Source organism: Vipera berus, assembly GCF_964194415.1.
Source record: "Vipera berus genome assembly, chromosome: 2".
Taxonomy (NCBI): Eukaryota; Metazoa; Chordata; class Lepidosauria; order Squamata; family Viperidae; genus Vipera; species Vipera berus.
This window is the reverse complement of record NC_138203.1, coordinates 122712169-122784257: the sequence shown is the minus strand read 5'-3', so window position 1 is coordinate 122784257 and position 72089 is coordinate 122712169. Positions and strand designations below refer to the sequence as shown.

General features: G+C 42.9%; 1 protein-coding gene across 1 annotated transcript; it reads left to right on the top strand.

Moving 5' to 3' along the window:
• Nucleotides 1–30227: 30227 nt before the first annotated feature.
• Nucleotides 30228–55232, top strand: PNCK (pregnancy up-regulated nonubiquitous CaM kinase). Its single transcript, XM_081315783.1, has 10 exons — nucleotides 30228–30321; nucleotides 33042–33173; nucleotides 35980–36054; nucleotides 36899–37037; nucleotides 48836–48959; nucleotides 50890–50965; nucleotides 51088–51200; nucleotides 52794–52872; nucleotides 53385–53472; nucleotides 54938–55232. Exons 1-10 carry the CDS (start codon nucleotides 30245–30247, stop codon nucleotides 55046–55048), a joined length of 1014 nt encoding a protein of 337 aa, XP_081171909.1. The 5' UTR covers nucleotides 30228–30244; the 3' UTR covers nucleotides 55049–55232.
• Nucleotides 55233–72089: the final 16857 nt, after the last annotated feature.

Below are 72089 nucleotides of genomic sequence, written 5' to 3'. Positions count from 1 at the left end.
AAATGGGACATAATCTTATGCAGAATTGACTTGGGAGGCCGGTGTGTGGTGTAGTTGGTTCACATGGTGTGGTAGGATGGAGGGTTTGTTGTCACTGTGTGTTGGGGGGAGAGAGCACGGGGGGAGGCTCAGCTAATCTCAATGTACACATGTTGTACTTTGACAATAAAGGTTTTATTATTTTATTATTATTTATTATTTTATTATGTGGTTTACGATAGTTACAGTGTCCTGAGAACATGTGATCACCATTTGCAACCTTTCTAGCTGTCTTCCAACAAGCAATGCCACATTTGCTTAACGACTGTGCCGTGGCAAAAATGGTCATAAAATTGGGCACGACTCACTTAATAACCTCCTTGCTTAGTAATGGAAAGTCTGATCCCAATTGCGGTTGTCAATTGAGGTCTACTTGTAGTTTTTTGCGTTTTCCCCAAACTCTTCTGTTGTTTTGTTATTTGCGCCTCACTGGCATAGCTTCCCTTCTGGGTTTTGCAAATGGCTAGTGGTTTTATTTTTCTTCAGTTTCATTTCTCTCCCTCAAGGTTTGAGCCTAACTACCAGAAAGGTCTTCATGTCATGGCAATTTTGGATCCCTTCATGTTTGGCGAGAACAGGACGAGATGAGGGCTGGAAAGCACAAACTGTCCTGTTTGCCATCGTTCACTCCCTAGAGACTAAAATGGACAATGTGAAATTTGAGCGGGCCACGAACAAGGAGTATATATCGTAGGTGGTGACCCTTTGAGAGCTGTATGCAACGAAATTTCATTTTGATGTATGCCGATTGGTGTACATTCAAAGCGACAATAAAGTTATCATCAACAGGACAAGATGAGGAGGGCTGGAAAGCACAAACATTATGAAATGGCTTGATACTTTATGCCTGTGCAAGAATATTACTTGCTGGCATGTGGTGATAGCTCAGATTTCTAGCCTTTAACAATACTGGCTGAGCTAAGTAGGAAAAAGAAATTGAAATGCTAAAATGAACCGAATGCCTTCGTTAGGAGAGACAGCAAGAAGCAGCACAAGAGCTTTCAAAAGACAAAGGGTTCTGTTCTTGATCTCATAAGCAGCCACCGCAGTTTAGAATCTAATTTAGAAAGACATTGTTTCTGTACTCTAATGAAAGACATATGCTTGTGCATTTTTAACCATATTTCTCTTCTATCGTACGGAAAAGAGAGGAAATACCAGCAACACAAAATATGCTCAGCTCTTTTGCCCAAGCTATCCATCCCCTTCCCCTTAATTGCCAATACCTCTGACTTCTGCAGGTCTTTAGTCCCTGTGTTGAGCACATCATAAGAAAGGCAGGGCTAGATGAATCAAAATTTGGAATTAAGATTGCCGGAAGAAATATCAACAACCTAAGATATGCAGATGATACCACTCTAATGGCAGAAAGTGAAGAGGAACTAAAGAGCCTCTTGTTGCAAGTGAAGGAGGAGAGTGCAAAACTTGGGTTGAAACTTAACATTAAGAAAACCAAGATCATGGCATCCGGCCTTCTCAATTCCTGGCAAATAGATGGGTAAGAAATGGAGGTAGTGACAGATTTTATTTTCCTGGGCTCCAAAATCACTGCAGATGGGGACTGTAGCCAAGAAATTAAAAGACGCTTGCTCCTTGGGAGGAAAGCCATGGCAAATTTAGACAGCACACTAAAAAGCAGAGATATCACCCTGTCAACAAAAGTGCGTATAGTCAAGGCTATGGTCTTCCCAGTTGCAATGTATGGCAGTGAAAGTTGGACCATAAAAAAGGCTGAGCGCCAAAGAATTGTGGCCTTTGAACTGTGGTGCTGGAGAAGACTCCTGCGAGTCCCTTGGACTGCAAGGCGATCAGACCGGTCAGTCCTAGAGGAAATCAATCCTAACTGCTCTTTAGAAGGCCAAATCCTGAAGCTAAAACTCAAATACTTTGGCCACCTAATGAGAAGGAAGGACTCACTGGAGAAGAGCCCAATGCTGGGAAAGATTGAGGGCAATAGAAGAAGGGGACAACAGAGAATGAGGTGGCTGGATGGAGTCACTGAAGCAGTAGGTGTGAGGTTAAATGGACTCCAGAAGATGGTAGAGGACAGGAAGGCCTGGAGGAACGTTGTCCATAGGGTCGCGATGGGTCGAACACGACTTCGCAGCTGCTAACAACAACAACAACATTCCCTCTTCTAACCATCCCAAAACTACATGACCCTTCTGATGCCAATAGGGGGACTTGAGCCCATGAGTTCCAGGTCTACACTGGGCAAAAAGCCAACCTTGGGTCAGCCTCTTTTTTCTTAGCCCTAGGAAGAAAGCGATGGCAAACCATTTCTGAAAAACCTCGCCAAAAATATTGCAGGCACTTGTCCAGGTAGTCTCTGAGATGTGGACATGAGTGAATGAAGGGGGAAAAAAAAGTTTGAATTGTCTGGCCTGCAATTGTTAAATCTTTTCCCATCATCATTGAAATTGCTTGTAATAATACCGTAAAATCATTCTTCATATATTCTTTCTTTGCGATATTCAAAATCCAAGCTCTGGCAATGAAAATAAGTCTCTAGACCAGGGGTAGGCAACCTTGGCTCTTTTATGACTTGTGGACTTCAACTCGCAGAATTCCTGAGCCGGCTGGCTCAGGAATCCTGCGAGTTGAAGTCCACAAGTCATAAAAGAGCCAAGGTTGCTTACCCCTGCTCTAGACTGAGTCTTAAGGTACACCGTGCTCAGCTCTGATGGTTTAATAGTTGGTGCCTTCTAACTCCTGATACTAAAGAACAATACAGAAGTCCCCGACTTGCGACTACAATTAGGACCAGAATTTCTGTTCTAAGCAAGGCAGTTGTTAAGTGAATTGTTTTATGACTTTAGCCACAGTTGTTAAGTGAATCACTACATTTATTAAATGAATCAGATGATCATTAAGCGAATCTGGCTTCCCCCGCTGATTTTGCTTCTCAGACGCTGGCTAGGAAGGTCACAAATGGCAATCACATGACCCTGGGATGCTGCAAAAGTTGTGATTATTTGTGGTTGCCAAGTATCCAAATTTTGATCATGTGACCTTGGGGAGTCCGTGATGGTCGTAAGTGTGAGGAATGGTCATAAGTTACTTTTTTTCAGTGCTGTTGTAACTTCAAATGGTCACTAAACCAATGGTTGTAAGTCAAGGACTATCTGTAACCACCTTCATCAACAATAATCATGATCAAAATAATAGCAACAATAATTGAACTTTTTACCTAACATTCTGAGTAATGTTGGAATTATTCTTAGTAATGCCTTTCCCAGCATTTCCACGTATCGCACATTCTGATTGCCTAAAGTACCTCTGGCCAAACAAAGTTCATGAAATTGTTGATGACATCATCGGTTTTCTTTTAATGAGTAGGCTGCTATGAATGTACACTATTCACTATTCTGTTGAACTTTGCAGTCTTTCACTTCCTCTCCCCATGAACCAGGCTGCCTTACTCAGCACCATACAGTAAGACACCATAAGGTAGGAAGTTGCATGAAAAATAGCAAAGCACCCTTCCTTTGATGCTGCTTTTCTACATGTCCTCTTGCACCAGAATTGGCCACCACTTGATCACTTGGCTGGGGAGCTTTGGAAAATGCTCCCTTGTTCATTTGTGTTCCCCTGACATCCCCTTCAGTCCAGATTTAAACTGGATCTGCCAAGACCAGCCACAGAAGCCGAGCAAAAGCTATCTAATCAATCAGAGTTGGAAGGGACCTTGGAGTCTTCTAGTCCAGGGCTTTTCAACCAGTGGTACAGGTATCACCTGTGGTACATTGGGACCTGGCAGGTAGTACGCGGCCATCCTAGAAAAGTGGTAGCAGGGGAGGGGGGGATGAGCTGAACCAGTGGCAGCACCACACAAGCCTGAGCGAGAGATGGCTGGAGCTGCAGGACTGTCAGGGCTCAGCGGAAGCGCCAGGATCAGCACCAGACTCCAGCTGGAGCTCGGCACTGATCCTGGCGCTTCTGAGCCCAGAAGAAGCGGTGATCAGCTGGAATGTTGCAGCATCTCCAGGGTCTTGTGATTTACATTCAGATGCTTGGCAACTGATTTGTATTTATGACGGTCACAGTGTCCCAGGGTCATGTGAAGTGACCAAACCTGCTGCAAATGATGGGCGGGAATAAAAACCAACCCACCCACCCCCACTCCACCCTCGCTGCCAATCCTAAACAGAAATGCTCACAACAATGAAAATCTCGGACAGGAGGAAGAGCATCGCCGGGCGGGCAGGCATCTTGCTCGGCTGTGGCTTGTGGGGCACTTTTTTCAGTGCCATTGTAACTTTGAACAGTCACTAAGCGAACTGTTGTAAGTTGAGGACTACCTGTACTTCACTTTTTTCCTTTTTTTTTGGGTCATCAAGTTTTTGACTGGTGGTACTCGGATGTTGCCATATCCTAAAAGTGGTACAATGGGTGAAAAGTTTGAAAAATCCTGATCTAGTCCAACCTCCTACAGGAGACGCTATTCCACTTTGACTGTCCAGTCTTTTCTTAAAAACCTACAATGATGAAGCACCCACAGCATCTGGAGGCAAGCTGTCTCACTGGTTAATTGTCCTCATTATTAGGAAGTTTCTCCTTAATTCCAGGTTTGCTTCTTTCCTTGATTAGTTTCCATCCATGGTTTCTTGTCCTGCCCTCTGGTGCTTTGGTGAATACCCCCCCCCCGCCTCTGTGTGGCAGCCTCTCAAATCCTCATCACTCTGCTTTTGTGGGACCTTCCCAGGTTCTCTTTCCCTCCCCTGGCCTAAGAGTCCAGGGCCACCCTCTGAGATCTGGGTTCCAGAATGTTGGCCATCTGGATAAGAGCAGCAGTGAGATGTTTTGATGTTCTGCCCTCTTCAACTCAACTTTCCTTGTACCAGATTGAATAAAGATAGCACTCAGCTTACAACCATTTATTTATTTATTTATTTATTTATTTATTTTATTATATTTATATACCGCCCTTCTCCCGAAGGACTCAGGGCGGTGAACAGGGCACATATAAATAGAAAATACAAAAATTAAAAAAGATTAAATAATAGCCCAGATAAAAACAATAACAATGTAAAAAACCCCATTAAAAAACCTAACATCCCCCATCAGGCCAGGCCAGCTTGTTCAAATAAATGGGTCTTCAGACCGCGTCGGAAGGAGCGAAGATCTGGTGCCATCCGGAGCTCGACCGGCAGCTGGTTCCATAAAGCCGGAGCGCCCACAGAGAAGGCCCTCCCCCTGGGGGCCACCAGCCGACATTCTCTGACCGGAGGCGCCCTGAGGAGGCCCTCTCTGTGGGAACGCACAGGGCGGAGGGAAGTTGACGCCGGCAGCAGGTGGTCCCTGAGGTACTCCGGACCCCTGCCATGTAGGGACTTAAAAACCATTACCAGAACCTTGAATCTCACTCGGAAGACAACTGGCAACCAATGCAGCTCACGGAGGGACCGTTTGAAGTTACAACAGCACTGAAAAAAGTGCCTTAGGACTGTTTTCCACACTTACGACCGTTGCGGCATCCCCATGGTCATGTGATCAAAATTCGGATGCTTGGCAACTGACTCACATTTATGGTGGTTGCATTTGCTCGGGGTCACGTGATCCCCTTTTGTGACCTTCTGGCAAGCAAAGTCAGTGGGAAAGCCAGATTCACTTAACAACCGTGTTACTAACTTAATACTGTACCTGCAGCGATTCACTTAACCACTGTCGCAAGAAAGGTTGTAAAATGTAAAACTCATTTAAATGTTTTACTTGGCCGCATAAATTTTGGGCTGAATTGGGATCATAAGTCAAGGACCACCTGTATTTTATGTCAGTTTTTGCCACATACACAAAGTTCCAGTTGCTGATAGGTTTAATCTCCCTGAATGTGTCCATTCCTGTTTTTTTTTAAAGCTATTTAAACTAGGGGCCAATACGACATTTCGGGGAAGTAATCTGTAGAAATGAATATATTGCATAAAGAAGTATTTTGTTTTATTTGCTCCGGAATGTTTTACTCATGCCCATCAATTTCATTTTGAAAACCTGAATTCCACTCACTTGACAGCATGAGATATTTACTTTCTGCCTCCTTCTACACCACTCATAAACCTCTACGATGTGTTCTTTTCTTAGTACCTTCTTCCCTAAATAAATGAGACTTTGGTTTAAGTAGCCCAATCAGTCTTCCATTTGTTTGCTTTGTGGCTGAATTCACGAGGCACGTTGATCATAAATGAAACAAACATGTTCATCTCATATCTGTGCAGATCAGCCAATAAATGTATCTTAGGGTTCAGTGTTTGATACAATCTCAGGGATAAAGGAATCTATGTATAAGCATATAGTCTGAAAATAGTCTGGGTTATACCTAATCAAATCAGTTAATCAATCACATACCAGCTCAAATCCATCAGCTCTAACTCATGACTTTTCTCAAAAGCATATCCTAAAAAAAAGAAAGAACAACAACCTAGGGCAGCAGTCCTAATCACCTTGAAAGAGGTTTCCCCTAATCTGACCTTTTATTGGGCTGTTGGGCTACCCCACAGGTCTGCAACCCGCGGCTCCGGAGCTGCATACGGCTCTTTCAGCCGTCTCCTGCAGCTCCCAGTCCTCTGCCATGTGCAGTCCAAAAAACAAAAAAGTGGGACTAAAAAAGTTCAACCAATCAATTCAAATATGCAGGGTAGGTGCATATCTCGCCTTGGCTCCACTCTTCAGTCAAACCCTGTTCTGCGCATGTGCGCATGTATGCGCATGCGCACACATTTTTTGCGGCTCCCAGTTTTTCCTTTTGTGAGGGAACCGGTTCCGAGTGGCTCTTTCACTGTTTCAGGTTGCTGACCCCTGGGCTACCCCTTAAATTCCCTGCAAACGATCCAGTAAGCTCTTTATGCTGGAAGTCATCTCGATGGAAAATCCAGTTCCTCAATTAACAATCACAACCGGGAGCAAAATTTCCATGAATCATGCCTGATTTTATGATCTTCTTTTGCCATGGTTGATAAAGTGAATCACTACAGTTAAGTGAAGCATGTGGCCGTTAAGCGAATCAGGCTGCCCCCCACCCCGATCAACTTTGCTTGTTGGAAGCTGGCTGGGAAGGTCGCACATGGTGAACACACGTGACTTAAGTTGCATGTTGCAGTTGCATACCTCAACTGCTGTAAATATATGCCTGTTGCCAAGCACCTGCATTTTGATCATGTGAACATGGGGATGCTGTGATGATCAAGAGGACTTGTCATAAGTCACTTTTTTCAATGACGTAACTTCGAATTATCACTAAATGAATTGTATAAGTTGAGGAATACCTGTATAGTATGGTTTACTGTCTGTAGGCATGCACTGGACTATTCTATGAAATAATATTGTTCATTCATTAATCCTACATATGTATAATAAATAAATACAAATACTTGGTGGTTTGTAAAACAGTTGACAAACAATCCATAAAAACATGTTAATAATAAATAAATATAAACATTTTAATGAAAGTTTAGAAAGGGTTTCTTGGTCTTATTATTGCTACCATTCAAATACCATTTCAAAAATTTTCACTGTTTCCAAGGGAGTTTAGCAAACTGGCAAACATTTGATGCATGGGTCCCATCCATTAAGCAGTGAGCGGGAGTTTAAGAAATGCACGTTCTTAGTGACAGTGCCGGCCCTGTAGAATAATGTTATATTGTTCCTACCCTTCTAACTTTCTGCACACAGTTTAAAACCTGGCTGTTCTCGTGGGCCCTGGGCTAGGATATAGGTTGAAGTCCTTTGGTTGGTTTTCTGCTGTTTGGCTTTTGAGGGTTCGGTCTCCAGTCTTTGGTCTCCTTTATTCTTGATATATTTTGTTTTCTTTTTTTAAACCTATGCTGTAAACCATCAGACTTGCTATAGCGTTGTTAAAGATAAAATATTGAAATGAAAGTGGATGCACATATGCAGGATATCATCTCCCTTTCACATTCAAAGCTCAATTTGTCCCGTTCCCTATTTTCAGAGAAGATGAAAACAAAACTCACTGCCATTCACATTAAACTTGGTACATCCATTTATGACCCTGCTCCACTGATCAGAACCAGTTCTTGTTGTGTAGTGAGTTCTTTGGAGGCAGTAAGCGAGATGAAAGGTTGCAAACAGGAACATTGCTTTATTGAGGCAAACAGAAACAGAACTGAATCAGAGGCTTCTGTGCAGCTACTTATACAGTTGGCCACTAGGCGGCGGCCAATAGGTTTAAAGGAACTCATTCCGCCCCAAATCATCCAATGATCTTCTTGGAGACAAGGAGTCTGGCTAGTCAGCGACTGTTACACAGACACACCAATTGAGCAACCTTAAGCAGCATTCAAAAGACACGTGAAAACAGTTCAAGTAAAATCCCAATACATTACAGTTCTTATTTTTCTTTCTTAGGTCTGGTAGGAAAGATACAAAAGACCGTAAAGCCCTACAGGTTGTGTAGGAGAAGCCAATTCACAAACTGAGTAATTTTCCTGATCAGACTGATTTTCTTTTTGTGTGTGTGTTATTATAACTGCTCGCAAGCTGGGAGGAATGTAAGCCTGCGTGTTGTGCCATGGTATGTGTGGGTGTACGGAGATAATGGGGTTTTTGGCTCTTCTCTAGTCTCTTTCCCAACCACGGTGGCCTTCAGTCTGAGATAAATGATGCCTCTAATCACTGTTTTCCCCACACACTGTCAAAGTTACCAATCTCTTTGAATAGGCAAAACTGCTTCTTAACCTTGCCTGGGAGAATTTGCTTTAAGCATGAAATCCAAACTTAGGCACATGGTGTCATGGAAGGATGCCAACTGGGCAGAAGATGTCCCTTGCTGTCAATTCCTAGGGTAGGGGAAGCTTCACCCTCTGGTATGCCCGCAGTGTGTCTTTCCTAGCCAAGACATTTTTCCCTACCTCCCACCTACTGGGGAAGAGGACAGTGGGTTATTCATGTATAGTTGCCAATTGACTGGGAAACTAAACTGTGCTTGCTTTGTTTGCTTTTCTTGTGGTTGTCATAACATGGTGGTGGTGGTGGTGCAGGGACAGGATGTTAACTCTTCTCTGATTAAAGCTTCTCATTTAATTGACAACTTTGTTGTGGGTTCTGCCCCAGGCCATTACAGTACCGCCCTCTAAATGCAAGTAGACTCTAACTCCATGCCAGGAAACCTCAAAATCATTCTCCAATCCATACAAAGTTCAGCTCCACACAGATGTAGCATCTGGCTCACGCAGCCTAGGGGGTTGGTCTTATGCCTATAAAGCTCACTGCCATCAAGCAACTCTTTCCATTGTAATTCTCTTCCATTGTTACCCTTCCTATTGGCTTTAGGTGTGCAGGGTTTAATCATCCCACCCAACCTTCATCCTGGGATGATGCTGTTAGGAGACTTCTGGGTGTACCGCGGGGAGTTTAAATGGCAGCTCCCAGTTACCAAGGGTGGATGGATAAATCACTGCCATCTGGGTCATAACAATGTTAGTGAACACTATAGTAACAGAATAATAGTGTTGCTATTACCTCGGGGTAATAACAGTGTCTCTTGCTCCAACCTCCCTCAAATTGGGAGTATCTCCCAGCCCATCGAAGTCCTGAAAGCATTGCATCATTGAAGAACTTGCTAGACGATCAGATATAAAATAATTATAACAGTGCATGCAAGAGAAGGATCCCTCCCTCTCTTCCTTCTTCCTCTCATACACGCACGTGTGAGCCTGTCATACGAAGAAGAGTTTCTGTTTACTCTTCCCCATCTCCTCACATTGTTTTCTCCTTCCTTAATGAAGAGCATTGATAGCAAACATTTCATAGCGCTGTGAAAGCCTGCCTCTTGCTGAAGTCTCTTTCTCTCTCTAATGGTACCATATGGATGGATGGTCTTTGCAGAAATAATAAAATAGGAATCGGTTACAGATGCGCTTTCAAAAGAGTGGCCAGCATGATTTTGTCTCTTGCTATACCAAGAACAACGTTCCGTGCGCCTTTGGCGTCCAGTCATGCCGGCCACATGACCAGGGAGACGTCCTCGGACAAGCGCTGGCTCTTGGGCTTTGAAACGGAGATGAGCACCGGCCCCTAGAGTCGGAAACGACTAGCACGCATGTGCGGGGGAACCTTTACCTTTACCTTTATACCAAGAAAAGAAAATCTCTTTTCTCCTTAGAGCTTATTCTATTCTTCTGGTTTTACTACCATAGATATAAAAAGAAAAGGTCATGGCCTCTGTGTGTCACTGTTTTGTGTGCCCGAAGACAGTTCTTTCTCAGCTGACAGATACTCACCACCTATTGCACATGGAGGGAAAAGAAAAAAAATCACCAGTTGGTGAGTCGGATTGTGCTCACTCGGTTGCAGAGCAAATGGGATGAGCAATTCCAATGGCAAGTTTTCTGGACTTTGGGGTTGACCAGCAAACCTTCTGGGCTGGGCAGAAACTTTTGGCAATGTCCTTTTGGCTTGCTTTTGATTGTATTGAGCAAAGTGTATTACTCTTGAGCTTTTTAAGGGAAGGAAATGAATGAATGGAGCAAGGCAAGAAGGAGTGAAGGGGAGATATTGCAAGTGTTACCATTTATTGCTTGCCTGACCTTGGCCATGATCTCTCCAGCTTGTCACCTTTCATGAAGTTTAAATCTCAGGGGGCTCACTCATGGCTGAGTGCATTGCTTATCAGGTTTCAGCCCCTAGCACAATTTCATACAACTCTCTCTCTCTCCTTTCTTTCAGTTTTCTTGTTGATTATCAAGAACAGAATTCTTTTTAGCTCCTTTGGTCATTTCCTTCCCTTTCCCTTTTTATCTTGCATCGATTTCCCATTTAAAAGGAACACAGAAAATTAAACCAATTTTCTGGAGTTCTTTGGGGATCCAAAGGCTTATCAAGAGGCTTACATCATTTTATTTTCAGCTCTGAAGGGAGAATAAGCACTTTATTAGAATGGATATACATAACTACAGGATATTCATTGCCAATAGAGGTATTTTGTTGTTAGCTGCGAAGTCGTGTCCGACCCATCGCGACCCTATGGACAACAATCCTCCAGGCCTTCCTGTCCTCTACCATCTTCTGGAGTCCATTTAAGCTCACGCCTACTGCTTCAGTGACTCCATCCAGCCACCTCATTCTCTGTCGTCCCCTTCTTCTATTGCCCTCGATCTTTCCCAGCATTAGGCTCTTCTCCAGTGAGTCCTTCCTTCTCATTAGGTGGCCAAAGTATTTGAGTTTTAGCTTCAGGATCTGGCCTTCTAAAGAGCAGTCAGGATTGATCTCCTCTAGGACTGACCGGTTTGATCGCCTTGCAGTCCAAGGGACTCGCAGGAGTCTTCTCCAGCACCATAGTTCAAAGGCCTCAATTCTTTGGCGCTCAGCCTTTCTTATGGTCCAACTTTCACTGCCATACATTGCAACTGGGAAGACCATAGCCTTGACTATACGCACTTTTGTTGACAGGGTGATGTCTCTGCTTTTTAGTGTGCTGTCTAGATTTGCCATGGCTTTCCTCCCCAGGAGCAAGCGTCTTTTAATTTCTTGGCTACAGTCCCCATCTGCAGTGATCTTGGAGCCCAGGAAAATAAAATCTGTCACTACCTCCATTTCTTCCCCATCTATTTGCCAGGAATTGAGAGGGCCAGATGCCATGATCTTGGTTTTCTTAATGTTAAGTTTCAACCCAACTTTTGCACTCTCCTTCTTCACCCGCAACAAGAGGCTCTTTAGTTCTTCTTCACTTTCTGCCATTAGAGTGGTATCATCTGCGTATCTAAGGTTGTTGATATTTCTTCCGGCAATCTTAATTCCAACTTTTGATTCATCTAGCCCTGCCTTTCTCATGATGTGCTCTGCATATAAGTTAAATAGGCAGGGCGATAGTATACAGCCTTGCCGGACTCCTTTCCCAATTTTGAACCAATCAGTGGTTCCATGTCCAGTTCTCACTGTTGCTTCTTGACCCGCATATAGGTTTCTCAAGAGACAAATAAGATGGTCTGGTACTCCCATCTCTTTAAGAACTTGCCACAGTTTGTTATGATCCACACAATCAAAGGCTTTAGCATAGTCAATGAAGCAGAAGTAGATGTTTTTCTGGAACTCCCTAGCTTTCTCCATGATCCAGCGTATGTTGGCAATTTGATCTCTAGTTCCTCTGCCTCTTCGAAATCCTGCCTGTACTTCTGGTAGTTCTCGATCCACATACTGCTGAAGTCTAGCTTGTAGGATTTTAAGCATGACTTTACTAGCATGAGAAATGAGTGCAATGGTGCGATAGTTTGAACATTCTTTGGCACTGCCTTTCTTTGGAATTGGAATGTAAACTGATCTTTTCCAATCCTGTGGCCACTGTTGAGTTTTCCAAATTTGCTGGCAAATTGAGTGTAGCACTTTTACTGCACTGTCTTTTAAGATTTTGAATAGCTCAGCTGGAATACTGTCACCTCCACTAGCTTTGTTGTTGCTCAGCTTTTCTAAGGCCCACTTCACTTCACATTCTAGGATGTCTGGCTCGAGGTCAGTGACCACCTCATTGTGATTATCAGGGACATTAAGCTCATTCTTGTATAGTTCTTCTGTGTAATTTTGCCACCTCTTCTTAATCTCTTCTGCCTCTGTTAGGTCCCTGCCATTTTGGTCCTTTATCATGCCCATTTTTGCATGAAACGTTCCCTTCATCTCTCCAATTTTCTTGAAAAGATCTCTGGTCCTCCCTATTCTATTGTTTTCTTCTATTTCTTTGCACTGTTCATTTAAGAAGGCATTCTTATCTCTTCTAGCTATTCTCTGGAATTCTGCATTCAATTGGGCATATGTATGTTTTTCTCCCTTGCCTTTCGCTTCCCTCCTTTCCTTAGCTATTTGCAAAGCTTCCTCAGACAGCCATTTTGCTTTCTTGCATTTCTTTTTCTTTGGGATGGTTTTGGTTGCTACCTGTTGTACAATGTCGCGAACCTCTGTCCATAGTTCTTCAGGCACTCTGTCTATCAGATCTAATTCCTTAAATCTATTTGTCACCTCTACTGTATATTCAACAGGGATATGATTTAATTCATACCTGAGTGGCCTAGTGCTTTTCCCTACTTTCTTCAGTTTAAGCTTAAACTTTGCAATGAGAAGCTCATGGTCTGAGCCACAGTCAGCTCCTGGTCTTGTTTTTACTGACTGTATAGAGCTTCTCCATCTTTGGCTGCAGAGCATATAGTCAATCTGATTTCTGTGTTGACCGTCTGGTGATGTCCATGTGTAGAGCCGTCTCTTGGGTTGTTGGAAAAGAGTGTTTGCTATGACCATCGTATTCTCTTGACAAAATTCTATCAGCCTGTGCCCTGCTTCATTTTGTACTCCAAGGCCAAACTTGCCTGTTATTCCAGTTATCTTTTGGCTTCCTACTTTAGCATTCCAATCCCCCATGATGATAAGGACATCATTTTTTGGTGTTAGTTCTATAAGGTGCTGTAGGGCTTCATAGAACCGGTCAATTTCATCCTCTTCAGCACTGGTGGTTGGGGCATAGACTTGGACTACTGTGATATTGAATGGTTTGCCTTGGATTCGAACTGAGATCATTCTGTCATTTTGAGGATTGTATCCCAGTATTGCTTTTCCTACTCTTTTATTGACTATGAAGGCTACTCCATTTCTTCTGAGGGATTCTTGCCCGCAGTAGTATACCTGATGGTCATCTGAATTAAATTCACCCATTCCTGTCCATTTTAGTTCGCTGATACCTAAGATGTCGATGTTCAGTCTTGTCATTTCTTGTTTGACCACGTCCAGCTTTCCTTGATTCATGGATCTTACATTCCAGGTTCCTATGGAGAAAAAATCTTTACAGCATCGGACTTTCCTTTCACCACCAGACACATCCACAGCTGAGCGTCCTTTCGGCTTTGGCCCAGTCGCTTCATTCTTTCTGGCGCTACTAGTACTAGCCCTCTGCTCTTCCCCAGTAGCATATTGGACGCCTTCTGACCTGAGGGGCTCATCTTCCAGCGTCATATCGTTTTGCCTTTTGGTACTGTCCATAGGGTTTTCATGGCAAAGATACTGGAGTGGGTTGCCATTTCCTTCTCCAGTGGATCACGTTTTGTCAGAACTCTCGGCTATGACCTGTCCGTCTTGGGTGGCCCTGCACGGCATAGCTCATAGCTTCATTGAATTACGCAAGCCCCTTCGCCACGACAAGGCAGTAATCCATGAAGGGGAATAGAGGTATAAGTCTGCCAATTATAATGAGAAAAACACCTAAAAGGAGAGACTGGGTCTGTTAGTAGTATGGAGGCAAAGAATTATTCAGCTAAAGATTTTTTCACACGTGACGTTTGATTCATCCCTGGAACAAATCACACAGTATGGCCATGGTATGGTTTTCAAGGGCTCTTTACCACTTAACCTCATGTTTGTTTAGCCTTTTAATTCTACAGAAAAGACCTATCATGACACAAGGGAGAGGGGGCCGTCTCAAGCAGTTGGCTTTGGCAGTCATAGAAGGGTGGAACATTGTTTTTACACAATTTTATTATTTTCCTATTTTACTGCCAAAGATAGGCACTTGCTGAATTTGGTTTGACTCAGGTACCAGTGTAATTTGGCTGGCCCAGATGCTTTTCTCTCTCTCCCTCCCTCCCTCCCTCCCCCCTCCCCCCTCCCCCCTCCCTCCCTCTCCTTCTCATGCACCATGCACAGCTTGTCTGTTTCAGATCCCACTTGCTGCAGGGTGGAAAGTTTTATGCTGTATTGATTAGATTTATATCATGCCTTTCATAGAGGAGTGAAATGGCATACGTAGCACTTGGTCACCACAATAAAAGATGCTGAAGTCCTAGAAAGAGTGCAGAGAAGGGCCACAAATATGATTAGTGGTCTGAAGGCTAAATCACACAATGAATGGCTAAGGGAACTGGATATGTTTAACCTAAAGAAGAGAAGTTTTAGGGTAGCTGTCTTCCAATACTTGAAGGATTGTCACAGGGAAGAGGATGTCAATTTATTCCCCAGAGGACCTGAGGCCAGGACAAGAAGAAATGGATGGAAGCTCATTAAAGAGCGATCCAACCTGGAATGAAGGAGAAATTTCCTGACAGTAAGAACAATTAATCTATAGCACGGCATGCCTCCTGAAGCTGTAGTCCTCCATTGTTGAGGTTTTCAAGAAAAGATTGGACAACCATTTGTCTGGGATGGTGTATAAGGATTCCTGCCTTGGGCAGGGTGTTAGACCTCCAAGATCCCTTCCAGCCCTAGGATTCTATGATTTTTTCCATCTGAGAAGGAAGTTGGGCTGATAGTGAATGACTGGCCTAAAGTCACCTTATTAGATTGAGGGTGGACTAGAACAGGGCTTTTCAACCTTTTCACCCATTGAACAACTTTTAGGATATGGCAACATCCGAGTACCACCAGTTGCCTAGCAAGGTGTCAAAAACTTGCTGACCCAAAAAAAAAAAAGGAAAAAAGTGATGAAGTACAGGTAGTCCTCGACTTACAACAGTTCGCTTAATGACTGTTCGAAGTTACAATGGCACTGAAAAAAGTGCCCCACAAGCCACAGCCAAGCAAGACACCTGCCTGCCCGCCCGGCGGCGCTCTTCCTCCTGTCTGAGCTTTTCATTGTTGTGAACATTTCTGTTCAGGATTGGCAGCGGGGGTGGGGTGGGGGTGTTTGGTTTTTATTCCTCCCATCTGCTGGGTGGTTGCAGCAGGTTTTGGTCACTTCACATGACCCTGGGACACTGTGACCGTCATAAATATGAATCAGTTGCCAAGCATCTGAATGTAAATCACAAGACCCTGGAGATGCTGCAACATTCCAGCTGATCGGCGCTTCTTCTGGGCTCAGCAGAAGCGCCGGGATCAGTGCCGAGCTCCAGCTGGAGCCTGGCGCTGATCCTGGCACTTCCGCTGAGCCCTGACAGCCCTGCAGCTCTTGCCATCTCTCGCTCAGGCTTGTGCGGTGCTACCACCGGTTCAGCTCATTCCCCTCCCCCATTACCACTTTTCTAGGATGGTCATGTAACACCTGCTAGGTGCCAATGTACCACAGGTGGTACCCGTACCACTGGTTGAAAAGCCCTGGACTAAAACCAGGGTTTCCGCTCTTCCAATTAAGTGCCTTAACTATGATACCATACTCGTTCTCTTATAGCAGTGTTTTAGTGCTTATTCATGCACATGCCTATATATGGTGATTGAGTTCCCCAAACTTATAGTTTTGGGTGACTTCAATCTACCATCCCTGGGAGGGTCATCTGAGTTAGCTTGGGAGTTCATGGCTTCCATGACGGCCATGGACCTGACGCAGGTAATTTCTGAACCAACTCATGAGGGAGGCCACACCCTTGACCTGGTTTTCTTATCTGGACGGTGGTTTGATGATCTTGTTGGGGGCTCTCCATTTATTATGCCCCTGTCATGGACCGATCATTACCTCCTGCGGCTGGTCTTCCGTCTTTCCACCTCCCGCCGTGGGGATGCGGAACCAACTAGATGGTACCGCCCCAGGCGCTTAATGGACCCTGATGGGTTTCAGGCAGCGCTGGGGTCCCCACCTGCCTCCGTTGCTCACAACTCAGCGGATGCCTTGGTGGAAGCCTGGGAAAGGGCAGCCACTGAGGCACTTGACCGAGTTGTACCCTTGCGGCCCCTGACCCGGTGCAGATCCCAACGAGCTCCATGGTTCTTCGCGGAGCTCCGGGAGATGAAGCGTCGGAAACGGGGCCTAGAGAGCAGTTGGAGGTCCAGCCGATCCGAATCCGACCGGTTGCGACTAAGAACCTATATTAGGTCTTATCTCGCAGCGATGAGGGCGGTGAGGTGTAATTACTTCTCTGCCCTCATCGCGTCCGCAGATAATTGCCCGGCCGCCCTGTTTAGGGTGACTCGCTCCCTCCTTAATCAGGAGGTGAGGGAGGATCCCTTGCAGGGTCGTGCCGAGGAGTTTGGTCAACATCTGTCGGATAAAATCGCTCGGATTCGGACCGGTTTGGACTCCAGCTGGGCAGAGTCCGACGATCAGGACACGGGCGGTCTTGTCAATGTTATCTGGGAGGAGTTTGATTCTGTGACCCCTGAGGAAGTGGACAGGATTATGGGGAGGTTGAGCTCCACCACATGTTTATTGGACCCGTGCCCTTCTTGGCTGGCTTATGCAGCTAGGGAGAGGACACGAGGCTGGTTCCAGGCAGTTATATCTGCTTCTTTGAGTGAGGGTAATTTCCCCACCGTCTTGAAGGAGGCGGTGGTGAGACCTCTCCTCAAGAAGCCTGCCTTGGACCCAGCTGTGTTAAACAACTTTTGTCCAGTCTCCAACCTTCGCTTTCTTGCGAAGGTTGTTGAGAGTGTGGTGGCGCATCAGCTCCCTCTGGTTCTGGATGAAGCGGATTATCTAGACCCGTCCCAATTGGGCTTCAGGCCCGGGCACAGCACGGAGATGGCATTGGTCGCTCTGGTGAATGATCTCTGGAGGGCTCGGGACAGAGGACATTCCTCTGTCCTAGTCCTATTAGACCTCTCGGCGGCTTTCGATACCATCGACCATGGTATCCTGCTGCGGCGTCTCAGGGGACTGGGAGTGGGAGGCACAGTTCTTCAGTGGTTCTCCTCCTATCTCCTGGGACGCTCGCAGTCGGTGTTGGCAGGGGGGCAGAGGTTGACCCCAAGGGCTCTCGTTTGTGGAGTTCCTCAGGGATCGGTCCTCTCGCCTCTCCTGTTTAACATCTACATGAAACCGCTGGGTGAGATCATTCGTGGTTTTGGAGTTGGGTATCATCAATACGCCGATGATACCCAACTTTTCATTTCGACCCCAAACCACCCCAGTGATGCCCTCGCTGTGATGTCCCGTTGCCTGGAGGCGGTTCGGGTCTGGATGGGGAGGAACAGACTTCAGCTCAACCCTGACAAGACTGAGTGGCTGTACATTCCGGCATCCCAGGACATTCAAAATGTTCCATCTCTTTCTATGGGGGGTGAGTTTTTACCCCCCGTGGATAGGGCTCGCAACTTGGGAGTCCTCCTAGATTCACGGCTTACTCTAGAAGATCACATAGTAGCCGTGACTAGGGGGGCTTTCGCTCAGGTTCGCCTGGTGCGTCAGTTGCGGCCCTATCTGGACCGGGATGCCCTGTGTACGGTCACTCATGCGCTCGTGACCTCTCGTCTGGACTACTGCAATGCTCTTTACATGGGGCTTCCCTTGAAGACCACTCGGAGGCTCCAACTGGTACAGAATGCGGCCGCGAGAGTTGTCTTGGGAGTTTCCCGGTACTCCCATGTTACACCTTTGCTCCGCGAGCTGCATTGGCTACCAGTTGTCTTCCAGGTGAGGTTCAAGGTCTTGTTGATGGTTTTTAAGTCCTTACATGGCATGGGTCCGGAATACCTCGGGGACCACCTGCTGCCGGCGTCGACTCCTCTCCGCCCTGTGCGTTCCCACAGAGAGGGCCTCCTCAGGGTGCCTCCGGTCAGAGAATGCCGGCTGGTGGCCCCCAGGGGGAGGGCCTTCTCTGTGGGCGCCCCGGCTTTATGGAACCAACTGCCGGTTGAGCTCCGGATGGCACCAGATCTTCGCTCCTTCCGGCGCGGGTTAAAGACCCATTTATTTGAACAAGCTGGCCTGGCCTGATGGGGGAACGTTAGGGTTTTAATGGGTTTTATATTCTGATTGTTTTAATTGGGCAATTATTTAATCCTTTTTTTAACTTTTGTATTTATATGCCCTGTTCACCGCCCTGAGTCCTTCGGGAGAAGGGCGGTATAAAAATTCAATAAATAATAATAATATAGATCTGTGTTTCTCAATTCTGGCAACTTTAAGATGTGTGGACTCCAACTCCCAGAATTCTGCAGCCTGCCTTACAGTTCTTAAAGTTGCTAAAGTTAAGAAACACTGATACTGATCTTTTTTCTTTGTTAGGCACAAGGCTGATAGAAACCTGGAGATATAAAGATTGTAGTTCTCATTATCTTATTTTTTGGGGGGGAAGAATACTTGCAGAGGGTCTGAATCAGAACATAGCTACAGTGTGAAGGCCTTTTGACTATTTCCTCTGCCAACTGGCCAGTAAATCCCATCCCCCATTTTTGATTCCTCCTACGCTATCAATAGCAAGTTGAACTTTTCACAGGAGATAGATTAATAATTGTTTAATGAACTGATAGATAAAGGGACTGGGAGAAGGGAGACCACTATGAAACTCTGGCTGAGACAATAACCCTATCTCCTAAATTGCATTTCAAAGCTAGAGTGCAATGCAGGAAATAAAATACCTAACATGCTTTATAAATGTGATAAAACAAGGAAAGAAATTGAATGGGTCACATAAACCCTCCTATCCCATCCATGAAACCCTCCCATCCATGGAAATGAAACACCCACTAAAGAAGAAATAATAGATAAAATTTTATCCTGCGCTGAAATGGACAGGTTAACCCTAGAGATCAAAAATAAGAACGAAACGGAGTATTATGAAATTTGGCAAAATTTGTACAATTGGATAGAGTTAAGGAGGATCGCTGAGATGAACATTGTTTGATTGGTTGATAATGTAAGGATTTCTTATTAGCATCTATATAATGGACATAACTAAAAGATATGTAAATATGACGCTGAGGACTGTATGACAGTTTACTAAAAAAACCCGACAGATGTTATATGTAAAGTTTGTTATACTCGGTCCTGTTATAGACTGTATTTTAGGTTTTTGTTATTTCTTTCTGTAACATAAGATAATACTAATAGTAGTAGCTAGGGAAGTTGAATCATGTCCACTTTTGTTTTTAAATGTATATTTAATAAAATTTTCTAAAAAAAAAAAGAAAATGGATGAGGAGAAGTGGTTAGCTGTGTCCCTGCCACGGTCGTGACTTGCATTCCTGGTGGGAATTCTGCCGTGCAATCCATATTTCAGACAATGAGGAAAAAAAATGTTTAAGTGGGAATGTTTCTCCACATGAGGGGGAAGCCTGAAAGGTCCAGAATCTCCACGCAAAGGAGCTGAAGGTCCACTTTCCCTGCATGTGGCATCCTACATGTGTTTTGTACTGCAAATCTCAGGATATTTGCCTGGTTGGGAATTGGGGGAAGTAAAAGACTAACACATCAAGCGGGAAGACAAGTTAGGGATGGCTGGCCTTGAGCAATATCCTTGGGAGTAAAATCCCTCCTGCAATCTGGCCACAAGGATATGTGATGGAAAGGAGAAGAAGCCAATTCTCTATGCTTCAGCAACAGGCAGACTCTGTCCAAGATGTTTTATTTATGATGGTATCCCATCTGCCCATGGAAATCATCACTAGGTGATATCATCATCGTCATTGTCATCATCTATGTTTACATAGTCTGCCTGACTAGTCAGTATGTACTGCAATGTACTCTTATCTAGTATAATTTTTTATAGTTTTAATTGGGGGTTTTAACTGGGTTTTTATATTTTTCAGGGACTTAGTTTAATCTTTTTAAATTGCTCTTAATTTTTGTATTGATGTTTTATATACCCTGTAAACCGCCCTGAGTCCTTCGGGAAAGGGCGGTATATAAATTCAATAAAATTCAAATTCAAAATTCAAATAATTGCCTGCCTCTGTGAGGCAAATGTGCCATCTAGTGTTCTTTTGTTATAAACTCACCTTGTCTTTATGACTTACAGAACCACAAATATCCTTTCCCTCATCATCCTTCCTTAAGGAAGAGAGAAGTGTCTCAACTAGGACGTTTCAGAGGTTCCCTGCCCTCCCCCCCTTAATTACCATTCTGTATGAGCGATGACAAATCTAATGGACCCAGTATAATTAGAAGCTGTGTATCATATCTGGATGCTAGGACTGTTGTCATGACACCCTGTCTGCACCTTCTTAGCATATATTGTTAGAGCTTTGAAATTTCTGTATCATTTATTTCATCTTCAATATATATCACCCTTGTTTTTTTTTAAATGTCAACTTTTCTCACTTAATCCTAATTCTTTTAAATAAGTAGATGCCGTGCTTCCAAAATTTGCTGACATGGCTTTGGCAGCAAATGTTGGTCGTGAATAAAAAGGTCTCTTGATAAAAAGTCACAGTGATGTAGTACTCAATGTAAGTGACTACAATCGGGGATATCTGGGTTCAAGTTTACCCTCATTCCTGGAATTAGTGTATGATTTTGGGCCAGTCATTTTTTTCTTAGGCCAATTTGTCTGACAAGATTGATGTTGTGGAAATATTGGAGAGGAAGTATTTCTGCATGCTGGCATTGATCTCAAAGAACAGCAGAATATCAGTTAAGCCAACAAATAAATGCAACTTGAAGACACATGGAAGCTTTGTGGAACTGGGTGCAGATTGTGGACTGTGGCTTATCTAGCTCAGCTGAATGGTTCCTTGTAGTCCCATAAGTGCAAATGATTTGAAGGGTCTAATAATGAAAGTCAAAGACCACAGTGAAAAAATGGGAGTAAGATTAAAGTATTAGTCTTACTAGTATTAGACTCGAAGTAATAGTACTGCTTTATACAACCCTAGTAAGACCACACCTGGAATACTGCAGCCAATTCTGGTCACCATATCACAAAAAAGATGTTGAGAGTTAGGAGAAATTTCAGAAAAGAGCAACTAAGATGATCAAAGGCCTGGAGACTAAAACATATGAAGAACAGCTGCAGGACTTGGGTTTGGCTAGTCTAAGGAAAAGAAGAAATAGGGAAGACATGATAGCAGTATTCCAGCATTTGAGGGACTACCACAAAGAAGAGGGGGTCACGTTATTCTCCAACGCACCAGAGGGCAGGACAAGAAACAATGGTTGGAAACTGATCAAAGAGAGAAGCAATTTGGAATTAAGGAGAAACTTCCTAACAGTGAGGACAATTAACCAGTGGAACAGCTTGCCACCAGAAATCGTGGGCGCTCCATCCCTGGAGATTTTAAAGAAGAGACTAGACAGTCACTTGCCTGAGATGGTATAGGACCTCCTGCTTGAGCAGGGGGCTGGATTAGAAGACCTCCAAGGTCCCGTCCAGCTCTATTCTATTCTAAATGTAAAGAAGACCAAACTAATGATAATAAGTACAGTAGCCAGCCTTAGAATTGGCAACAAAAATATTGGAGTGGTGGGTACCTTCTGCTTTTTACGATCAACCTTCCCTAGTAAAGAAAGCAGCAGTCAAGAAATATGCTGCAGACTAGCAATTGGTGGAGCAGCCTTGAAGGCCTTGGAAAAGCTATTCAGAGGCTGGGATGTATCTATATTTACAAAGAATTGGGTCGGCAATGGTGTTAAGGCGCCTGTGACACTTAATGGAAATGTAAGTTAGACTTCGAAAAAGCTGGACATAAAGAATATTGACACTTTTGAACCTTAGTGTTGGAGAAGACTACTGAGAAAACAAACAAACGATAGATAACAAACAAATGGATCGTTGAACAAATCAACTCGAATTCTCATGCAAAGCACAAATGACCAGGCTCATTCTTCAAACACATTATTGCAAAGACCTAGCTCTCTGAAGATGTTGTGATTCAGGGTCAGCCTGTGGGTTCGGCAGTTGGGTCGGACGACTCAGAGGAGGAGGAGGAGGGGGGTGTTGAAGAGCTTGCTGAGGGGGTTGGACAGCTTGATGAGAGCCCTCAGCCAGGCCCCTCTCATCTGGTCACGACGCAGACCCAGCTGTGTGAGCCTGACAGCGTGGATGAAGATGACCCACAGCTGGCCCTGTTCAAGGACGCCCGACGCAGGAGGCAGTCAATCAGGAGTAAACAGAGGAAGGCAATGGGGATCCTCGGAAGGAGGCAGAGAGAAGCCACGCCCTGAACTGTATTTAAGGGGGAATGCGTGGGAGGGCTGGTTTGCTGAAGGTAACCGCTTGAAAAGCTCCTGTTTCTTGGTTCGTCTCTTGTTCTATTTGTTTTTGTAGCAATAAATTTGGCAGGCGTAATTCCAGCCTCTTGCCTTCTTGTAAAAGGGGTTGTCCCTGCCTTTTCTGCAGGGCCGGTAGCAGGCTGGTATAGAACAGAAGAAGGGAGGTAACTTAGAAGGAAAGAGAAGAAGAGGATGACCAGCCGCAAAGTGGATGGGCTTCGTTATAGCAATACTGCATGCACTATTAGAAGACTAAAAGGCTACCTTGGGGACAGGAGAAAGTATATCTTGATGGCACATAATTATTTAAAAGCCTCTTAAAAGATAAGGATGGAATTTTAAAATAATTGAAAAGCCATATAAGGAAAAACCACCCTAACATTTACAGTGCCAGGTCCATATAGCATTTCTACTATATTTCATTCTGTCAATTGCCTTAACACGTATTGATGATTTGCATCCAGTCTAATACTTTATTCGATCTCCGGGAGACAATCAAGCATGTTACCCTCTTTATCACTGAGCAGAAATGAGCAGGAAATTTGACTTTTCTATCTAAGGGTTGCGCTCTTCTAAAGTTGGAAATTTTCTTAGGGCCTTCATAACAATTTGGCAGAGTGCAATTTGATGACATCCTACAAGACAACTGTCTTGGAAATGGGAGAGTATGGTTTTGTATAACTTATTGAAGGGTGTTCACCCCCTCTTTCTTTTTCAGTTTCTACATATATTGCCTTGATTGCCCCTCCACATTTTCAAGCTGACAACATCAGACCCCAGGTCAATTGTTAATTTCAGAAATCAGAGCTTTCTGCTCTTTCTGCTCCAAGTAGCCTCTATTAAGACCAATAGAAAATTGAATATAAAAAATCCCATGTTATTAAGCCTCAGATTTAGTTCTTGAAGGCAGCAATTCTTGCATTTTGCTATTAGCAGACAGACATAGGAACTATCGGAATATTTTATATATTTAATTATATTCTAGCAAAGGTTTCCTCAGTGTGGTGGTGTCCAGTTTAGCTGTGGAATTATAGGGAACTGAAATCTGGAGGGCACCAGGCTGCCCTAGAGTTGGCCAGTAGATTTATTCATTTAATTATAAATCACATTTATATGGCTGCCCATCTCCTAGAGGATGACAAGAAAGGGGCTGTCTCCCATGCCTTGCTAGAATCTTGTAAAGTTCATCTGCAGTATTATTCTCAATCACAGTATACACGGAGAGAGAGAAACCTTGAGTTAGCTGAAGGTAAGACCCAGGAATATTAGTTTCCCTCCTGATTTGCAAGCCAATCTCCGTATACCACCACACCACCTCATCTCCCACGATTCAGAGATAACACTGCTTCTGCTCTTAGAGGTTTTAACTTCAGGGACGTGCCTCAACCGCCTATCTGCGGTCCCTGCTGTCTTTTCCAGGCTGCAGATCTGAGAAGTCCAGCTGCGGGATGACCACTGGTGTCCCTCTTCGCTTGATCTCCAGCCGCTTCCCTAAGCCCACGTCTGCCTGTTATTGCCTTACAAGGCAGGGGCGAAGAGACGCCTAAGGAAGACGGAGTAGAAGGGTGGAGAGTAAGCCAGCAGGCGAGGGGTGGCGTGGCGAGGTGGGTCGGGCGGGCGAAGCAAAAGAGCGGGCTAGAGGATGGGAAGGGGACTGCCAGCAGCCCGCGGCATGGGCTAACTCCAAGGGGCTCAACGACTTCGAAGCAGGTAAGTGGGAGGGAAGTGGGAGAGAGGACAAACCGGACTTGGTGTGTGTGTGTGTGTGCGAGGTGCGGTCGCTCTCCGTTCCTCGCCCGCGCTTGCCCACCCCCCCCCACGCGCCTCGCTGGGTCCTTTCCCCGCCCCACCCAGCCCCTCTCCTGCACCACCGGGGCTGGGGACCGCGCTGGATGCAGAGGCGCCTCAGGAATATAAAGAAGCCCGGATTGCAGCGGATCCGGGCTAGGTGGTGGAGGAGTAGCAAGGTCGCCGGAGAGAGTGAAACTGGGAGAGGTAGAACCGGGGGGGGAAGGCGGGGAAAGCGGGGTCTCTGCGGGGGATTCAAAGGGAGGAGACGCAGCCAGGCACGCGGCCCTGTGTCCGCCTGACGCTGGGTTGATTTCAGGCTCCCGGCAGGGCGCTTCTTCGTGGCTTCCCCTCTTCATCAAAGGGCAGCTGATGCTGGGTTGCAACAACCGCACCCGCACGCCCGAAGTCGGGGTGGGTGGAAGGCAGGGGGGATCTCCGTGAGGGTGCGTGAACACGAAGGCGGGAAGCGATGCTGTAACCCGACGTCAGCCTTCCAGTTATTTTAGCGCAAAATTGCTTCGGGTTGCCCCATCTGTAAAGTTGATACCCCTGCGAGCCGTTGTTTCGGCAGGAAAACAACGGAGGCCTGTTGGACCTTTTTTTTTTTGCCTATAGGCGTGGAAAGCGCTCGTCTTGGTTGTGCTGGGCTTCCAAACAGGTGGCCGTACCATTTGCTGAAAAAGGGGTGGGTGGGTCGTGCGAATCTGAAATACTTCGTTTTAAGCTGTGTTACTGGAAGGCTTACGTGTTGCGGTTCTAAGCTTTCTCTCTGTTCCATCAGTCCGGTTTACTCAACTTAAGTATGTATATCCTTTCTTTTTTTACTCTTTCTATCCCAACATAGCCTTCTTCCATTCTTGTAACATGCTGTATCTCCCTAGCATTCGCAAAATTAGCTCCATAACGTTCCCTCTTTTGTGAATGCCCCACTATCTTAAACGTATCCCTCTTTCCCCAACTCTCCTCCCTCCCTTCTTTTCATCTGTCACCAAATTTCCTTTCTGCACCTCTGTTCTTTTCATCCTATTTCATTCCTCATCGCTTCCCTTTTCATACCTGCATTTGTGCACAAATAGCAACAGGTTGTCAACCATTTATGCAGGCTTAGACCTTATTGTCACAAAGTGTGTGCATACATGAGCAAGCACAGATATGCTTTATTTTTATCTTGCCTGGAAATATATGTTGTTCCATCGGAGATTCAGGAAGACACATAGCACCGTTTACAAGGATTGATGGATAACTGCCCTTACTGCACATATTTTTTCAACATATTATAAAAACCGTGTATTACCACCACCACCAACAACAAAAGAAATGCCTGCATGTTTATATGTGTTTTGGCATTCATCAGACACTACTGTAGCTTTTGTAATTTTCACCTGCTTCTTTCCATTCTCTAAAGACAATAACATTTTTGACATCGTGGATACATACCATGTCACTGGAATATGAAGCACAGTGAAATGCATTGTACACTTTATATGGATTCAGACATTTTCACCTCTGGCCAAAGGAATAAACATTACACATCACACAAACAACCTTCCTTCCTTCCTAGACTAACTACACTGATGCACACACACACACACACACACACACACACACACTATGTATGCATGTATATATGCATACATGTATATAGGTGTATGTATAGTTATATATGTGTATGTGTATATATGTATATATGTATATATGTGTGTATGTATATATGTATATATATATATGAATGAGTGTATGTATATATTATAGAATATCCTAGAATTCTCTACCCAGCAAATCTGGAAGAAAGAATCCAAGTTGGGAAAAGCTGGATAGCAATTGGACTTGGTGGAGGAAGACCTGCCATTTGTATGGCTGGTTCATCAGGCCTTCTGGTTATCAGTGAGCAACTAGTTTTTGTAAAAAAAATTCTGCAGGTAGTCCTTGAGCCCCAAATCTCTGTTGCTAAGCGAGACAGCTATTAAGTGAATTTTGCCCCATTTTACGTCCTTTCTTGCCACAGCTGTTAAGTGAATCACTGCAGTTGTGAAGATAGAAACACTGTTGTTAAATGAATCTGGTTTTCCCATTGACTTTGCTTGTCAGAAGATCGCCAAAGATGATGTATGACCTTTGGACACTGCAACCGTGATAAATATGAGTGTCTGCATTTTGATCACATGACCCTGGGATGCTGCAATGGTTGTGTGAAAAATGGCAAGTTGTTTTTATTTTCAGTGCCTTGGTAACTTTGAAGGGTCACTATATGAACTGTTGTAAGTTGAGGACTAATTGTAATAAGTTTCTTCTACACTGAGCTATACTCATCAGATTTATTGTCCCAAAGGCCACTAGTCCTCCATGTCTGTTTTGCATTCAGTGGGCAAATGGGAAAATCAAGTGGTATCTCTCAAAGAAGTGGATGTGGCTTCGTGATCTGATTACCAGTTTCTGCATTAAGTATCATTCTTTTTTTTATGCATGGCTCAATTTTCGTGACACATATTAATTGCCTGTCATCCATGCATACCCTGGCTATCCGAGGCACCAGTGGTGCAGCTTTCTAGTTCAGGGGTCCCCAACCTCGGCAACTTTAAGGCCTGTGGACTTGAACTCCCTGGCTGGGGAATTCTGGGAGTTGGTCCACAAGTCTTAAAGTTGCCAAGGTTGGGGACCCCTGTTCTAGTTGACAGATGCACCCATCCCATCTCCCAACTCCCAACTGAAATTACTTTGCTCCGGATTGAAAACAAAATGCATCCAGTTAGTGAGAGCATTAACTCCTTTAGGTAATACTTCATGTAGATTCAAAAGAAGTAATAGTAGTAGTAGTAGTAGTGAAGGCTTATTAAAAAAAGAGAAACTGCTTTATTAAGCTTGGAGCAACGTGGGGAAGGACTTCTGTAGCATAAGAACTCTGGGCTGGAAAGAAGGCAGGTGGCATTTTCCGATCTTTGCCACCTCAAGATCAGGGCGGCAGCGAGGCTCAAGGTGCCCTCTGCCAAGGGCACAAAAGCACACTTTGTCTTCAGAAAGACGTGACTCTTACTGTCCTTTGGGGAAATTGAAAAGGGGGCATGGAAGGGTGAGCCCCGTTGCTTGACTCAGGAACCCAAATAATTGAAGAGCAGACAAGATGGAGAGGGAAATAAATGTATCCACTGGCCAGACCATTCTTTCCTTTCTTGCACTGAGTTAATTTATCCCCTGCCCACCAAACTTCATTTACTCTGAAAGAGAGAAACTTATAGGTGGGGGCATATGGAACAGGAGAGAGGTTTAATTCCCTTTTGACCCTAAGTGTTTTTATTTTCTTCCTGAAACTTCTTGAAAGAAGAGAATAAAAGGTGTCATAATGAGAGCTCCCCTCTTGTCTGTTTTGCTTTTCCCAGGTTGGCCTTCTCCAAGCTGGTGCCCTCTAAGGCATAGGGGATTATGTAATTTGGCACATGTAGAAGGATTCATTTTGGAGGAAGCTGATCTGTTTTCTTTATATTGGCTGTTTCAGACAGGGATATAGGGGATAAAAGAAGTACGTTGTCTCACTTTTTTTCCTTCCAGAAGTGATCATCGTTTATAATAAAGTTGGCTTAAGTAGCTTGCAAAAAAGGGCTTGCCATTATTTCTTTCTCAGTCTCTCACACATTCATAAAAATGCATGCATAGAGAGTCTAAAAGCGAAAGTTTAATGTGGAAATAGAACTATAAAAGTGTGAAATACTGCTTGTTCTTATCACTTGAATAGATGTGTTTTTCATTTGAAATGACAGCCTAGGCACACTTCTTAATAAATCTGTCCAGATCAATTTTTCTTCTGCTAAGTTGAGTGGATATCTCTGTGTTTCACTGGGAAATATGTACAAGAGAGTTTGTCAAGACTTGACCAGGTTCTGTCTAATTCTGAAAACAAATACTAATGATCAGGTCATCTTGTCTAGTAGTGAATTACAGCTAGTCTTTGACTTACAATCTTTTGCTTAGTGATTGCTTGAAGTTATACAGCACTGAAAAAGGAGACCATTTTCCACATCTACAACTGTTGTAGCATCATGTGATCAAAATTCAGACGCTTGGCAACTTCTGTTGGATTGTCCTGGGGTCATTTGGTCACCACTTGTAACCTTCCCAGCCAGCTTTGGACAAGCAAAGTCAATGCCAGATTTACTTAATGACCGCATGATTTACTTAACTGCAGTGGTTCTTTTAAACAACAATGGCAGAAAAAGTTGTAAAATGGGTCACAACTCAGTGAATTGCCTTGCATGGCAATGGAAATTTTGGGTTTATTTGTGATCTTAAGTCGAGGAATACCTGTAATTCTTTTTGCTGGTCTATGATCGAATAAAAGTCGATTGAATTACTTCTTACTCTGGGATCTCTGATGCGTAAATAGTAAGCTGGTTATTTTAATTTTTTAAGTAAATTATACTAAACAAACAGAATAATGATCGGTGATAATACAGTCAGAAATAATATAACTGATCAGCATTTACGGTATATAATCTTTCTGTAACTTTTTTTTAAACCCTTGATTATCATTTGTTGCTACTAATACAGAATTGTAGCTGTTGTTAATGGATCTGGCATTACTTCCTCCTTTTTTATACTTCTTCCTAAATATTAAGGAGAAAAGTCAAAGATGCTAGATTTTCATAACCTTTGGGTTTCTGTAATTTTGTTTTACTCTCTAGAACAGCTCTTACTTAAGAGTTTATATTAAGGTTCTACTTGACAAAACAGCCTCTAGGCTGGTTTGTTCTCATGCTTTGAACTACAGCTGGATGTGCTGAAGTTGGCAAGGAAAACCTCTCATGCCACTGTGACAAATTTCCACTTCATGTAGACGCTATTGACACTTGAACAAGAAATCCCAAAAGTTGCCAAAGTGGTCCAAATGTGGTGCTTTTTTATTATTATTATTATTTATTTCACTAGACTCCACAGTAACTCGTGGCAGTTTACAGATCAAAATGATCTGGAATTGGGATTTTCTGATTTCCAAGTTCTTTAGGGTCCATATTTTCTACACCTGCAGTTATGAGGCCCCAGGGAACATCTTAATTATCAGGATGTGAACAGAACTCTACCTTTGCTCGGTTCAAATGTGCCTTTATAACCAAACCTTAAACCATTTGGGCAGAAACACACCACAGGGTAACTGTAGCTTCTGACAGCCCGGTCGGTGCCCTCCGATTGTGGTAAACTGCAGTTTCCAGACATAGGGACAACTTCTTGGAAAGGCTTGCAGACGGTGAGGTTGTAGATCTAGAACTGCCCTAGCCATGAAATGGGGAGACCTCCTCAGATATTATTAAGGACAGAAGGACATGGATCTTCAGAAAACTCCCTTTCCTTTTATTTCAAGAATATTTGGAACCAGAAACGAACTTCCTGGTGATGTGTAGCTCCAAATGTATTTGCGTGTTGCCTTTTAAATCTCGATCTCGGGCCCAAAATTTCTTCTTCAGTATCTTACAGTAGAGAGGAGTGGCTGGGAAATTTCTGTCCCAAGGAGCCACGGGAACAGGCTGACCCCTTTCTAGATGTTTCCATTACAAAATTTCCCTCTCTTGTGTGTAACATTTTTCTCCTCTTCTCTGCCTCCCTGTCCCCAGCTCTTTCTGGCCGGCCTGCTTTGAGCTGTTCATAATGCCTCTTGGGAAAGGCTGGAAGAAAACAGTCGAAGACATTGCCAGTGTCTACGACATCAAGGAGAAGCTGGGCGCGTGAGTAAAAAGGCAGGGCTGGCTGTAGATCTGCGTATGGATGTTCTCCTGCTCTGGGAACCCTGCCCTGGCGGGCTTCATCTCCCCCTCTGTTTCGTGATATATTTACTTTCCAGGCCCTTCTCTACTTTTACACTCATCTTCCCCAACTTGAGACTTGTTGGGGATCCCATAGGCCACGTTGTCTGGGGGATTCTGAGTCTTGCAGTGCAAGGTTGAAGAAGACTGTCCTAGCTTCAGTCCTTTTGCTTTTCCCCCACCCGCTTCCATTTCTCTTTTTTTCCTTTCCCAGTTGCGTCTTACCCTCGCACATCTAGCACGCAGTTGGACCATGCTTACCTCCTCCCCCCTCCAATATTAAAGCATTGGATTGACGTTAAAGATAGTGTGATTTTAAATAGGTGTCTAAAGATGCGTTCTCTCCACCACCCACCACCCCCGCCGCGTAGCAGATAATCCCCCATGTGCAACGTGGCAGAATGTTTGCAGGTCTGAGATCTGCCTTCCACTCTCCCGTTCTCCATCCCTAGCATGATGCTGACTGCTCCTCCATCTGCTTTCCCTGCCCTGAGGTCCTCAGCAACGTGGCAGAATGTTTGCAGGTCTGAGATCTGCCTTCCACTCTCCCGTTCTCCATCCCTAGCATGATGCTGACTGCTCCTCCATCTGCTCTCCCTGCCCTGTCGTCCTCAGCCTGCCCCCCCCCCCAGCCAGCCAGCCAGCCAGCTGTCTCTGTGGCTGGATGTGCTCCCCCCTCCTGGAAGAGCCTCTTCTGCAGAGAAAGACCCCAGGAATGCTGCAGCCCTGGTCTGCTTAATTTGCATACTGCGATCCCATTGGCTTCGATGCCCTCAGACGTGCTTTGGACAATAATAGACCAGGAGCCAGAGGGAATTTGGGAAAGGGTGCGTGGGAGAGAAGACAGGTTAACCCGTTGTTAACCACATGGACCAAGCCTTCCAATTTGGGTGAAGGGCAGAAAATCCAAATCCCTTTCCAGAGGTAGATCAAACAGGCTTTTTTTTGTTTTGCTCAGGTTTCCTAGGGAATGCCTCTCTGCTGTTTTGTCTGCAGCACTAGGAGATCAGGGTTTGCACAGGAGAATGAGTCAGCCAGCCCTGAAAAATCTCTATCCGTGTTACCGGTTTGCATACTTGACACAGTAGATGCTTCACCCAGTTTATTCCAAAATCATAGAGTGCCTACCAAGGGAAGGGACATGTTTGAATTAACACCAGTTTGGTGTGTGGTGGAGCAAAGATTGGAGGGTGTGTGTGCGTGCGGGGGGGGGGAGTTGAAGACCCTTGGGGAACCTCCACAGTAAGTCTCAAAAATTTCTACCACCTTTGTATTTCAGTCACTCTGGCTTACTTTGAATGATCTCCCTCCTGCAAAGCCAAAAACAAAACATAATCCTCCCCCACCCCCCAAACAAAACAAACTTTAGATTTTAGATTTAGATTTTATTAGATTTATATACCGCCCTTTCCCGAAGGACTCAGGGCGGTTTACAGGGCATTTTAAAATCATACCAATACAAAATACAAAGTTAAAAGACAAAAGATTAAATTATCCCTGAAAATAAAACCCAGTTAAAATTCTCAGCTTGGGTCAGAGAGCTCAAAGAGCCAAGTCTTCAGGGCTTGGCGGAATGAACGTAGGTCAGGGGTAGTCCTGAGCTCCACGGGCAGCTGGTTCCAGAGGGCAGGCGCACCCACAGAAAAGGCCCTACCCCTGGGTGTTATCCGCCGGCAATCTTTTACCGGCGGCACCCTGAGAAGACCCTCTCTCTGCGAGCGCACTGGACGAAGGGAGCTTGATGCTGGCAGCAGGTGTTCCCTCAAATATCCCAGACCCAAGCCATTTAGGGCTTTATAGGTCATCACCAGCACCTTGAATCTCACGCGGAGGGCAACCGGAAGCCAATGCAGCTCACGGAGTAGAGGTGTTACATGGGAGTATCGGGAAACCCCCATCACAACTCGTGCGGCCGCATTCACCAGTTGAAGCCTCCAAGTGGTCCTCAAGGGCAGCCCCATGTAGAGAGCGTTGCAGTAGTCTAAACGGGAGGTCACGAGCGCATGAGTGACTGTGCGTAGGGCATCTTGGTCCAGGTAGGGTTGCAACTGGCGCACCAGGCGAACCTGGGCAAAAGCTCCCCTGGTCACGGCTCCTATGTGATCTTCAAAGTTGAGCTGTGAGTCCAGGAGGACGCCCAAGTTGCGAGCCCCTCTTTGAACTACTCATCCTGTCCCCATCTCCTATTTTTAAAAATAAGGCAAAGTTCTATTGACTGATTCTATACTCTGAAGAAGAACACACAATTGTTTCTTTGTCCCAGAACAGTTTGAAGCAAACTAAGCATTTTTTTTTCATGTAGCAACTCTAAACTCAGACAATCTGCAGAGAGTTAAAAGAATTGCATTGGTGGCATGGCGACACTTTTTCCCTTACATTCATAATGCTTTTTTGCTTAACATCCCCCTCAGCCAAAGGTTTCCAAGGAATTTAAGGAAAAAAACCCCCAAAACCCAAACAAAACCAAAGCCAGCTTTCCTAGAAATTACAATTTAGTTGGGCACAAACATACTTATGTGTATACTGCTGAATTGCTGTTGGAATTGGATTTTTGTAAGAAACTTTAGTGACTGCTTATGTATATGTGAGTACTTACACATACATGTATCTATGCTGCCTTTCTTTAATTCTTATTCTGACAGAGGGGCTTTTTCAGAAGTGGTCTTGGCCCAGGAACATGGATCTCAGCGCCTTGTAGCCCTCAAATGTATTCCTAAAAAAGCACTACGAGGTAAAGAAGCAGCTGTGGAGAATGAAATTGCTGTACTCAAAAAGTAAGTCAGTTTGCATTTCTGCACTTTTGTTCCAGAATGTAAAATGAGTTTTGTGGTTCAGGGCTCAGCATCCATTTTTGTTTTGGGACTTCATTTTGTTTAGTTAATAACAATAACTTAATGCAAGTATAGATGATATTTCACTGATCTTGTAGGGCAGGGGTGTCAAACTCAATTTCATTGAGGGCCGAATCAGTATTGCGGTTGCCCTCAGGGGGCCAGGTGGGCGTGGCCTGGGTGGGCGTGGCCTACTGGGTAGGCATGGCTAAAGTGCGTACGGCCTACTGGGTGGGCGTGGCCAGCTCTACATCATTCGCATCAAGGGTGCCTACGGGGGCCTGGGCAGGAGTGGGACAGATCTGAGGGTCTCTGGCAGAAGGAGGGTCTCTGGGCCAGGGCCAATGCAGTGGGGGCCGTTCCCTCACTGTTTCCAGGATGGCTTTGCGGGCCACATGAAACCACTTCGTGGGCCGGATCCGGCCCCCGGGCCTTGTGTTTGACATGTCTGTTGTAGGGAGTCCAGTTTCCAAATATGGAAAAGAGATAACATTGTCTTGTCCTTATAGCCTTATGGCAAAGAGAAAATCAGAGAGGCAATTTGACCTGCAAGCATTTTTTGCACAGGCCAACCTATCACAGTTCTGGACTCAGAAGGCAATGCCTTTTCTCGTTAGGTAAGGGAATGTGGTTTCCATATGGTTTTGATCTCCTTCTCTTGAGTGCACTTTTCCATTCTTTTAACTTTTGGGAATGTCTGGGCTTAAATAAGAAGCACACCACATTTAGCAGGGATTTCAGTGAACTTTGCAGGGATAATTTTATTTATTCCACATTTTAGCTTTCAGCTAAGAACCTCAGAGTGATGTACTTTTCCTAAGGATTTCTCTAGCCAGGTTAAAGTTAGTGATAGTAATTGTCTCAGGATTATTTATCACTTTTCCCCATTTGCCCTTAACCATGGAATAAACATGTCCTAGCAGTTGTAGGGTTGTGATCTCATGACCTTGCCTTCAGCTCACTGCCAATCCACATCTGAGTGGCCTTAAGTCATCCTTAACAATGTCTTCTCCCTTAGGCAGCATTCATTTATAGCGACAACCTAATGGACAGGATCAGCCTGACACCTACTGGCAACTTTAGGCTGGTGGGGGTGTGACCGCTCCAATCTGGTCCTTGTCTGGTCTTGTCTTCTGGGGCCATTCTGCCCATCTGAGGCCAGTAGTAGAATGTGGGTCTTTTAAACCAGCTTCTCCCCCTGTACCCATCAGGCCTTCAAACTGATCCTCAGCTAAAAGACCTGTGTTTAACAAAATAGATCAGCCCAACTAACAGCTAACAGGTACTTACTACAATTGGGGCAGGGGACAACACCATACAATTTCCCCTCCATTATTACCAGTTAAATTACTTTTAAACATGGATTTACTGGTCTTTTAGGGGAGCACTGGAACCATGTCTAAAAATCACCTGAAAAATAGTTTAGTACTTGGGGGGAACTCCTTTACCTTGCAACCCATCCACACCTGTCAGCTGCACCATGCAGCTATCTCCAATTCCTATCAGCTCTTTTTTTTTTGGCTTTGCTGAAAAATGTGGGAGAACAGTGTGGTGATTTCCACACCACAACTGGGAGAGAAATCAGTTGAAATCGGGAGAACTGGCCTTTTTACTCTCCCAATTTCTAATCCTACCATAGCATCAGAATCCTGTGTGTAAGGAATCTGCTGTCTTTTTTTCCTGCCACCTCTCACTGTCCCGGTGTACAGCTGGCATATATATAATCCACCTATCAGAACTTGATTCCTCCTCTGGCCCATCTCAGTTAAATAGTGTAACTGGTGGATTCTCACCAGCTGGTAATGTTTGGTGGAAGAAGAGGGAAGCCAAACTACAGAAATCCACCATTAACTTGCCCTATATATAATAAACAAGCATTGGTAAATAAGCACCATTTTCTGGCTAGTGGTTGGCATTGGGAGCTGCAGGTTTTATGCCAGGATACTTTTTTGCCCAAGGATTGATGGAGAGCACTTTAACTAGAGGAGATCCCTAATGAGATTCCTATCTGAGTAGGGCTTCACCTAACTCTAATCAAACATTAAGCCTTATCTACATGGCTTTCATTATGCTTCCTACACATATAGGGGATGACCAGGCTCAGCCTGAGGGAGGGGTCAAATATGTCATCTGTCACGAGTCCCTTCACGCCCACTAGAGATCTAAATCCAGCCCACCTTGAATTCCGTTCTATTCTGAACTCCTGCTAATTTCCTGTTAGATGTTTTGTGCCAGCCATGGCAGTTCCCCAAAAAGGTCATCAGATGGGAGCAAAGAGGCTTCTTTGCCTCCACTGGTGGGTCAGCGGTCCCCGGCCCCTGCAGCCCCATTGGCGAGAGAGTTTTATGGTTAGGGAGGGGCTGAGACCCCCCATAAATACCTCTGCTCGAGGGGCTGCTCTTCTCTCTACTCTAGTTCTGTTCTTTTGTTCTCTCTCTCACGCAGGCATGGATGTCTCCATGCCAAGTAATTCTTTCTCTCTAATCTATCGTTAAATAAAGCTTTGAATGATCGCATTCTTGCGTGATGCCTTTCACTTGGAAGCACCTTAACGATCCATCGACCTCGTGAGACCATTTTACATTTCCTTTGACCATTAGTAGTTCAGATTTTTGTAGAGGACTTAAGCTTACAATAAATCTTTATACACATTTGGATTGCCTGGATCTCCTGATTTCCCTGGTGCTTGACAACACATACCCTTTGTGAAGTTGCCCTTCACTCTCCCATCTCCTAATTTTTGTTGTAGGATTCAACACGAGAACATTGTTGCTCTGGAAGATATTTATGAAAGTCCCACTCATTTGTACCTGGCCATGCAGCTGTGAGTAGAAGTCCCTACCCTATGAATGTGTTTCTACTTGTGAGATCTGGGGCGGGGAATTTGTCCTCTGAGATAAATGTCTACTTCTGGAGGGATGGAAAATGGCACTACATCACAACCATGCATGTGGTTCTTTCAAAGAAAAAGGTCCTTGCATCCAATGAGATTACAACTAAAATTAATCCTTTCCTGATTGATGCAATCCTGATTGAAATGTGAGAAACTGCATTTGAAGGGTGCTAGCTTGGGAAGGGCTGGTTTCAATAACCAGCTAACATAGGGAAGGCAAGTCTGCAGAGAATCAAGTGCAAATGATATTTCAGATATATTTAGTTTTATTCCAAATCCATGTAAGAATGAGTTTGAAAGAGTGAACTGGAGAGAGACAACACCATGGACCGTTCAAAGAAAGGATCCCAGTTTATAGGATCACTTTTCTTTTTCTGGTATGAAGAGAAGCTCTGGAGCTCACCATACCATATATACAGTATGTATGTATGTATGTATGTATGTATGTATGTATGTATGTATGTATGTGCATATAATTGTGCCTTTGAATCAGTGTTGATTCCTGGTGAGATTTCAGAAGTGGTTTGCCCTTCTTCCATGGACCAAGGTCATCTCACTGTTTTTATGTCTAAGGTGGGATTAAAATTCCCGGTCTCCAGATTTCTTGTTTGATGCCTTAACCACTACGCCATATTGACTCGAAGGCATAAAATCAGCACTACCCATCTAAGCTGCATGTTGGGTTCCCAGGCCACTCTTTTCAATTGGGGGAGAAAATCGTTCCTGACGGTTGCTGAAAGGATGTGAATGTAAACCAGCTCTCTCCTGGGTGCAGGGTGACAGGCGGAGAACTCTTCGACCGCATCATTGAACGAGGCTATTACACAGAAAAGGATGCCAGCCAACTCATCCGGCAGGTGCTAGAGGCTGTGAATTACCTGCATGATCTGGGGATTGTTCATCGGGATCTCAAAGTGAGTATTGTGGGGATGCTTTGGGCCCAGGTCCCAACTTTATGCAAGAGAGAGGACCCCAACCCCACCCCCCTCCCCCAGACTAGGAACTCTGCTTTGTTGATAGCCATTTATATTTATATAGCCTGGTTATTTTTTTTTAATCCCATTTATATCCCGCCCTTCTCCGAAGACTCAGGGCGGCTTACAATTTTAAGCACAAACCAATGTGCTTAGCAATATTGAATTAACCTATTTTTCTGTGTTTCCAAAATAAATTGAACTACAAACTACCTGAGTGGTATCTGTTGGCATAAAAACTAAGCTGCCATTGCCACCAAAAACAAGGTTAAAAAAATTTGTGAAGCCTAGTTTTTGGAATTCTTTCCAACCTTTTGTTATAAGAGTCACATCACTGGGAGGAAATGGAAAGAGGTTTATGGAAAGAGGTTTAAGGATGGTGCTGTCAAGCCTAATTCCGGGCCTTACCAATTCCACAGGAATGTTTTGGGGGAATTTGGTCTGAATTTTGTTTTTTATCATTGGATTTGGCCCATTTTTTGAAATCCATCTTTCATTGATTTTTTCCCCCCACCATACAAAATTTAATCCCATTTTCCCAGTTTCCAGAGAGTTTTCCTGCTGAGACTCCAGAATGTGGATATGATATAGAACATAGGGAACATAGAACACATGATATATATTTTTCCTACCTTCAGTTGAATTGAAAATAAAAATTAGTCAGGATTATGTTATGTGTTAAACTGGCCCAGTGTGTTGTACAGAAGCAGCTTTGCTTTCATAATCATAATAGTAAAGTTGGAAGGGACCTTGGAGGTCATCTAGTCCAACCCCCTGCTCAGGCAGGAAACCCTACACCATTTCAGACAAATGGCTGTCCAGTCTCTTCTTAAAAACTTCCAGTGTTGGAGCATTCACAGCTTCTGGAGGCAGGTTGTTCCACTGGTTAATTGTTCTAACTGTCAGGAAGTTTCTCCTTAGTTCTAGGTTGCTTCTCTCCTTGATTAGTTTCCATCCGTTGCTTCTTGTCCTGCCTTCGGGCGCTTTGGAGAATAGCTTGACTCCCTCTTCTTTGTGGCAGCCCCTGAGATATTGGAACACTGCTATCATGTCACCCCTAGTCCTTCTCTTCATTAAACTGTTGTTGTTGTTAGCTGCGAAGTCGTGTCCGACCCATCGCGACCCTATGGACAACATTCCTCCAGGCCTTCCTGTCCTCTACCATCTTCTGGAGTCCATTTAAGCTCACGCCTACTGCTTCAGTGACTCCATCCAGCCACCTCATTCTCTGTCGTCCCCTTCTTCTATTGCCCTCGATCTTTCCCAGCATTAGGCTCTTCTCCAGTGAGTCCTTCCTTCTCATTAGGTGGCCAAAGTACTTGAGTTTTAGCTTCAGGATCTGGCCTTCTAAAGAGCAGTCAGGATTGATCTCCTCTAGGACTGACCGGTTTGATCGCCTTGCGGTCCAAGGGACTCGCAGGAGTCTTCTCCAGCACCACAGTTCAAAGGCCTCAATTCTTTGGCGCTAAGCCTTTCTTATGGTCCAACTTTCACTGCCATACGTTGCAACTGGGAAGACCATAGCCTTGACTATACGCACTTTTGTTGACAGGGTGATGTCTCTGCTTTTTAGTGTGCTGTCTAGATTTGCCATGGCTTTCCTCCCCAGGAGCAAGCGTCTTTTAATTTCTTGGCTACAGTCCCCATCTGCGGTGATCTTGGAGCCCAGGAAAATAAAATCTGTCACTACCTCCATTTCTTCCCCATCTATTTGCCAGGAATTGAGAGGGCCAGATGCCATGATCTTGGTTTCATTAAACTAGACATACCCAATTCCAGCAGACATTCTTTATATGTTTTAACCTCCAGTCCCCTGATCATCTTTGTTGCTCTTCTCTGTACTCTTTCCAGAGTCTCAACATCTTTTTTTACATCGTGATGACCAAAACTGGATGCAGTACTCCAAGTGTGACCTTACCAAGGCATTGTAAAGTGGTTTTAATACTTCACGTGATCTTAATTTTATCCCTCTGTAAATGCAGCCTAGCACTGTGTTGGCTTTTTGGTAGCTGCAGCACACTGCTGGCTCATATTTAAGTGATTGTCCACTAGGACTCTGAGATACCTCTCGCAATTACTACTATTGAGCAAGGTACCCCTATACTATACCTGCACATTTGTTTTTTCTTGCCTAAATGTAGAACCTTACTTTTTTCACCATTGAATTTCATTTTGTTAGATAGCACCCAGTGTTTGAGTCTGTCCAGATCCTCCTGTATCTTAAGCCTATCTTCTGGAGTGTTGGCTATTCCTGCCAGCTTGGTATCGTCTGCAAATTTGATGAGTTCCCCATCTATCCCCTCGTCCAAATCATTGATGAAGATGTTGAAGAGCACTGGGCCCAGAACAGAGCCCTGGGGCACCCCACTACACACTTCCCTCCATGTAGATGCAGTTCCATTGAGGACCACACACTGAGTATGGCCGGTCAGCCAGCTGTGAATCCATCTGGTGGTGATGCTGTCTAACCCACATTTTTCTATCTTATCAAGTAGTAGTTTATGATCTACTTTGTCAAATGCCTTACTGAAGTCCAAGTAAATTATATCTACAGCATTCCTTTGGTCCACTAATTTTGTCACTTGGTCAAAGAATGCAATAAGGTTTGTCTGGCATGATCTGTTTTTGACAAACCCATGTTGGCTTTTAGTAATGACTTTGTTTGCCTCTAGGTGCTCGCTGATTCGTTGTTTGATGATCTTTTCCAGAATCTTCCCAGGTATTGAGGTCAGGCTGATAGGTCTGTAATTTCCTGGATCCATTTTTTTCCCTTTTTTGAAGATGGGAACTATATCAGCTCTTTTCCAGTCCTCTGGTAGTTCCCCAGTGCTCCAGGATCTTTGAAAAATATAGTTGAGTGGTTCTGAGATCACATCTGCCAGTTCCTTGAGAATCTTGGGGTGTAATCCATCTGGTCCTGGTGATTTGAACTGGTCTAGCTCGTCTAGCCACTTACCATTTTCTTGCCTATCTTTACTTGTGTTTCTATTCTGTTTTTATGGCACTATTTTTGATAGGTTTGTCTGTTTTTTCCCTTTGTGTAAAGACAGATGCAAAAAACGAGTTAAATAGTTCTGCTTTCTCCCTGTTGCTTGTCACCTTCCTGCCACTTTCACCCACTAATGGACCAATCATTTCCTTCACATTTCTTGTTTTTTACATGTTGAAAGAAGCTTTTTTTGTTATTGTTGACTTTGGTCGCAAGCCTTAGTTTGTTTTGAGCCTTAGCTTTCCTCACTTCGTCTTTGCAGGCTCGGGCTATTTGCTGATATTCTGACTTAGTTATGTGCCCCTCTTTCCACTTTCTATACTTGTCCTTTTTATCTTTCAATTTATCAGAGAGTTCTTTATGCAGCCATGCTGGTTTCTTTTGAGAGCTGTTATTTTTCCTCTTTGTTTGTATTGTGCTAGACTGGGCTTTTATTATCTCACTTTTCAAAATTTCCCAAGCTTCTTGAGTTCTTTTCCCCTTGAGGATTCTCATCCATGGAATCCTTCCCAAGCTTTCTCTAAGTTTATTGAAATTAGCTCTCTTAAAGTCCAAGACTCTAGTTTGACTGTGTTCTATTGCTTGTGCTTCCATAATGTTGAATTCCAATATTGCATGATCACTTCCTCCCAAGGTTCCTGTGGCTTCAACACCTTCTATCATTTCATCTCTGTTAGTGAGAATTAGATCCAAAATGGCTATTCCCCTAATTCCCTTCTCTACTTTTTGGGCAACAAAGTTGTCTGCTAGGTTTGTCAAGAATCTGTTTGATCTTCCACTTGGTGCAGAGTTTGTCTCCCAGTTGATGTCAGGGTAGTTAAAGTCCCCCATTACTATTGTGATGTGCTTCCTACATACCTTAGTTAACTGACTAGCAAAAAGTTCATCTATTTCCTCTGTTTGGTTGGGTGGCCTATAGTATACACCTATGGCAATGTCATTTTTCCCCCTTTTATATTGACCCAAATGCATTCAAGTTTACAGTTTTCATCATTGTTGTGCTATATTTCTGTAGTTATTTCTTATATAGACAGCAACTCCACCTCCTCTTTTATTTGGTATGTTACTTTTGAATAATTTAAATCCCTCTAGCTGTGTGTTCCATTTGTGGGTTTCATCCCACTATGTTTCCGTAATGGCAACAATATCATATCTGCCCTCATTAACCTGAATTTCTAGTTCACCCTGTTTATTGCTCATACTCTGTGCATTGGTGTATAGACATTTGAGTCCTTTATGACTGACCCTGTGTTTACTTTCTACATGACCTGTGTGGTGCCTGAGTTCCCCTATTGTCTTACCACCTATTTGGTTAGTGCACTTTGTGTGGCACTCGCTATTAGAAGCTTGATTTTGCTTGTCAGCAAGGTTGATATTCTTGTCCACACACACATCTATGTTACATGCACTGATAGCCCTATAAGTTTTAGAATGCCGGGGACAGGAATGTTCTGTATCAATTAACTCACTGTCCCCACTGTTTAGTTTAAATATTCCTCCAGAAAGTCTGTGAATTTATAGCTGAGCAACTCCGTCCCTTTCTTTGATGGATGCAAACCATCTCTTTTGTACATTTTTTCATTGGACCAGCTACAAACATCGTGACTAATATATCCAAAGCCTTCCCCTTTACACCACTCCTTTAGCCACATATTGAATTGTGCTATACACTGGCCTTTTCCATTTTGCTCCTTATACACTAGTAAAACCTCTGAAAAAAGTAAGCCTACAGCCTATTCTGCTAAGTTCCTGCCCCAAGCTCTGAAAATCATTGTGCACAGAGAATACATCTTTTTGGGACAGATCGTTAGTGCCAAGATGTACAATAGCCTCCACATCACAGTCCTTGCTGGCATTCTTGATTATTTTAGAAATACGTTTCTTGTCCCTACTGGCAGTAGCACCTGGAAGACACCTGACCTCTTTCAAAACCTATGTGTCCTTTCCTAAACTTACATCCCTTATAACTGAATCACCAACCAGAAGGTGGCTTCTCTTTTTGGATGCTTTTCTGTTCTTGCATGACTGATGTGTAATACCTGATGCTTTTAGGATGTTAATGAGAACATAGATTTTGTAAAATAGCCAAGGTACATGACTATGTTTGTAAAGTAGCCAAAGTACTTGGCTATTAACGCTGAAGGGAATGGATTATTCTAAAATGTGATTTACAAATCAGCTCCTGGATTCTGTCTCTTTGTCACATGTTGGCATAACCAAGATGTAAACTAAGAGTGAGGCTACACGAAGGAAGCAGCTGAATTTTGTATACTTAATTTTTATCTAGCCAAAAAATGGTAGGTTTATCTTAACCAGACTTTGTGCCAGCTCTTCCCAATGATTAAGCAAATGTAGGGCTTTGCTGTGAGGGATACTTTTAGTCCAAAGCTGGCAGTTGGGAGGATCAAGAGTGGGATAATTAGTTCCTCTGGAATTCTCACAAATCTCTGCTTTTAATGTTGCATTTAGGCAGGTATTGAAAGGGAATAAAGGGCAGGAATGGTTAATTCTCCCTTCATGTGTAATCTTATTTGCATTAGGACCAAAATTCAGAATGTGAAACTCACTGTAATGCGTTACTGCAGTTACTCTGTCTTCTGTTACAATCTGTGAGGCAGAATTTAGTCAGCAGAACTAAAAACAATACAAAGCTGCTTTATGCAAGAAATGGCGGTTTCCAGAGAAAGAAACCGGATTCAGGGTCATTTTTTGTGTGGTCTGGCAGAATAGGCCAACTGGAAGAAGGAAGTGGAGGAGGATGGGAAATCATGGGAAACATTCCATCCCCCAAATCAGTATTTATCAACCTTGGCAACTTGAAGATGGGTGGACTTCAGCTCCCAGAATTCTCCCATTAGCCATGCTGGCTGGGAAATTCTGGGATTTGAAATCTGCCCATCTTCCATATCGCCAAGATTGAGAAAGACTGCTCTAAATTAACCTTCTGAATAGGGGTGCAGTTGTCACTTAGTAAGATGCAGGTTTTGCTCCGGCTGCATCAGAGTCCTCCTCGTTTTTATAAGCAAATGGCTGCTGTGCATGGAAAAAAATGTACTGTGCTGACTGATGAATGCAGAGTAGAGGAAGTCCCACATTTGTGTGCTGACATTGAACCGGTCTTCATAGGAAATGGAGGAGATGCAATATTTTTGTTTGATAGCGATGAGCATTTTCATCGCAATAACTGTCCAGTTAGAGCACTAGTCTGTGGAACAATACCACTGCTAGTCTGGAGAGCCACAACTGATCTCAAACAAGTGACTGAGGCCTACCCAGCATCTAACAAAGCATGCCATTCTTATGGGCAACTTTTGTTAGGCCTGGAAGAATGAATCAGTTTCTGCTCTCTCCATGATCATTAGTGAGGCTGTTACTCTCAATAGAACTTTTTGTCACCACTGGTAGTGCCTGACCATTTTATCTTGTGTTAGCCTCTTTTTTAAAAAATACTTTCAATTTTTCCAAGCCTATGGGTTCTTTTGCAGTGACTCCTGTCTTGGCATTATGTCTCTGATTTAAAATGCCTAAGTTTTAGTTTTTTTACTTCTTCTAGCACAGAATTGTTCTTCTTGTGGTCCAAGGTATGCTCAACAATTTTATCTGGCATTATAATTCAGGAGCATCATCTTTTCATTGTGTGGTCTTTCTTATTGCCTAGCTTTGACAGCAATATACTACATCTGGGAAGAACATGGCTATTGCAATACATGTCTTTAGTACTTTATCCAGGTTTATCATAACCTTTTTTCTAAGTGACAGATGTTTCTTTAGGTTGTGGATTTTTGAGCCTTTGAGTGGGGAAGATAAAGTCTGTTATCACTTCAACTTCTCTCACTGTTTTGTTGGGTTGGCAATTCTTGTAATCTTAGTTGTCCCCCCCAGCCCACCCCCAATCTTTTCCTACTAAGAAGCAGACTGGCTTTTATGAGTTAGAAGCAGAATTTTGTATTTTTTGTTTTCATCTTCAACATGATTTTTTTAAAAAAATTTCTTTGATTTCTAACTCTATGGTCAATGGGAAGCAAATTTAAGCATATATGAGGTTATTGATGTTTCTCCCAACATTCAATTCCAATTACTTCTTTTATAGCTTTTCTCAATTTATTCTGTATATGAGCTAAACGATAGAATGCACTTTTGGCATACTCCTTTCTAATTATGAGCAGTTTAGTTTCTTTATGATTTAACTGTTGCTTCCTGGTTATTGTGCAAATTATTCAATAGGCTGATGAGGTGACCAGGTACACTATCCTTTCAAGGGCTATTCACAGTGTTGTGGTCTATATGGTCAAAGGCCTTTGTATAATCAACAAACAAAAATAGATGTCTTTACCTTTTCTATTATCCCCTGGAAGTTAGGAATGTGGTTTCTAGTCCATTTTATCCTTTTACCTTTTCTGGTTCCATGCATGAATTCTGAACTACTGAATCCTGAACATTATCTTACTAACATATGAGATAAATTCAATTCCGTTGTTTTGAGTATTTCTTAACACTTCACTTATTTTTGAAAGTATTGGAATATAAATTGATCTTTTCCACTCTTTTCTATTCCTGATTAACAACCTGAAATATCACTTTAACTGCATCATTTTGTAAACCTGTAAAAGCTTCTGCTGTATCTACTACAGCTTTATTGTTAGCTGTGTTTTCTAGGACTCATTAAATTTTACTTTCCAGGACACCTTGTTTCAACACAGTGGTCAAACCTGTATAAATATATTTTTGTTTGAGGGAACTTTCTGTATAATTCTTTTATATGTTTGCACCATCTTTTCTTGATATGTTTCTTCTCCAGTATATCTTTCTTTTGTCTTTTCATGCTCATATTTTCACACAAGGTCCTTTTATGAGCCTTGGTGGTGCAGTGGTTAGAATGCAGTATTGTAGGCTGACTCTGCTCACTGCCAGGAATTCAGTCCTGACCAGCTCAAGGTTGACTCAGCCTTCCATCCTTCTGAGGTCAATAAAAGAAGACTCAGATTGTTGGGGGCAATATGCTGACATTGTAAACCTCCCAGAATGGTATATAACTCTAAGTGCTATTGCTATTTGTTTCATGTAATTTTTAAAAATAAAGCTCTTTTCATTCCCGTTCAGATGTTCTCTTCAGTTTCTCTGTATTACTTACTGATATATAATTCCTTGCCTTTTGCTCTTTTTTCTGGAATTTAGCATTAGATTGCCATTTGCTTTCTGCTTTTCTTCAGTTATTTCTGATGTACTGTAGAGTTAGGGAATTTTATTCTTAGTTCGCAAAGAAAACAAGAGACCAGTTCTTTCTGGTTTAAGATGATGTGGCATATTTACCAAAGTTACACAAATAACAAATGAGGAATGCAGGAAGCTTTCTCACACTGAAACCAACAATTGTTGACCTGAGATAAGAAGTGGATAAGAAGATATAGACTAAATCTGCCAAGCTAAGGGATGCATGAAGTAGGTCCCCTTATCACAACAAAGGGAATAAGCTTCTTTGCTCAGTGAGGCAAATTAGGTAAAAAGAAGAATCAAATGGTATCTCAAGGTCTGAGTCCAAATACTTTCCTCATTAGTAAGATTAAGATTGTGGGCTTTACTAAAGGTAAAGGTAAAGATTTCCCCTGTCCAGTCTTGTCCGACTCTAGAGAGTGGTGTTCATCTTCTTTTCTTGGCCGAGGGAACCAGTATTGTCTGAAGATGCTTCTGTGGTCATGTGGCCAGCATGACTATACACTGAGGTGCACAGAGTGCTGTTTCCTCCCCATCAAAGTGGTACCTATTTATCTACTTGCAGTTGCATGTTTTCAAAGTGCTAGGTTGGCAGGAGCTGGGGCAAGAACAGGAGCTCACTCCGTCATGTGGTACCTATGTCTTGAACTGCCAACCTTCTGGTCAACAAGCCTAGCATCTTAACCCGTAAGCCACCACACCTCTTCTGAGCTATACTATGTAATGAATTATGTGCTATGGATTGGCACATTTCTCCCTGTTTCTATATAGTCCTTACTGACCTAAATTTGGGCTTCTCAATTTGGTTTGACGGGCTCAGCAATGACAGTAAAGGTATCTTAATAAAGATAATCGAACTCAAACCTCTATTGTTCTGGTTCTTGTTTTAGTAGAGCAGTTCTTCCCTCGGGATAATATTATCAAACAGCTACTAGGCTTTGTTCTGCTTTTTGCATTTCAGGATACTTTTGTTTGTTCCATTTTTAAGAAATTCACAGATTTTTGTCTAGAAATCTTCAAGCAGTCTATTTATCAAACGGAGCCTGTAAAATCTATTCCTTACCCTTGCTGCATAATCATGAAGTTGAATCCTGTTGGCTTGATTATTTTGTTTAAGTTGTAATTTGTAGGCAGGGAGTAGTCATCTGTGCCGTAATTAGCACCAGGTCTTCTTTATGCTGACCAAAGAGAGCTTGTCTGTTTTTGTTTATTGAGTTGTCCATTGTCCATCCAGTAATGTCCATGTGTAGAGTTACCTTTTCAGTTGTTGGAAGGAGGTGTTATAAACATTGAATTTTCTTGCCAGAACTCTTATTAGTCTCTCTGCTACTTTATTTTGTACACAGAGAAAAGTTTTCCTATTATTCCAGATGGTATTACATAGCTTTTTGAAAACCAGTTTGCTGGTCAAGGCCTCAGGCTAGAAATCAGGAGACAGTGAGTTCTAGTCTCACCTTAGGCACGAAGCCAGCCAGGTGACCTTGGACAAGTCATGCTTCAGGAACTTGTCCAAGCAGTTACCAGGAGTCAAGACTGTCTCAAAGGAACCAACCAAACAACAAAAAAACAGACATCATTTTAGTATGATCTCTTCTTTTGGTGCTGCATGTTTCCATAAAACTTTCTCTGCATCTATGGCTGGAGTATAGTTTTGGATCACTTGCGGCATTGATTGGATTGCCTTGAACTCATTTGAGATCATTCCATTATTTTTAAGTTGTATCTAAGCATTGGCTTTTATACCTTTTCATTTCTTCTACTGTTGCCCACGGCAAAAAAATATAGTGTTTCACTAGGCTGCATTAACAGAGGGATAGAATCAAGATCACGTGAAGTACTAATACCACTTTACAACGCCTTGGTAAGGCCACACCTGGAATACTGCATCCAGTTTTGGTCACCACGATGTAAAAAAGATGTCGAGACTCTAGAAAGAGTACAGAGAAGAGCAACAAAGATGATTGGGGGACTGGAGGCTAAAACATATAGGGAACGGTTGCTGGAATTGGGTATGTGTAGTTTAACGAAGAGAAGGGTGAGGGGTGACATGATAGCAGTGTTCCAATATCTCAGGGGCTGCCACAAAGAAGAGGGAGCCAGGCTGTTCTCCAGAGCACCTGAGAGCAGGACAAGAAGCAATGGATGGAAACTAGTCAAGGAGAGAAGCAACCTAGAACTAAGGAGAAATTTCCTGACAGTTAGAACAATTAACCAGTGGAACAACCTGCCTCCAGAGGTGGTGAATGCTCCAACACTGGAAGTTTTTAAGAAGAGACTGGACAGCCATTTGTCTGAAATGGTATAGGGTTTCCTGCCTTGGCGGTGGGTTGGACTGGATGACCTCCAAGGTCCCTTCCAAAGACTTCCAACAGGGATGCTGCATCTTTTTAGGGAAAAAAATGATGGGTTCAGCTAATTGGAAATATGCTGCTCACAATGCAACATAGATTCATATAGGTATATGTAGCAGCTGCTTGTTTATTTTGCATATTATGTTCCAGGAAATATGCTATAAATACGTGGTGTTTTTTTAGTGTTGTTGCTATTATTATTATTATTATTATTATTATTATTATTATTATTATTATTATTATTATTATTAATGTGAAGTGATGCATTTCAGTCCATTTGATTTTGTTGATTTCCAGAATGTGAGTGTCAGTCTTAATATTTCTGCTCTGAAAGCATCAAATTTGCCCTCGTTCATGGATTTGACATTTCATGTGTCAGGGATACACATGTCTTTGTAGCATCAGATTTTTATTTTACTTTGGACGCATCAGCAGCTGAACATCCTTTTAGCTTTTGTCAAATCACAAACTGCAGTCCTATTTGTGCTTACCTTCTTTGGTTGCTCCCAATACTTGTAGGATTCCTTTCAAGTTGGAGGTGGGGAGAGTCATTGTCCAGTATTATTTTGAGATTCTCCTGGTTGTAAATGTCCATTTTGTTGGCAGGATACTGGAATGGGTTGCTATTTCCTTCTACGGTGGATTGGGTTTGGTTATAATCCCTGGTTTGTGACACTCCTGGAAATTACATAATGATGTAGCTCACAGTATTATTGGAATACACAACCCCCCTTACTGATCCATGAAGGGAAAATTAGCATTAGATGGTGTACGTGTGCCCAGACACAGACACAGACACAGACACACACACACACACACACACACACACACACACACACACGGAGAGAGACAGAGAGAGACACAGAGAGAGTTTTTTGAATTTCTTTGCTGCCATCCACTTTTAGCTGCCAGACATATTTATACAAGGATCTGTTTTGCACCCCTGAAGGCATGGAAGGTGTTGGAATAAGGGGAAAAAACACAACATTAATCCCAGTCATGGGGTGGCAAGGAGATGAAGGCAATGCCTTTAGGACAGAGCAGAAAAAAAAATGCAAGTGGGGGAAAAGCTCTACTCTTATTATCTTTGGTTGTATAGAAACTAGAAACTCTTAAGATCCTTACGGGAAGGAAGACATACGAAACATGATGTATGTAACTTTACTCTGGTTTGCTTGTCAAAACAGCCCGAAAATCTCCTATATGCTACACCATTTGAGGATGCCAAGATTATGATTACGGACTTTGGGCTGTCTAAAATTGAGGCCGATGGTATGATGTCTACAGCTTGTGGAACCCCGGGCTACGTTGGTGAGTGTGGCAATGGGGAAGGGTGAGGGGCTGAACATGTTCTGTGTTAATAGCCACTCTTGCGTAGATGTGCAAAGCCTTTCCTGTAGAAAATTGATAATTCAATTCAATGTTCAATGATAATAGTCCATGACAAGGAAAGACTACATTATACAAATATTTTAAAGAGCATTTGATATATTTTTTTTGCAATGTTTGATTTGCTCCACTGTTCTTGAGCAGGGCCTAATATAAGGACCTGAAACTGCAACCCGAAACCTTAAAACTCATACTTCAATGGGTTCTGAACCATCGGGGTTGTTTTTTCCCAATTCTAAAGGCTGCCAATTATTTCTTTACTATTTCCCTTTTTCATCTATAAAATGAGTTTTTGCAATGCTTTCGCACCATATTCCAATTCATAATCCATCTGCTCACAGTCCATCTGCTCATTTACAAGTGGGAGAGCTAAAGCTGACTTTCATCCAGTTAAGGAAAATACACAAAGCTATTATTTGTTTATTTTATTTATTGGCGTTTATAAGCTGTCCAACTCCAACAGATGCTGGGTGATGCACAAAACCAGAAAAAAACCCCTGTAACAACAATTAAAACATTAAACCAAATGGACAGCCCAGACTAAAATAATCTTACAGACAATAAAAATCCAACAAGACAGGTGTCCTAGACAAACAATAATACATCAACCCCAGACCTGGATCAAAATCAGATTTTCCCAAGCTTTCCGAAACTCCAGGAAAGAGGGCACCATCTTTATTTCTGGGAGGACGCTGTTCAAGGTGCTGGGGGCTTTGAGTTAGTCTCAAAAGGAATTAGGAATATTATGTATTTTCTTAAACCCTTACTGTTTCCTCTTTCCTCCTGCTGTTTGGATGCTACATGGGTGGTGGGCTGAGAATAGATACGTCAAGAAGAGATGACAATGAGCATAAGACTTTGCAGCTGGCAATAGTGTTAAATATTGACTACAAAAGCAAGGGTTGTATTACATTTAACCCAAACAGGGAGGTGCTGGAGCAATGCAGCTGAATCTACATGGGAATCTTACAGTTATAGTCTGGAAAATAACTCTGCACTTTAATTATAAGGTTACAAGGACAGGATTACAGGATTAGTTAGTCACTTAGATGCCTATAAATTGGATTCAACTTTTGGCTGAATGGACAAATGTTGGGCACCTTGATCTGTCTCCAGTAACAACAATTAGCTGTCCCAAGAAGATTTCAATAATCCCTCTGAATTTGTTCATTTACCTTATCTATTGTCTTTCCAAGCATAATATTTTTTCTAGTCCATCTTCTGCTCATATCTATATCGAAATTATGCAGATGTCTGCTTGCTGAATATCACCACAAGAGACCGTGAGTCTGTATTTGATCCAGGACTGATTGACTGATTCTTTTTGCAGTCCATGGTACTAGAAATCACGTGCTCTGTTCAGTATTATTTGCAGTTAACAAAGTGGTTAACAGTACGAAAAAGAACAATACACAGAGATGCTTTTTTTTGTCCTTTTTTGTGCACAGCTATAGGGGTGGAGGATTGGCTGTAAGTACATATACTCAGGGCTTTTTTTCTCATAGAACGCTCAGAACGGAGTTCCGGCACCTTTTTTGGATGGAACCTTGTAGGGTAGGCAAGGCGGGTTGTATGACATGTGTGAGTTCCGGCACCTTTTTCTTTTACAAAAAAAGCACTGCATATACTCAATGGAAAGGTGGAGTTTGCAAGATCAACCTTAATAGGTTTTGTTGATAGCAGTTCCCTGATAGCTGGCTGGGGCTGATGGGAACTGTAGTTGCTCCATTGGGCAACTGTTTCTTCTTTTCATATATAAAACAATGTTAAACTGCAGAAAGTTGAACTGGTGGTACAGCTCTAAATAAAGCCTCAGACCTTCCTTTCCTTCTCGGCCATTGTGTCTTTGTAGCCCCGGAGATCCTGGAGCAGAAGCCCTACGGAAAAGCAGTGGATTCCTGGGCACTGGGTGTCATCTCCTATATCTTGTGAGTCGCTTTCTACATCACTAGCAGTCCATCCCTTAGCATTTATTTAAGCACAAGGAACAAATTGTAACATGTTTTTTGCGTGCGTATGTGAGATTTGGTGCCTGTGCTCCAATCTGCAGACTTTGTGGTTATCCCCCTTTCTATGATGAGAACGACTCTGAGCTTTTCAACCAGATCCTGAAGGCTGAATATGAGTTTGACTCCCCATACTGGGATGATATCTCTGAGTCAGGTGAGTGCACATTTGAGTAAAGAAAATGGCACGGGAACGCCTTCTTGCCAGTTCTAACCTCGGAAGCTGTAGAAACCCTCTACAGATTCTCTCTAAAGCAGGGGTGTCAACTCAATTTCATTGAGGGCCGCATCAGCATTGCGGTTGCCCTCAGGGGGCTGAGTGGGTGTGGCCTGTGTGGGTGTGGCCTACTGGGTGGGTGTGGCCAGGGTGGGCGTGGCCTACTGGGTGGGCGTGGCCAGCTCTACATCATTGGCATCAAGGGTGCCTATGGGGGCCTGGGCAGGAGTGGGACAGATCTGAGGGTCTCTGGCAGGAGGAGGGTCTCTGGGCCAGGGCCAAGGCAGCGGGGGCTGTTCCCTCACTGTTTCCAGGATGGCTTCACAGGCCACATGAAACCACTTCACGGGCCGGATCTGGCCCCCGGGAACGTTTAGTGATAAATATAGTGATTAGGGAAAGGACTTCAATCCTGTTCCTTAAAAGCAGGGATCCATGCCTTAGCCATCCCATTCACTTTGCTATCTGCATATTCTGGTTGGCCCCTTTTCCCCCTCAGTAGACACGTTTGATAACAACAACAACAAATGGGTGCCTGTTCTTTACTTTTCGCCAAGTAAGCATTTTGCAAACCGTTTTTCTTCTGACAGAATCCATTTTGGTGGATACATCCCTCCAAATAGTGTAAACTTTAATGTACACATTTTGCCTTTAATATAAGGATTTTTTAAAAATCTTTTGAATAGCAACATTTTAACAACTGTGTGTTCTTTTATAGATTTAAATGGGCTGGAAAATTCAAAAATTTAAAAAATTGGATAAGAAGTGTCCCCTAAACCTCTGTACACCTTTGTTAACCCTTCCTCGTCAATGCTCTTTATTTGTTACATGCTTCATTTTCTCAAAGGGATGAAGAGAATCATTAAACCTTGTGACACACAAAGGAAACATCCTTGAGAAGGGATTAAAAAAAAGAAGATGGTGGCTATGGCTGTCTGATCAAAGCCCCAACCCTTTTTTAACGTGCATTGCATGTACAACAAGGGCAGGGCTTTGAAAATAATAATAATAATAATAATAATAATAATAATAATAATAATAATAATAATAATAATAATAATAATAATAATAATAATAATAATACCTTTATTGTCAAAGTACAACATGTGTACATTGAGATTAGCTGAGCTTCCCCCCGTGCTCTCTCCCCCCAACACACAGTTACAACAAACCCTCTATCCTACCACACCATGTGCTTGAAGCTGCCATCTTGACTTTTATTGACACCCTAACCCCCGGATCCTTCTGATCTACCATATTAATGAGAACCAGACTTTTTTTTAGGGATATTTTCTTTCAGATTTTCAGCAACTGAGAACAGCAACTGTGAATGGCAATAAGCTGGCATAGATAGCTATCTCCTGACATTCTCCCATTTTGCCATGCTACACTAAATGACAAAGTGATGGTTCAGTAGCTAAGATACTAAACATAGTCACAATGGGGCCGTTATATCTATTTAGTTGCCAGAAAAAAGCTTTTTCTGGTAACTTTAAAGTAAATCATGAGGTTTGTGTTTCTGTACCCCTGTAGCCAAAGATTTCATCCGACATCTTCTAGAACGGGACCCTGAGAAACGATTTACTTGTGAACAAGCTCTGCAACATCCTTGGTGAGTCTCACTATCTGAGGGGATAAAGATTTTCTCTTTTAACCATTCTTCCACACTGCTACCATTTCCATTCCTATTCCCACTCCCTCAATCCCTAAAAAAGGATTATGGATCTTGACAATTTTTGTTCAAGGTCTTCTACTCTTTCAAGGCTGAGGACAGAGAGTAAAGAATCTTGCCCTGTCCTAAGCTACTGCAGATGCTGGAGATTCCCTTAAATGAGTCTGCACAAAAAAATAAATAAGAAAAATTATATGCATCCCCTACTTCCACTACTATCATAGTCTTAAAGTGGCTTGCCTTTAGTTGGATATGTACAAAAAACACTGCGCAGTTCCTGTGACAGTGAGTAGCAAAGACATCAAGCCACCTTTTCCCCTTCAAAGACCATATAGGGTGGTTGAAGCCCAGGAGGTGAAGTGAAACAAAAAATCTTGTGAATAAGGAAATAGATAACACACAATTCAGGAATCACTGAAAGGATTTATTTCCCTCCCTTTTACACCTTTCAGGATCTCTGGGGATACAGCTCTGGAGAAGGACATTCATGGATCTGTGTGTGAGCAGATTCAGAAGAACTTTGCTCGGAGTCAGTGGAAGGTAAGGTCAAAAGTTGAAGGTCAACTTAAGATGGATTTGGTTCTGCATTTTTTTCTGTGTTCCCTTTTTAATTACAAAGAGAGAGATACTGAATTTCGTTAACTGTGATGAATCTTCTTACTTGTATCCCCTGGCCTGGATAAGTTGAATTATGTCTTTTTAGAGACACCTCGTTAATGGTAGAAAAACATAAGAGGTGCCTACTGCAATATTTAGCAACTTGGTTCTCACCTTCTTGACAGGATAGAGCTGCAGCTCACGAAAGCTGGTAGCTTGTAATTAAATGGGTTAGTGCTGGCAGATTTCTGCTTCTTGACAGGCGTGTTCCTTGTCAAGATTCCTGTGAACAATGCCTTACTCTTGATGACTCCACAGTATTCAATCTCCATCTTTCTGTGATTTGTTTTTATTCTGTGACTCCTACGCATCAAGCTTCCTCTCTCAATTTTTTAAAAAGTTATCTTTTTGCAAAACCTGAAGGTGAAGTCTCCCTCTTGCTCCTCTGTGCCCCCACATCTTGGTCACCTTTTATAAAGAATACAGATTTGGCAGCGTTGAGCTTGGCTCTGTTTTAAGCATGGATGAATCTACATTTTAGATGGCAAATTGAGAAAGTAAATAAAACTTCCCTTTCAACCAAAATCATTCTGCTCTCCATGAAAACTGGGAAAAAGGGGCTATAATTAAATTTAATTTTTGTACATTTTCCTTTCCTTTTTATTGATTACTGTTTTCACTTCTAGAGTTTCACTTTGTTAGGGTTCTTTGTAATCCACCCAATGTGTTCTGGTTATTAGGTGGACTAGAATTAGAATTAAATAAAAATAAATGACATAAGCCTTCCTTCGCTCGTTTCGCCGGGACCTGAAAACTTGGTTATTTGATCTTTCTGGCCTGGACTGAGGGGGTTTTAATTTAATTTTAAATTTTAATTTGTTTTAATTGTGGCCTAGTTTTAATTTAATTCTATTTTAATTGTATTTATTTGTATTGTTTTAATTCCCCCTGTAAACTGCCCTGAGTCCTTCGGGAATAGGGCAGTATATAAAATCAAATAAATAAATAAATAAAATACTTTGGTACTCAGGGTGATGTTTACAAAAAAGTTATGTTCAATAATTTAGAGAAGAAATCACCTTCAAGAAATGAACAGGTAAACTAATACTTCGTGGTGGTAGGTTTGCTGTAATTCTGTATACAAGCCCTCTTCTTCCAGCTTTGGCTTGTTTGATTGTCTGCTGACTTGTGCTCTTTAATCAAAGGAGATATGATATCATTTTGTATCATTCTCAGCTATTATCGCCAGCTTTACAGCCACCTACATAGCTGAGCTTATCAGCAGTAACACACTGATGGATACGTTAATACTTCCATTGATAACTTTCATCTGGTAGCTTTTTTCAGTCGAGACAATTTTCTGTGCTTCTGGTGGGTGGTGATCTGATTCCCATTTTTGTTTTTGCAGCGAGCAATCAATGCCACATCCTTTTTGCGCCATATCACCAAGATGGGACCAGGTGCAGAGGGTGAAGAAATTGGAGAGGCAACATCTGGAGGACAGCGTGGAAAATGGTGACCCCCCCCAGAGGTGGGTTCACTAAAGAAAAATATAACTTTGACACCAGCTTAGGTTTCTTTGAATCCTGTTTTTTTTTTTTGCTGAATTACTACCCAGCTTAGATTGAGAAGGCCAATTACTGTGTCCAGAACTGCACACTGAAGCGTTTGTTTAGCAGCAGAAACATGCTCATGTGCAGCTTTGGGGCTATCACAATTAATATGGCTGTCTTTACAAAATAAGTTTACTTCTGGCTAACTTCATCCAGGTTTCTGGACTACTTAAGCCAGGGGTTCTAAACCCCGGTCCGTGGACTGATACCGGGCCATGGCATGCCAGAAACCAATCCATGCAAACAAGTGAAGCCCCATCTGTGAGATGCAGGCAGCAATGAAACCACACCCCCTCCGTACCATGGAAAAACACTTTTCATGAAACCAGTCGCTGGTGCCCAAAAGGTTGGGGTCCGCTGACCTAAGCTATCCTTATATATGTGGATTCCATAGGCTGTTCATAATGATTGCCCATTTAGTAGTTCAAGGTGTTGTATGGCCATATGACCTCTGTGTATCCATCACTGTGGCATGCTGGGGTCTGCTTTGCCAAGTTGCCATTATCAACCCGAACGATGCAGTGTTTGTCTGCCTTCCTCTACATTATAATTCTGCGCTGGAAGAGGAAAATGAGGCAGCAGTGCTGCTGATGACAATCAGCCTGCATCGTTGTAGAAGAGATCCTATAGGACCAAGGCAGATCATCTCATGTTCTCCAGATGTTTTGAACAAGCCCCCGCCATTATTTTGGTTGCCCGGCGCTGTCAAGAACCAGAGATAAAAACATCAGGAGGCCCCTAGTTTTCTCCTTGGTATCAAGAGTGGGCCATGAAGAGAGTGCTTCAGAGAATCTCATAAATGCATTTGAAAATGCATAGCAGCATGCAAAAATAGGTGCACTGTTTCAAACAGACTCAGTATATTACACTTAACGAGTGATTGTTTCCTTCACTTCCACTGGTGTTGGGGAGGAACTGGAAAGTCTCATCCTCCCTTCACTCCCTTGCTGTGCCGGATATGTAACAGCGCTTAGACTTATATACAGCTTCATAGTGCTTTACAGCCCTCTCTAAGCGGTTTACAGAGTCAGCATATTGCCCCCAAAACAATCTGGGTCCTTATTTTATCAACCTTGGAAGAATGGAAGGCTGAGTCAACCTTGAGCTGGTCAGGATCAAACTCCTGGCAGTGAGCAGAGTCAGCCTGCAGTACTGCATTCTAACCACTGTGCCACCATGGCTCCTATAATACAATTCTGGAGAATCGAGAGGTATGATACCTATTAACTTCTACTAAGAACAGATGCAGTACAATTGTTTATTTTAATGCCACTCTAGTCCAAATGGCTCTGAGCATACTTAGTCCACAATTTGTATTCCTCTCTAAGGAAAAAAGAGTATTCCCTTAGAGTTCTTTCTTGACCAGTGCTGAACTCTTGGGCTGACTGGCTGTGGTCAAGTTTTACTTTGCTTTTATTTTGATCTGATATTTTGCCAGTGGATAAAAAAAATAAAAATAAAAAATGGATCATGGCTATTCAGTCCAAAAGCTCACCACTGCTTATTAATGCCAGTTATGAAAATCTACACCAGTATATCTCTCTTGATCCTTTCGATTCACTCAAAAGGCCATCGCTTGCCCAGGCACTTGTGACTCCATGAGCTGCCTGCAGTCTCAGCTGCTTTATTACAGGTAATCCTCTCTTACCAACTGCCTCGTTTAATGACCATTCAAAGTTTATGATGGTGTAAAAAAAAAGCTGTGCATTTATGGCTGTCGTAATAATCCGTGATCACGTGATCATTTGTAAAGCTTTGCCACCAGCTGGAGGTCACGTGATGTTTCACTTAACAGCAGAAGGTGAAACGAAGGTCATAAGCCTGTCACAGTCATGTGAAGTTACACTGGGAGCTGCCAGTCCCAATTATGGTGGCTGAGTCTGGACTACCTGTACAATATGGTGGCACACATCAAAATGCATCTGTTACCCATCCATAATTGCACAAGAAAAACTCAGAGGGAGGACCTGACAAGAGAGAGGAGGCATCTGAGGAAGGCTGAGCAGGGGCCTCTCCAGGAGCAGGGCAACAAGGGGGATGGGCAATCTGCTAGAGATTGTTTCCACAGTGGGCATGCTAGAATTAACCCATTTCTTGTCCCACAGGTGCTTCAAGAGCCTGGGCCACTGCCTTGCATGAGCTACCCTCCTGCATGCGGCTTCACAGCCACAACGCTGCGTCGGCACCCTCCCCCAAGTGTGGGGTATCCTTTCATTTTGTGCTCCCCCCCCTCTGGGGATATCTCTGCCCCAAGGGGCCCAGGAGTTCAGTCAAGCCAAGAGCATCACTGTCCAGCCTGCTTTGAGCCGGCTCAAATGCACCCTGCCTGGGGCCAGAGGTCATCCCCTTGAAGCTGGTGGAGCCTTTGCAGTCTTGCTGTGTTACTCACCTCACTTCCATCTATGTCAGCCATTGAGGCCAGCAACCTACTGGAGAATCAGCAGAGAATGAGGTGGCGGGGAAGTAAACTCTCAGCCATTCTTTGCCAGCTGTTGGGGTAATTTCGAAATTGCTTTGAGAAGCTATTTCTCCTCCTGTCCTCAAGAGCCATAGAAGGATAGCTTTCCACGGATGGAAAGGCTGGTGGCGCTGAAGGAGTCCAGTGAAACATGACAGCTGTGTTGTTGGAAGAGAAGGGACTTCTCTGCTAGGGAGTTGGGAGCTGCCACAGCAAAACTGAAGCCTTGAATCTGAGCTATCTTAGCTCAAGCTGAATCAGGATCAAAATGAAATTGGATAGGGGAGCCTTAGAAGGGCATGCCTGGGTGTTGCCAGAGTCCCCAAAGGATATAACTTCCTTCTGATCTTAGAGCAATGTTTGGAACCATTTAAAATACGTGAGTGAGATTTTGGGTAGATAAGATCACTGCTGAATATATGCGATGTTTTAAGAAGAGCCTGGGCGACCCCCCAAAGTACGGATCAAGGCAGTGAGCTGAAGCATCTCCTTGGTCTAGGAAGCAACTGCCCAATCCAATATTTGACTTGTAGGTAAATGCAAAATGAAGCTTGGTCCATCTGCTGTTGAATCTTCACATCTGGGTTTGGTTGGGTTTTTACTTTATATTGTAATTGCTAGGCTGAGTAAGACGAGACCTTGTCAGAAATTTGATGGAAACAGAGAGCCAGTGGGATCCTGTCAGAAGAAGACATGGACTTCTGGAGGAGTTTGATGCTCCAAGCTAATTAAAATTAAAACTACTACTGTAGTATCCCTCTTCCTGTAATAGAAGTGAGCGGCCATCTGTAGGATGGCTTCAGCATCTAGGCTGCTTCCATCCATGCATCTTCATTTCCACTATATCATTGCTTTTCAGGTTTTGTACTTTGTGGGACTGGAATATGAATCAATGTGGTGTGTGTTTCCGTTTCATTGCAAACCCCCCCCCCATCTACATTAGCAAGCAGATTATGACAGGATCTTCTCAAACTTCTACATGCCATCCCACCAAGTCCTTATTCCCTCAGACACCCTGGTTGTTTTGAAAATGCATGTGCTGGTGTTTTGCACACCTGCACAAAGTTGTTTTTTTTATTTAAGCCAGAATTTCAAAATACTATCTAGTTTTCAGTAAAAACTCCCTAGTATACTATAGGCATTTTTACATTTGGTAACAATAAAAGGGTTAACCTGCAACATCAAAAGGTCCATTAAGGGATCCTGATAACCCCAACTAGAAGGTTTGTGTGCATCTTTTCCCTCTGCTACATCAATATTCCAAAGGAGCAAATAGGAGCATTTTAAAAAGTATGTGCATATTGGCTAATCGCTTACAATACATACTGTATGTAGGAAAAGATTTTTTTCCGACCTTGAATGGGAAAGAGGAAAAACTCAACAGAGGTGAGATATAAAGCAAATTATATATATAAAAAGCAAATGCGTTTTGAAATTTTAGTTTATTGTTTAAAATAGTCACAGTCCTGGAATATGGGAGTTTGTGAACTAGGGCATTCTCTCAAGAGTTTTTGAGAGTGAAGAACTACAGAAGATTTTTATTTTGAGAATTGTGTTTCTGTTTTGTGTTTCTAGCTAAATGGATTGTCCATGGCACAGAGGAAAAAAAAGAGAATAAAAAGAAATAAAACATTTATGTGTAGGGAGGCATTAATGACCACGGGATGATGAAGAAATACCTCTGATGATATTTTAGCAAATTTTTTGCTAGCACATGTTAGAAGGTCCACCTGGGATCCGCTGTAAGTGGAATGAGACCTGCCTTTTGAAATGGAGCCATGGATGCTCCGCCACCCCAAACAATAGGATAGCCACAAGATTTCCAACATAAAGACAGTGATTGACAGGGAAACAGGTAACAAGGCCAGTAGTTATATCCCACCTTTTGCACCACCTGTCTGTAGCTTGCCTGCTGGACTGGACGTTTGCTTTGCTGAATTGCTTGGAATCGGAGACTTTCTTAAGATTCTTGGTGGGATGGGTGGGAATCGTTTTCCTTCATGCTTCCCTTCCCTATACAAATGTGTCAAATAAACTGGTGAAAACAGGAACATGGCTGTGGAATGCCTGTCTTTGTCCAGCAAAATGGTGATCATCTCTTCCTTCCTCAAGGGTTGTAGAGGTTCATCTTCTCCAGAAGATCTGGGGAGTCAATCGACATGCTGATTGGAGTGTGCGAAATGTTCTCCATGCATAAGAACAACTTTTCACAGGCTGACACTGACCTGCTGGCTGATGCCTCTCTTGCCTATTTCTATTGAAGCTGTTGATGAATTAAGCTGGAAGCTGGGTGTCCCACTGTGCAATTCATCCAGCTGCAATTGTTAAAACATCCTGGGCCAGCAAAAACAGTATGTAAGTGTTTGGTGGATGGTGGATGGTGTTACTTCTTTCCCTCAGTCTGCTGCCTGGAGAATAACAGCTCCCTTGCTCCAGCTACGCAGTAGCCTGCTTGTTGGTTAGGGATCTATGTTCACATAAGAGCCTCCATCCCAGAGACTTGCTACTGAAGAAGGCTAAAGCTGTCACAAAAACCATCCATCCATCCATTCACTCAATTTCTATAGCTACCCAATTTAATCAAGTGACTCTGGGCAGCCTACTATTCTAAAGTTATCCAAAAGGTGGTTTTTTCCATTAAACAACAGAAGAAAGTCACCTATTCTGTGGCACTGGAGGATGAGCCTGAGGGAGGTGGGCAACCTATTGGGCTCCAGTTGGCCCACTGCAGGACAGCTTCTTTCTATCTGGTGGTGGGCCTCTATGATCAGTAAATTTAACATCCAATGTGCACAAACAGGCCATATCAGAACCCTGATGCCCAACCTGGAGAAAGCTGGCTTAATAGATTGTCAAATGTTGCCATGGTGTTCAATGGATTTGACTCCCTAGATGATTGCAACTTTGATTGCAAATCAATTGTTTTTCAGAACCTAGAAACCCTTAAGAATCTCTATTAATAATTTAGAAATAATTTATTCAGATGGGTTTTAGCTTGGGTCACGTTATTGCATTAAACACATTCCTTGGACCTGCATGTGGCTCGTCAATGGCAGTGGCTAGAGAACCTCAGCCAGGATGATGAGTGCAGCTCATGACAAATACTTGGAAGTGGAGCTTGAGAAGGATCAATGGCACCATTTCTGGTCTGCAGCTATCAAAAAGAAAACAGCCACTATCCTAAGCAGTTTCCAAGAGATTAAAAGTGTTTTGCCCTAGCCCACAAATGATGAAATTCAGACTACTGTACATAGGATGCTATTTTTTTCAGATTCCACAACATCATTGAATTCCAGATAATATTACAAGACACTACTTCAGTCACCGTGCATAATCCTGCCCATATGGCACCCAATTCTCAATGAATATGAGCAATGTTATGTGTAAATAATCCAACACATGTGTCACAGTGGCTGTAAGAACACTGTCCTTTCTAATTTCCACAAAAGGTTGCTGGAAAAATCCAAATCTATTAATTACTTTGAGCAGACTATCCAAAAATGGTTTTCTGTCTTTGAAGGGGTCAGAGATGCCAATAACGTGGCTTGATGAAGAAATGATCTCGTCATGTCAAAGAATTGGTGATTATGTCCCCTATATTCAGATCACATGCACTATACTTGGAGATGAACATCAGATCTACAGTATGTGATGTCCTATATCCATTGAGGGTGAGATATTCCAGGACAAGCTAGTTTTGTCATGAAATCTTCAGCACATTTGGACATGGTGCTGAATTGAAGTCCCTCAGCACTATAAATCTGGGACAGCTCTCCCATCAGCCCTGCAATAGATCTAGGAGCTCAGGAAAGGCCACTAATGGGCTAGATCCCCAACGTCACTTAATCTTGTATCAATAATATGTACCAGATTCACTTGTTCATCCACCCCCACACTGTAAATGGATGAGGTCTTATTTAGATGGATCTGATGCTCACCACTAGCAGCCTAACTAACACCAGCTTAGTACATATATGAATCTAGTCAATATAATTTGCAAATCATGGTTTATATGAGATTAGTACAATGTATGAATCAGCCTCAACATTTATATGTGAAAAAGCATGATTGTAAAGAAGAAGGAAGATATTTAAAAAATAGAACCATGTTTTGGCCAACATAGGTGGTTTTATATGTGATCCAAACTCAAATTAAGAAAAGCAATTTCCAACCTGCGAGCTCCTGGGTTACGTAAGCTTAGAGTTAGCTGGGAAAGATGCCTTTTTTCCTTTCAGGAATTTTCCCAATTTGCTTGGGGTTTTTTTTTGTATGCATATATAAAGAAACCCAATTCCTGGGTAGGCTGCAATTGGAAAGGTTCTCTTCATATATTTCCAGCCGTCCTTCTATTCCATCTGTTCTCTTCTTCCACCCGCTGTGTAAAGCACCTGTCAACTTGCTTGTCAGGACACAAGGAGAAGAATGAAGGATAAAAAAACCCCAAGAATAAATAAACAAGAGAAGACTTGATGGCTTCTTGACACCCACTTTGCTTGTTATGTTTCAATCCAGCAAATTCCTGGGTTATGGAAATGCTATCCTCTGTTTATATTGGTTTCAGCCTCTAAATAACTCTTTATTTTAAGTGTCAACTGTTCTACAGGGTGAGTTGCATTGGTTTGTTAGCAGCTGAACAAGCAGAAGTTAAACAAGGCCTTTTTGGAAACAGGAAAAAATTCAGCTATTAAACTGGCATGTGAAAAGATGCTACCAAGACCAGATAACTTTCTTTCTTTCTTTCTTTCTTTCTTTCTTTCTTTCTTTCTTTCTTTCTTTCTTTCTTTCTTTCTTTCTTTCTTTCTTTCTTTCTTTCTTTCTTTCTTTCCTTCCTTCCTTCCTTCCTTCCTTCCTTCCTTCCTTCCTTCTTTCTTTCTTTCTTTCTTTCTTTCTTTCTTTCTTTCTTTCTTTCTTTCTTTCTTTCTTTCTTTCTTTCTTTTTCTGTTAATTAGATAGTATTAGGTTCAACAGCTGTGCCATGTTTGAAGGGACACCTATATCTTTTGAAATGGATCAGCCCTCCTCCACATGATACACTCTAGAAATATTGGACGGTGACAACGGGAATGATCAGCCAGCACTGGAACCAGTTCACTGATTTACTTGGACCATGCTGGCAAAGATGAAAGTTAACGTTACCCTGATCCTATAGGATTTTAAATGATTAAAGCATAGCCACTTTCATTTGGAAGGATATGGAGCAAGAAAAAAAATCCATTGTAAATGCAGATTTTTCTGCCCTGCGTGTAGGCCACCTTTGTCTCCATCCTTATGCTCTAAAACTGCTGTTTACAGGGATGCTATTACCTCTTGAGACTACACCCCAAACCTGAGATGCTTCTCCCCCACCACCCTTTTGTGGTCTAAAGCAGTGTTTCTCAATTTTGACAACTTTAAAATGCATGGATGTTAGCTCCCAGAATACTTGGAATGCTGGCTGGGGAATTCTGGTAGTTGAAGTCCATATAGTGGCCAAAGTTGAGAAAACTAGTTTAAAGACAAAATCTCAGATGTATCAAAGTTGACTCCTGTTAGTGTTTTGACATGGTTGCACTGGTTCCTGAGCAACAACAGAAAAGTGGTTTCCCGTTAGCTTTTTCTACAATGTTCTTTAGATGTTGCAGCCTAGTTCACAGGTAGCCCTGGAATTTATGTCCACAGTCAAATAATAACCAGGTCTGATTTGATTTCCCTTTTGATATAATTTCTAACATCATGTCTGTTTCTATGAGAAGGCAAGTTGAATTAGGAAAAAAAAATATTGAAAGAAAAATCTTCATCAGGATCCAGTCCAAGCTGAGAATAAACAAAATGGAGACTGCTTTAGGAAAGAAAGTTCTTGTTTATTGAGTTGCAGAACCAGACAGAAATATGGCTCTGGGGCAGCTGACCACATGGAGCTGGGAGTGGTGGGTTTTTATACCTTCTTGGGCTTTTGTGTTTGGAGTTGTTCCTGTTCCTGTGGCATGAACTTTGACCTGAGGTTCAGTGTGCCCTTTTGGTATTTTAACGGTGCTGGGTTAATCCTATTATGTCCTAAAGGTCATGTCTTGCTTCTCTGGGGCTGTGGCTGATGGTTGTGTTGGATTTTTGGGTGAGGGGTTGCTGGTTCTAATTCTATCACTCTGCTATTGTTAGCTATCAGTTTTGCTGATTTCAAAATATTTTGTCTTGAATGGGCTTCTGCTTGCTGGTATTTGCTCATGAATGGGGCCTCAGTCTTTCTGAATGGGATTATCAGATCTGCATTTCTACAGAGCTGCCTTTTCTACCTTTAAGATCCTTTGGGGAAATATAATATTCTACCTTTTAATATTCCCCAAAATATTTCTTTCTCTGGGGGGAGTGCTGTCTTCCTACAAAAATAAACCTCCCTCAGGCAGCAGGGCAAAACCTAACTATTCTGTGAAGAAAGCTGGGGAGCAGGATTGAGACAGAAAGCAGTTGACCAATTTGTCTTACAGCACAGTTCACCTGTCTTCCCATCCCCCTGGAAGACCTACAGACTGGGAAGGCTGAGTTTTAGTCCCACCTTGAACACAAAGCCAACTGCATAACTTTGGGTTTGTCATTTTCTCTCAGCTCTAGGAAGCAGAAAATGGTAAACCACTTCTGAAAAACCTTGCCAAGAAAACCGCAGAGACTTGTCCAGACAGTCTCCAAGAATGACCACATCAAAAAAAAAAAGTTCATCTGTCTTCCAGTAGATGGCAGACATGCCCCTTTTCAGAGTCTGGGGATGTGTTGGCGTCTCATGCTAATTTGGTGGGTGTTATGAGGCTGCTGGCAATGCCAAGAGACTTATGCAACCATTGCTGATGACAAATCCCTCTTGTCTCCTGGCTGAATCACACCTCCCCACACATTTCATTGGAACCGCGCAAAACCACCACCACCTCCTCCTCCTCCTCCTCCTCTTCTCCCTCCTCCTGGACTAATCTCCATCTCAATGGTCCTACCTGCCTGCCCTGCCTGGGCTCTAGAATGCTTATCCCTGTCATTTATTTGGAGAGTGCAGAAAAAAGATGCTGCAGCCTGTAGTGTGGGCGTATAGAAGGAAGGAGACTAAAAGTGTTAAATAAGACATGCAAGAGGGACTTAGCTTGCCTCATACAATTATTCCCCTCCTCCTCTTCCCCTGCAGAGTCTGTACAGTTGAAGCAGGATCCAGGAAGCCCCCAGGACATCTGGGAATAAAGTTGCCAACTGAACAGGAAAAACACTGACTGATTTTGCCATCTCCTTTTCAGCAGCAGCTTGATTTGCAGAAACAAGTACTTAGAGCTCTTCACAGCTCTAAGATGCGTTATCACCACTGCACCTGTTGAGATACCAAGAATGGATTTGTGTACTTTGAACAGTCATGAAGACAAGGGTTTCTTAAAATCTCTATCTCTCCCCCCCATCTTCCTCAATCTTTTTTCTATTCCTGTATCATCTCTCTCTTCTCTGGATCAGTCCTCCAATGGAGATCAGGGTGGACCCCCTCCCTAACTACATTCAGGGAACTGTTGAAGGCAAAGCTGTTCCAGAGAGTATTCAAATGAAGTCTGGGCCATTTCCCCCCCACATGTCATTGTGTTTTTATTTTAAATAGTGACCTGGACCTTTGGGGTCTGGTCTTATTTAAAGGATATTATTTTTATGTGAAAACCTCAGGGTTGTTGCTTTACATTGTCATAAGTATGCAAAGCAACTATAATAAATACCATATTCACCATCTTTATGTTTTATTTGATGCCTTTAAGGAAAATGTCAAGCTTTTCCGGTAAGGTGGAAGTGTCTTTGTTATGTCATAAAGGACAAGCTGGTCAGTTCCTTCAACACTCAGGCCTTGGTGAGATGATGACATTGGCATCATGCATAACAGCTACTGCTAAAATTTACTATAAAGTTTTCTTTTAATCTCTTTTTCCACGGAATTGATTCTGGGTAAGGAAAGGCACGTTTGGATCAAACTCAGTGAGAACCTCTCCTGAACAGTTCCATTGCTCTAAAAATATTATTTTTGTCGTTCTCCTGGTTTTTGCCCCGGATTAAAGATCTTCCTGCCAATATGACCTTGGAGCCAGATCTGGCTTCTTCCTTTGAGAGAAGAGGAAATGTCGCTTCCTCCAAAGAGCCTAATCTTCCTACTGTAAAAAAGCCTTTCTCAGCAGCCACAAATATGGGGGAATGGAGTATTTATAAGAGAGGAGGGACGCCTTCCCCCCCCCAGTGTTTACATCACATCTTTCTTTTTCTTTCTTTCTTTTTAAGCTTCAGAGACTGCTAGCTTTGTTGACCACCTTAGCAGGCATTAGGAGCACCTGAGAGTGAGTTTAGAAACAGTTTAATCTCTATCACTGTGTTTCTCAACCATGGCAACTTTAAGATGAGAGGACCTCAACTCCCAGAATTCCCCAGCTGGCAATAATTTCCCCAAAGCAATGGATGGGAAGCCAGCTTTATAATGACTCCCTCAACTTGTTCCCAGCTCAATCCACTATTAAAAACATAACTGTCCAGGGGGACAACAATTGTACTGTGGTAACAACAGTTGTTTTGACATTTAAAGGCAATTGCATTTTTTTAAAATGCCATTTTTCTTGTTGTAGGACCTTAGACCTGTTGATGTTACCTTGTATTTTAACGACTGAGTGTTTAATTCTGATTGATTGTACTGCAGATTTTATTGTAGATTACCGATGTACCAGCTGAGGGTCAACTAACTTCAGTGGGCTAAAATTAAAATGGACCAACAGGTATTATTTTATTTATTTATTAAATTGATATAGCAGCTTGTGATTCTGGGTGGTGCACATGACTCTATTAGAAGATAGGGTGGCCAATTTCAAAGGACAATAAAACCTAGCAGATTGGGAGCCCATGAAAGGGAGCTTAAACAATACTTTTTGGGGTGATCATTATCCATGATTGTTACCAGCGTTCTTCCATTGCAGAGTTCCCCAACCTTTTTGATTTTGTGGACTGGCAGGTGGGTGGAAGAGGGGATGGTTCTGCACAAGTGGCAGGCAAGTGCATGTGCATGCGCCCTCCCACTGTTTGCACAAGTGGGAACATGTGTGTGCGCTTACCCACCAGTTCTGCAGCCCAGTTCTGAATGGCTCAAGGCTTGTAGGTGGGCCGTGGCCCAGGGATTGGGCACCCCTGTTCCATTGCATCTAGTTGAGGTACTCTGTCAGCAGGTTCAGTGATGATAACAATCCAAACTTGATACTTGAAGCAGTGTGTGATTCTACCAGTATAAACACTTGGTCTTTTACAAAGATTGAAAATAAATAATTTTTTATTTCAAATCAAGTCCAGTGAGAAGAGGATATCTGGAAAAAAAATGTAGTATCTCTGGAAAGAACATCCAGAATCAGCAATAACGGGCTAGAAGATTTTGCATTGCTGATTTATACTAGAAAACAAAATATTCACAGAAGCAGAATTAGAAGAGCTGCAAATGTCTACCCTGGACAAAGAAATTGAAGCCTTGCCAAAAGTAGCTCAGACTGTAGAGGCAAACCAAGGGAAGTTGGCACCCTCTCCTCTGCCTTATCCTCTGAAATAATAAAGCATCTGAGCATCTAGAACAAGCATGTCAAACTGCCGGCCCATGGGCTGGATGTGTCATGCCAAAACCACACCCACCCCAATGGGGAAAAAGTCATGATACGTTATGCAACATCATGTGACATCACGAGTTTGACATGCCTGATCTAGAACAGCACAAAAATAACAGTTGTCTTCACTGTAACACAGAAACAGCTAGCACAAGTATGAAAAGACGCCAATGCTGTAATATCAAATATAAGCACCAGTTCAGGGCAAGAAACAAACCAACTAATATACAGCTGCAGTTATAATTGAACACTTTCGATACAAAATCAACAAACAAGGAAAAAAAGCCAAACAGTGCACCACCAAAATGGAAAAAGAGGCTGGAAAATACGTAAGATCAGCATACTAAGATCAGATGCAAGTAAGCTAGAACAGATGAAAGAAAAAAATTGGAGAACAAGAAGACCACAGAATACCTGATCAAGAAATATAATCTAAAATCAAGGAAGATCAAGGAAGCATTGGAAATAATGAATCAGCAAATAACAGCAGATATAAATCTTGAATTGCACTCTATAGGCCATCTCTCCAATTTCAATCAAATTAGAAATTTTTTGACCAATCCATCAATGGAGAGTCTTCAGTGAACCAGTCAACACCTAAACAAAGAAGAAACAGTGCAGTTCTTGGCACGGCTATGAGACGACCCAAAGAAACCCAACAGGAATGCAGCTTGGGTAAAGGAGGTAGCTACTCAGTCTTGGACTGATTACAAGAAGGTATTTTATTTCCTGTCACATGACTGGGATAATCAAGAGCCTAGAAATAACAGGAGTCCATAGAAACTGTACAAGCTTTGTGCAAAGACCAATGGCACAATGGAAGACACAGTTACTGCTTAACAGTGATAGACCTGGAGAGGTTAATATTAAGAGAGGAATCTTTCAAAAAGACTCAGTCACCTCTGTTGTATTTATTGCACTGATTTCTCTGTCAACAATACTGAACAAGTCAAGCCACGTTTATCAAACATTGAAAACATCCGCCAGGCTATCCTACCTCCTTTACATGGATGATCTGAGACTGTATGGAAAAGCACTGTCCGAAATAAAATTACTGCTCAACACTTTTTAAATTTACAGCCAAGATATTGCAGTGGGGTTGCCGGGACAGACGGTCAGCCACACGGCGGGACGGCCGAACGTTCATTGAACAGGGGCCCCAGCGGCGCTAACCCCGAAAATAAAATTGAGGGTGAAGCTGCAAGGGGTCCCCTGCACAATGGAACTGGACTCAGGGTCAGCCGTGTCCATCATCTCTGCCAGAACGTTTAAGGAGATTTGCAAACGGAGCGGTCAACGGGTTCCCTTGAGGCCATCCAGACTGACCCTCTCTGACTTTCAAAATTCACCCATTAACGTCCTGGGGGAGGCGTTGGTGAGGGTTCAGTACAAGGGGTTCGAGGGCAAATTAAGTGTGCTGGTCGTCGAGGGCCAGCGGACCAGCCTCGTGGGGTTAGGGTGGTTCAATGCGCTGGGCATCGGAATCACGGGGATTCACCAGACGCGGAGCTGCCTTTCCCTGGAAGCAGTGTGGACTTTAAGACCTTCTTCACTCTCAATTCTAACACCATTAACAAAACTGAAATCAAGAAAAAGGTTAGAATTGAGAGTGAAGAAGGTCTTAAAGTCCACGCTCAGTGGCAGAAATACCAAGGCAGTTAACACATGAGCAATTCCAGTCATTAAATAAATAGATGGACTGGACTCAAGCAGAACTAAAAGCCCTGGACAGGAAGACCAGAAAAATAATGACAATAAATCATGCCATTCACCCATGTAGCAATGTGGACAGGCTTTATTTACTCAGAAAAATAGGTGGGTGTGGAATGTTACTAGTACACCAGGCAACTGAAGAAATAAAAAGAGCATTGGAAGAATACCTGAAGAACAGTGAAGAAGATGCATTAAAGCTTACTGAGTTCTGGAGAGACCAAACTGGCCTACAAGAAAGACAAAATAAAGAATAGAAAAGACACATGGAAAGACAAAGCATTACATGGCCAGTACATTAAAAAAAAAGAAGTAACAAGAAGACATGGCAGTGGCTAACAGCAGGAAAATTGAAGAAAGGGACAGAGGGACTACTTCTGGCTGCACAAGAACAAGCCTTAAGAACAAATGCATACAAAGCCAGAACTGAGAAGACAGCAACTATAAGAAGATTGCGCACAGTGACTACAAACAAGAACATGATAAAGTAGCAACAATGCACGTGATAAAGTGCATTGGAAGATCTGCAAGAAATACCATTTGCTTGCAAGCAAGAACTGGTAGGACCACAAAATAGACTAAGTAACAAAAAATAAAGATGCTAAAGTTCTTTGGAATTTTAGACTTCAAACAAACAGGCACCTGCCCCTGATTTAGCAACCATAACTATAAAAACAATAAGAAAGACAAAGTGTGAATAGTGAAAGTTGTAGTACCTGGAGACAGCAGAATAGAAGAGAAGGGACTGGAGGAAATAGCAAAATACAAAGTCCTGCAGACAGAAGTAGAACAACTGTGGGAAAAGAAAACATAGACAGTAAAGAATAGGAATAGGTATAGTGGGTACAATCCCCAAACATCTGGAGCACTAATGGAACACCATCGGCATTGAGAAAATCACCACCAGTCAATTGCAAAAAGTGGGTCCACTTGGAACACCTTACATCCTGTGCTTATACCTTTGGTATTATTAAACAACAATATCTGCTTATCCCAGGTACTTGGGAAGGACTTGCTAGAAACATGTCAAACACAAGGCCCGGGGGCCAGATCCGGCCCACGAAGTGGTTTCATGCGGCCCACGAAGCCATCCTGGAAACAGTGAGGGAACGGCCCCCACTGCCTTGGCCCTGGCCCAGAGACCCTCCTCCTGCCAGATCTGTCCCACTCCTGCCCAGGCCCCCATAGGCACCCTTGAAGCGAACAATGTACAGCTGGCCATGCCCACCCAGTAGGCTATATGCACTTTAGCCACGCCCACCCAGTAGGCCACGCCCACCCAGGCCATACCCACCCGCCCCCCTGAGGGCAACCGCAATGCTGATGCGGCCCTCAATGAAATTGAGTTTGACACCCCTGTGCTAGATGGACAAAAATGTCAAATCCAGTCTAAACATCTGGCTGACTCTACAACCAACCATAATATATGTTATAATATATTATTATTGGTATGCCACATGATTCTTCAGTAGGCATCATTAAGATACTAGTGCTTATAAAGATTTAAGGAAAGATATGCAGGATTTAGCAAACTGCTTAATTCCTTAGGGCAATTTGACCATTGCAAAATGGCAAACTGCAGAATTATGGTGCTATAATTTCCTACTGATTTTGATAGGCAACTATAGATATTATCAATATGTTAAATGCTGATACCTTCATATAACGATAAAATTTTAGCACCATCTTTTAAAATGGGGGACACTGAGCCACAAATCCCTCCTTTTATGGTGGAATCATTGGATTATTGTTTTGTACATTTTGGCTCTCATTTGCTGAAAAATAAATACAAAGGAATTCCCCAGCTGTTGAAAGATTGCCTATCCCTGTTCTAGAAGGGATTTCTGAAACTGCCTTAACATAAAATGTTGAGTTTTAGAACTGATCAATTGATATGCAATCTATCTGAACCATTTTGGTGTGGTGGTTAAAGGCCTTGGGATAGAAACAGGAGACTGTAAGCTTTCGTCTAGATTTAGGCATGAAGCTGAGAGAGAATGACATTAGGCCTCTCTCTCTCTCACAGTCCTAGGAAGAAGGAAAGAGCGAACCACTTCTGAAAATATTGCCCAGATATTTAAATAAAAGGAAGGAAGGAAGGAAGGAAGGAAGGAAGGAAGGAAGGAAGGAAGGAAGGAAGGAAGGAAGGAAGGAAGGAAAAGCAAACACAACTTCAAATGTATGGAATGGTAATGCAGAATTTTTGACGTGCTTCAAAATGGTTTGACAGATGACAGGCAAATGGGGTGGTGGTGCTTAATCTTTTCTGCATTTGCTACTTCCTTGCTTCATATTATCCCTCAGGACTTGCCTAGGACCAGACCATGTAATACCCTGCAGGGAGGGGAATCAGCAGGAATTCATTTTCAGGAACAGCCGGGCGAGTAATGTACCTTCTTTCTCTGCTGCATTTCCATTTTGTTTCTAGAAAGGAGAAAAATAGCAAAGTGATGGGGAGAATCTGGTCACTTATAAAATTTATGAATACCATAAAAACTACATTTGCGCAACACGCTAAGGCAAAATGTTTGGTTAATAAGCTACCCTAGACTCCGCTGTGTAACAAACCAAGGCTTGTCGGGGATTTCAAATTACAGAGTTTATATATCCCAAATTATCGTATCTCTGAGTTCAAACAAGAGTCTTTTAAGACTTCAAAGAGCCCTCCAGGTAACCACCTTTCCTTCATCCAAGTCTTCTGGTTAGACAATTTGAATGAAACATAGGTAATGTTCTGACTAGCTTTTATTGCCAAGAATTTATGGGACTTGCAGGTTTATTTCCTTGCAATGTAAAACAACCAATCAGAGCACACAGTAGATAAACACAGACATCAAAGGAGTTGGATATGTTTAGCCTTGTGAAAAAAAATAGGGAGGCTGCGATGGCACTCCACCAAGACGCAGATTTCTCAGAGAAGAAGGTCTAGAGCCGCTGCCCAGTATTCTGGAGCACAGGAAGCAGAAAAGGGGATTTAAACTGCAGAAAGGCAGATTCTGACCAAATTTTAGCACCCCTCTATCCTAACAATGATAGTTTGACAGTAGAATGAAGGACCAAGAGAGCTGGTGAGCTCCTCATCCTGATATGGGTTCACGTGTAGGATTCCTGCACAGACAACTAGAGGTCAGCAAAGAGATACAGAAAACTGTCTCTTTGTTGCCATCTAGT

Bases quoted from the DNA above. Each gene is read 5' to 3' on its own strand.
- PNCK (XM_081315783.1), top strand. From the start codon at position 30,245: ATGCCTCTTGGGAAAGGCTGGAAGAAAACAGTCGAAGACATTGCCAGT. The intron at 48,960-50,889 runs GTGAGTGTGGCA...GTGTCTTTGTAG, and splicing joins TGGAACCCCGGGCTACGTTG to CCCCGGAGATCCTGGAGCAG. The intron at 51,201-52,793 runs GTGAGTGCACAT...GTACCCCTGTAG, and splicing joins GGATGATATCTCTGAGTCAG to CCAAAGATTTCATCCGACAT.